Source organism: Anopheles arabiensis, chromosome 3 (assembly GCF_016920715.1).
Source record: "Anopheles arabiensis isolate DONGOLA chromosome 3, AaraD3, whole genome shotgun sequence".
Taxonomy (NCBI): domain Eukaryota; kingdom Metazoa; phylum Arthropoda; class Insecta; order Diptera; family Culicidae; genus Anopheles; species Anopheles arabiensis.
This window is the reverse complement of record NC_053518.1, coordinates 57173684-57245772: the sequence shown is the minus strand read 5'-3', so window position 1 is coordinate 57245772 and position 72089 is coordinate 57173684. Positions and strand designations below refer to the sequence as shown.

Here is a 72089-nt window from a genome sequence, read left to right as displayed (position 1 = left end):
AGTGTGCGCCGTGATTGGTAGCTCCCATGGCTTATTGGTATTTGGTGAAACATGATGCGCAGTCAGCATTGAACAAATGTTTGGATGCATGCAAAAAAAAAAAAAACAAACACACATACAAATACACAGTCTAAAATGCATCAGTGCTTTTTTCCGTAAACGCCAGAACGTCCGGGTGATGGGAAAAAATCGAAAGGTCCGTGCCTTGGCACCACCAGCAAGAAATCGATCGCCTGTAATGATAAGCAGTGCTATAAATTTAATTAGAAGCGCAGATGAAAGACTCCATGCTCAGGTGGCTCGTATCGGTGTAGCTGAGGTGGGCTTAAAAGATCCGCCAACCCCCACGGGGGCGCCCGAATGACTCCCTGAAAAGCGATCGCACTACCGTAGGGCTCGGAACAGAAAGGAAGAACGATACAGGGCGCAGTGCTGCATGGGAGCGTGTGTAGAAGAAATTAACGGAAATTATCCGTAAGTAGCAATTAAAAAATTTGCTTGCCCTGAAAGCAATCACGGGCCTGGGAAAACCGTGAGAAACCTCACCTCCAGCCCTTGTACTTGTTAACAGGCTCGGTATGAATTATGCACTTTAAAGGGGAACTGAGCGGAAAATAGGGAAGTGTAGTGCCGGTAATGAACCTTTGACGCATCGTGGGCGATTTAGAATAAAAAAGGAACCTCAGCTTTCACACGAGCAATGGAACGGAATAAAGGACATGACAGCAGTTGTGATAAAGAAGAAAGTAGGGAAGAACCATCGTGAATGATGATCCGGTCTATGTAAGGAATGAATTATTATCTCTTGGCAAAAGAAGTGACAATGAATCTGCTCGTAAACGAATAGATTGTGGCGTTATTCTTTGCAGTAATCATTACGAGTTTGATAAAATGTATTGTATGATCCACATTCAGCGTTACTATATATGTTTGTATATTTACACTTTCTAAACACTATAAGTAGTCGTAACAATAGATGTATGTAGGGCAATTAAAAAATCTAACATTTTTAAATTTAATCAACCCGTCATGCAGTTACTTGTATCCTTCTTACATAAAGAATGTCGCGGTCTTTCGTGTAATTTAGCGTACACTATTTACAACCATCATGATCACGAGATGGCGGGCTATTTTTACAACCACCGTAGATCGCAGATGATTATCCGCGACCTCAGATACGTGGTGTCAAATGATTTTGGAACACGCTTTCAGGTTAACGATATGCGCAAACCTGATGACACTCGGCGCCGCGTGCTGTCTAATTAAAGGTACGCAACGTCGCGTCCCGCGTTACGTGAACCTTCGTACCGGTGGCCTATGGTTATTGGCAATGTATAAAACCATATTCAAACGTATGTTAGATTCAGCAATCAAATGAATGTCAATTAAAATAAATATATTGAAAATAAAACGGGCGGGCCGAATGAGCACCGACGAGCCGGACGTGTGCATGATCATTTTCCTTCAATAAACATTGTAATAGTTTAGTGTTGCCATTTGTTTGGCTAGTGGGAGGGTTGTGCAGGCATGTGATGACACGAGTGCTATATGCCATGCATTGCGTTACCTACCAACAATACATCTCGCCTTGCCAGCAACGAACAACTGGTGGAAGTTATCCGTAGATGTAGTACCGGACAAGAGACACCCTGTTTGTTGCTTACTCGTATAGCGAACGTGCATTTCGTTCGTAATCGGTTCGCCCGGGACAACATATTTACATGATAAAAGTCTCATCTCTTTTCGAAGCAACTGCTCTGCCTGGGTAGGATGGTAGAAACACCCGATGGTTCTGGTGTTTGAGTACGTTCTGCTGAAGCCAACACAAAGTGCGCGCGCGCGCGACCGCTCGCGATGCAATTATTTTTCTTATTTATGATGAAATATTTCGAATACTGGTGCGATTGTGGGATCGTGTCGATTAGCCAGCTTCGGTGCCAACGTATGGTAGATCGGATTTCCACCGTGGTGTGCTGCAGGTGGAAGAGATACTAAGGGACAAGAAACAAGTGATTCATGTTTATAACAAATTAGTCAAGCTTTTCAAGTGTTAAATATGATGTTGTGTGGATGCTTTGCTGACTCTCACCGTTCACATGGTCGCCGTTCCGGCTCGCCCGGGTAGCCTTTTACCAGTGCTAAAATGTGTTTATCAATATTTTTCATGTGTTTTCAAAGAAACCTCGACATATTGGAGCTGTCGAGGAAGCTTTTATCTTCCAGCCGTGCACCGCATTTCACACGGGCAACCTTGTTCGGGCTCGTGATCGTTCTGCAAACGAGTTAGAGGGTTACCGACCGGCCAGTTTTCCAATAAGTCGAACGGTATTAATGTTCAATAGGAATGTGGGAAAAATAAGCTTTCAGCGGTCATGGTGACGTTGTGTCGGTTGTTGTCGATGATTTAGTCTGGTTGCAGAAGGGATTTGGAACCAAGCATTTTTTTTATAAATAGCTAGAGATTACTTATGTTTGTAGGACATCATTATCATTATTCAACTAATATTTTGAATGCGTTTGAGAGTTATATTATTAAGTTATTAAAGTGCAAGTTGTGGAAGACAGACTAAAAAATACAGTCGACTTAAGAGTAGATGAAGCATAAAATCTGCAAATAGATTATACTCACTTCACACTACTTATACCAAGTATTTTGTTAGCAAAAGAACAGTTGTTTGATTTTAGTGTATATAACTTTTTGACCTGATTATTGGGAATTGCCACAGTAGAATGCAGCAAATTTCGATTCAGCTTATTGCAAGCAGGGTGACTAGCGATTTTGTTTCAGTTTCAACGGGTCATTATGCTATCAATATCTGAGAAATAGTTTCAATTACTAGCTTGGAAAGTAATAGCCATCTAAAAAGCTTATGCGCTAATAATTTAAAGCTTTGAAATCTCCTAGTGAAATGCTGTTTGCAGCTACGAACATAGGAAAGTAAGCAGAAGGTATACTGTTTTCGTGAAAATGTGATGGACGATTCTCATTCGAGCAATATTAATAATCGCAATTGAAAACATCTCACTTGTGGTTCGGTGTCGTTAAATATTAGTCCATGACATGCAAGATCCCATCGTTTGTGTGCACTAGTGAAACCGAATGCCCTGGAATCGTTCCACCAATCGATGAACATAAATTTCACCCAACGTTATCCTTGGTGCCGAGAACGACCAGGCTGTGGGTTTCAGTGTGGCGGGATATTCAAATTAAAATAAAATAAACAAAACCAACAGCTCGCAGCTTTTGCATTCATCCTGATCTGCCGCTTCTGGACGGGCTGCCCACTAGAGCGTTCTTTGCCACCAGTCGGTGTTCTTCCTTTAGCGACTTTAATGAAGTGCGATCTCTCATTTCAGCAACTGCTGCGCTCCAGGTGAAGATAATTGCATTCTGATGCGGCCAAGCGGCAAACGTGCGGAAAAGGGGTTTGCGGCAGTCGCTCTACACCTATTACGCTCACTTCTCAACGAGTTGTTACTTTTCTTTGGGGAATGTCCCACGTTTCATCGGGGTCGAAAAGGGGGTGTTAAGGAAAACGGCTCACGGATAACGTTAGTTTCGAGCGCACGGGCGAAGAATTAGCCAGTAAATAAATAACTTTAGGGCGCAGAATCGTTTTCAAAAGTAGTTGAGGTAGCGCCGTGACACTGCCTAGCTGGATCCGCTCCATTACATACATAGTGAGAAATGAGCTAGATAATGTTCTCCAGTAAAAAGGCAGCGTGTATCAATGTTTTAGCTAGACCTAGAAGTAATATTTTGTCGGTCGTCAGCTGAGCATGGCTATGCTATTTTATTTAAACTTGCATGAAAAAAATCTCCTGCAGTTGTAGCGGATGTGCGTCCAGGATCGTGCGCAAACAGAACTCGTGCAGGCTTTGCTATGACAGAGGGAACGCGTTTACTTGCGTTTCGTCTGCTGGACATCGATCGCGTTGGGCCCCCAAGGGGCAGTGCGGTTAATATATTTTATTTGCAAAACGAGACAAATCAATTTGTAGGCAATTATTTAAATCGTTCTCTGGTGATGAAGTCGTTTCCAGGATGTTGATCAGAAGTAATTAATAGTTAACGTGCGATTACCGCGGTACTTTGGTTCTTTAACAGCTGAGCCGACAAGAGAGTGTGAGGTAGTTATAAATATTTTTACCGTGTGGCTGAATATCAACAGAACCGAACGCCACTCGACCAGATAGACTGCTCGCATTTGGGAAGATTCGATTATAAAATGGAACAATTAAGTATTTTAACGCATGTCTGGCATAAATTAACGAAAGTTGGTCGGATTGTCAAGCGAAGCTGCAGCAAAAGAAAATGTCGAGATTGAGCGACAGTGAGAACCGCGGCACTGGCATTCGTGTAACATGGTGATGATCGCTATCAGGTTCAGAGTAACGTCGATTAGTTTTAATGGTTTCCGCCGATGTGATTTATGTGATATATTTATTATAAATTTTACGTTGGTTCAAATGATTTAGTGGGATTGTGCGATAATACTTTACTGGATTGTTGTCTATTCCTGAGTTAATATGTTTCTGGTAAAAATCTTAAAATTATTACAATTTGTTTTGAATATTATCTTGAAAACTAATATAAAAATATATACATATTAATTGAAAACCATGAACATAAAATTGACATTGATGTTGATCTTGTTTTATATTCCTAACATTATTATAATTGTCTTTAAACGACAAATGATCTCATATATGAGACTATTTGTTAGTCCAAAAAGATATCGAAGCATCGCCGAGCAAGTAGAATTATGATGACTCTCATGTAGCTCATTCGAACGAGGGTGGTTACAATAACAAGTTTTTCTTATAAATTTCCCATTATGCTATAATATTCACTTTCGTTACGTTGGAAATCATCATACATTATAGTTTATAATGTAGTCAGTGAAACTCAATCATGCTGAAATGTTGATCACAGCACGGTTGTCATGGAATAGATGAGATGAGCTTGGTGCTTTTTTCATGTAAATGCTGGCACAGTATGCTAGGGTTAGCTTTCACCCTCGCCGAAAGCGCCCCAGCGTCATATTGTCGTATAAAATGTGTTTAATGCTCAGGCTTATGATGGCACGACGAGCAGTTCTGATAATTTATAACTTTTAATGAATTCAGCTTCATAAAGATGGCCATAGTATGGTATTCGAAACTGTTGATAAGAATGTGGTGAAGATTACGAGGTGAACCAGAAATTTTCTAATATGACACGTTGCCATGGAACGGTGTCAGGTAGACGATTTAGTTGATGTCATCTGTGATTCTCATCAAATCGCAGCCTGTTGCTCCGGTTGTTATCCATTTTGAATTCCGTTTATTGCCTGCTGCGAATGATCAACATTTCGTGATTCCTGCTAGTAAAATGTCTATTTTCTTTCACGAATGTAGACATATAGTTAAGACAAGTTTTAACTATTGATCTACTCTTCCATATAGTGTCCTATTACATTATGAGGGTATCGATTACTGAGCTGAATTTTTGCGCATTAGCGCTGTCATGAACATATTAAGGCACAGTAGGATTAAACGTTCTTGGAAGCATAAATGAAGATTTAACCATAATGATTAATAATCTCAAGACTGAATTTGCACCGCAAATCGACCAATACCTTGGTGTGTAGCTTCATTGTAGCTAATAATTATTGTTTTTGGGAAAAAATCTATTCGCCACAGAAAAGTAAAACATCTTATCGGGTAGTTTAAATGTTGAATTGTACCTGCTGGATCATCTTTTTTATGAAAATACTTTTCACTAATTTAATGTTCATTTATAAATTGTTTACCATTTTTCATATTCTTTCTTTTTTTCTCACAGCAGCTTTATGGAGATGTCAATCATATCATTCAACTTTGCCCTCTTTCTCTTTTAACATTATTCACTTAGCCAATTGGGGAATACTTTTCTCGATGACTCTCCCCAAACTATCCAATTATAGATGGCTGTTTCTCCGACTTTCGTCTTCGTCATTACCGGTTAGTACGGTTTCAAGTTATCTCGACAGCGTGTAAGTTCGATGTCACCGAAAGTGGTATGAGTTGAGCAACCAAATTTACGTCCACTTGTTGTGGACATTTTAATTTTGCGGTGAAAAAATTCCTGTCATCTTTCTACCGTGGCTTCTTCCGTGGGCAGTGAGCGCTGGAGCCACAGTATTTTTGTTTTCCTTTTTGGTAATCTTACGATGGTAAAAGTTTTTTGGTCATCTCTTCAATCCATCAATCTGTTGGCGAGCTCGCTTGACAATAGCAATTATTTGTGGCCAGGTCAATAAAATGTCGAACACTTTACATATGCTTGAGTGCGACGAAAGGATGGTTAGTAGTGCAATCGAGTAGGATTATATATTTATACGATTTTGATAATGGTTTCTGGCGGATATAATGAAGGTAGCATTGGTAGAAGAGCTATTTTTTATGTTTAAGACGGTTTTAAAGTTCCTTCAGCACGAGTAAGAAAACAACAACGAAATAAGATCGATTATGATCATTGGAAGATCCACGTTCGATGCACCCCGGTGAGGATCAATTTAATATTTGGCCGCGGTGTGTGTTTGCATTGGAGTGCACAAGTGTAGAGCATAAAATTAACAGTCATCATCTTTGTCCGCCCGCGCACAAAACACGAGACGCGGTAATTGTCTTGCAGCAGGCCAGACAAGAGCATCCCTGTAGCACACCCTATGGCAGACGCGCCATGAGAACCAATCCATCTGCACGATTTTGGACGTGTGTGTAGGCAGTACCTTCCAATGCTCTGTATGGTTTATTCGCATGAATCACCATCCGCCGTTCGTCTCTGTTCTTGTTGTGGGGTAGAGATGTCCTAAGGGATGCTTGCCAGTCATTTCGTACCGTTCGTCTATCGGGTTGGGCAAAGGGGCGCGTGTCAAGCTTTGATACATTTCAAGCATCTCTCAGTGTTCCTGGATGGGCCTGAGGTTCAGACAGACACAGATCGCGAAACCGTATATCAAACAACGTGTCTCCCGTTTACAACCGTCTAGTCTAATTTGCCATCATCAGCAATCAAATTATGACGAAATGGTGTAAATCCACCAACGCTTTTTATTTTTTTAAATCATTCAGCACAGGCGGTGGAAGAAACACATGTGCGTAACAGAAATCAAACAGATTTTATATTTCCAAATAAAATATATCCATCATTGAGAAATGGTAAAAAAATCATAAAACTATCGAAAAAATATTAGCAGTCCCATTGCTGGATATTTCAAGAAATTGGTCACACATTATCCACATATAATACAATAACAATCATGAAAGTGGATCAGCATTTTGTAATCAAAAGAGTGTAGATTATGTTTCTTTATATGCCAAACAGAGGCATAGTAAACTGAAGCAGAGAGCGGTCCCGTGGTACAGTAGTCAACCTGCGTCACTTAAAAGCTTGTCCGTCATAGGTTCAACCCCCATATGGGCCATACCCCCGAAGCAACGACTTACTATTAAGCTGGCTGTGTGGGACTAAGCCTCGAAAGCCTGTATAGGCCGGCATGATCACATAGGTCGTTACGCAAAAAGAAGAAGAAAACAAAAGGGTTCATCACACTGGTACAAATAATGGTACAAGAGCGAAAAATATGATACACTCTTTTGGAAAATGCAATCTTTATCGAAACTTCGTCTTATCGACTGTTTGTGTTTACAAAGAGTAGCTTCAATCAAATTTGATGTATTGATTCCCGTGACAGTAGCAACGGCGAACAATGCTTTTCTACCCTCCAAGGGTGGTAGTCTGACAAATCTGACCACGATGGTAGTGATAATTATACGTTTAACATTTGATGGAGGAAGAACCGAAATTATAGTTGAACTGTGGATGATTACCGAAATCAAGAGCATTGCACGCCATACACGCTGAGCCAATTCTGTTCACGTTCTCACAGGTTTTCCCTTTCACCTTAAATGTTAGGACGCCGCTATGACGAAAAGAGAACTGGACCATCGGAAGACGGACGCGCTAAGTCGACTAGACTCGGTAGCCGGATGGGAGCGCTTGTTCCTTCGCCACTACGGGCGAGCACGAGCCGTGTGAACTGTGAAGCTTTATCTAAATTACAGGAAAAGCGTAAACACTGCTTTGCCGCTTTGCGCTCTATTCATTCAGCATCCGAGCACTTAGAGATCCAGACCATCCAGGCCAGCGTTCCAAACATCATTTGATTGGCAGTGAACACAATTTTGTACGGCGGTGGTCTGGTACAATCTGTTCACCAGCGAAAATCGATTAGCCCGGACGTGCGTATCTACTAAAGCTGGATAGTTTTAATTGTATCGAAACGGTGCTCCGTACTCATGGTGAATCTATGCGAACTACTGTAAGCATCAGCTTCGTCTTTTGTTGAACGATGTGTGAACAGCGATTCAAGACTGGTAGCAAGTTCAAAGAAAAGGTTCGACATCAAAATATTTTTTTCATCCTGATCGTACATTAAATTTGGTCTCGTAGGAATGTTATATTAACAATGCAGATAAAATAAATTAACAAAAGTACTGATGATAATTCCTGTTCGCTGGAATTTCATTTAAAATATTTATATATTTATATTAAACATCAGATTTATTTGGAGGTTTACTTTTATTGAAGATTGAAGATTTAATTTATTTTCCTATTATAAACTAAAATGTATGTGCAGCAGTAAAAAAATTCAATATTGTATGGCGGCTAATTACCTGGTACAAAGAATTCATTAGGCTGAGTCAAACTTGGCAGTAAAATTTGTAAAAAAACATGTTTTAATACTGCCCTCGATGCGAAATCGTTTAATGAAGCACTGAAATCAATGAAACGTATCTAACTAGACGGATTCATGCGAACAAAAGACGCTCAACTGCAATTAGAGCTGTGTTGAATCAGAGTTTGAAACAAGTATTTGAAAGAAGGCTAAAATATAAACCATATTAAGCAACATTACAATACGTTAATCATATTATTTTACTATTATTTTATATTTGAGTATTTCAACAAATTTGAATTACTAAAAATACACATCATATACCTGTCTATCTGAACTTCATTTCTAAACATAAATATTTTGAGAATCGATCAGTTGTCTGTTTTGTAATAACGCGGTACAATTATTTGGGATTGGAGCAAATTTACAAAAAATATGTTCAAAACATCATTGAATGCTGTGCAATATGAAATAAGATGACCTTTCGTTAAACCCGTTAATGTACGTTAAGCCTCGAATGCACAGTTTTGCGCTATCAGCTGCCAAGCCGACCGAACTGGGAATATTTCTTGACCACATCTCCCAAAACTCTCATCCTATATCTTTAGCCCGGAATTCCCAACACAAAAAATGGGGGAGAAAACGCGAGCACTAATTCTCTATATTTAACAATAGATTATCTAATTGAACCGTGAATTCTTACAATTCGCTGGCTTGGTTCCCAACGAATTAAAAATCAATAAAGCCAAATTGTTTCATGAAGCAGAGAAAAAATCGAGATCGAAGAAGTGCACCCCCGTACTCCGTGGCTAGTCTAGCTGGTAGGTGGGCATCTTCGAGGCTTCGAGAGGTTCTGTGAGATTCTACGTGTATGTTACCAGCACCTGATAGTACCATCGAACGAAAATTCAACGAAACCCATAATTTTAGATTCATTCATAGAAGTTTGAAGCGAGCCCAATGCCACAACCGCTGCTTCTCTTATGTTTGCTTTGGATGTTGTAGTTAAGGGAGCCAAGGCGGCTGAACGTTCGGTTGGGGGCCGCTTGAACTGGATGATGGTGTTATTGGCTACTGTTTGGAAGGAAATCATCGAAACCACCGAGCATTCGAATCGTAATGGATCAATTAATAAGTAAGCCTCTTTTTTCCTCGGTTAAGTTGAATCCAATAATTTATTGTGTCGAAACGTTTGCTCAGATCGCAACGATGGGAAAAACGATTGAAGTTACGTTACACAGGAAATTATCTAACTGGACTGGCGCGTTTTTTTCAGCAAAAGAGTAAACGGAGTTTTGTATAGCTCCTGTGCGAAAACGAATAGCTAAGGACAATGACATATAATGGAAGTGTTAGGATTTCTCTACTATCGGTTTTTTTTTCTTGAGTTGTTCAACAATAAATTGATGCTGTATTAAGTAGTGGAAAAGAAGCATTCGAAGGTATTGTTATTATTCTCAAGGTACCATAAAAACTGAAAAACTGAATAAAATTCTACAAGTAATTTATGAATTGCTGTTTTCGTAGAGTCAGCGCCATCGTAGCGACTATCTCTTTAATATGGACATATAAACAATGCTCCAATTTAGAAATTGCGGAACTCTCTATATTAACCGTATACTCGAGTCTAACCATTAGCATGCATGATCTCGCACGTAAGCAACCCACAATTGTGGGATATCCCCGAGAACAGGTCAGTTGTTTCGTGATCGATTGAGTGCAATTTATTATGAAATGAGGGTGAATTATGTTTAAACTTTGCCTCTTCACGCCGGTTATGATTTGGATTTTTTTTGTATGGTTGGCTCCAGTAATGTGCAGTGATCTCAATTCTCACGCGAAGATCGAATTCTATTTTGGGGCCCTCTAACCATCGATCATGACATGACTTCGGAAAGGCTTAGATTGCTCGGAATACACGGAAAACGTAGAAATTAACCCATCCCCGCAATAATAGAGACTATACGCTCCCTCTTCCATACGATGGAAAGAGCTGCAATGCTGCGTTTGTTAGGAGCTTTCGTCGCGCGAGATTCGTAATGTAATGTGAGAGAAAAGTGCATGAGCCACAGATGATACCGCAGCACACGTGCAAAACTCCCACAATATGCATCCATCCACCGCTCCACTTGTTTTTACTTCGTTTCAACGCTCCTTGTCCTTGGTGCTGGTTGTGATATTATTCACGCTTCGATTTTTCTGCCGCGTTCTGCCGGGCAGTGAAATACTTCAGGTTGTCCGCAACGATGGATACGTGCTGATCAATATTTCACGGGAAAATTTATGCTTCATTTCATTTGTAATAAATTTATAGCAATTTTGCTCTAGAGAAGGTTTGGTCGCACAAGGAGCTGTGGATGGTGAAACACATTGGCCACGTTAGATGCTTGCAGTAGACGCAGCAAAGATTCAGAAGCGATTGAACTGAACGGGAAGTGAAGGGGAGTAAGTTCCCTAGCAAATTGATAATTTTGTTCGGCGTTTTAGGTTGGTTGGGGGTCTCGAATACGTCGGGACTTCAACCAGACATCAGTTGGGGCGCTGGAGCATACGCAAACCATCAACCGAAGTCACCTTGCCTCACATGATGAATCTGCAGGGCAACGTGCCGATACAAGAATTTACCTTTCCGCGGTTTCTTTCTTTTGCTTTTTCATCCCTTTAGGAAGTTGATGGGTATAATTCCAAGTTCGGAAGGTGAAGCGACATGGTCTTCGTATAACGGGTGGTCACACGGAGGAAAGTGACTTCGACTTCAACGGCTCCGTGCGCATCTATCATATGACCTTTGGTCGCGCGATGGTCTTATTCGTTCGAGTTTGTTCAATTCCGCATTCCGCGCCGCAATCGCCGGGGAAGGCGTTCACGGATTATAAACGCTCATCAAGCAGTTCTTGGCGTTTTTGTTGTGAATCGGTGTTTCACAAAAAAGCGCACACATACACACATTAACACTCTTATGCATTATTTCTCCTCCTGCATACACTCTCTTTGAGTTTATTATTTCTTGACAACACACCTCCCAAAACTGCTTGTGTTGGAAAGCTCGATTTTCACCTGATAGATGTTGGCAGGATGATGTTTTGTGCGTAATCAATTAGTGTTTGAATTCATCTGCACATGGGCGGACACATTATTTACAATGGGATGTAAAATGATCACAAATTAGACGCTTATTCAAAAGAGACTGCAGTAGATGTGGAAGATGATCAATATTTATTCATGTTTAGGAATATCAGCCAGATAGAATGGTACACGTGATACATCTCACAGTGCATGTTCCGATTACGATTGAGATCATTTCTTGAACTGTGTTAAAAACAGATCGAAAAGTAGCCGTTCCCTTCCAAACAACAAACAGGGGAATGGGGGTTTCTTCCACATTGTTAACCAATAAAGAAGCAGAATGGTGAGTACGTAGAAATATTCAGTCAAATTGTTATGAGCTATAAACATACATGTTAACATAAAACACCGTCCGCTGAAATGTCAAAGTATTTAAAAAAATAAACCAGAGAAGAGATCATATGTATATAACTGCTTTACATTTATCTTCCGTTTGCCAATAAGGGGTGTTAAGTAAATAACATAATTATTACTAATACGAAAAAATTCTCATTTTTTGTTTTCCATTCGAAACATTTTTAAACATTGTTAAAATATATGACCTATGTTTTTTTTATAAAAACATATGTTTAATATGTAACATGTTGTTAAAAATATAACACTATATGGTAAAATTAATCGATGAAGAAGCAGTACCTTCTGATTCTAGACAAACAATGAAGATAGATATATTCTGATTCTTTTTTTGTCCCACGATCGTAGCCCGTCAATTATCTATTTACTAATGCATTAAATTAGGTATCATCCATCAATTTTCGTAACGCAAAACTTACAAATTTTTGACCCCTAGTGTAACGTTGGAAGAAACCCCCCCTCCCCTTCACAAATTACGTAACAGATGGACCCCACACCCCTCAAATAGCATAGTTTATTGAACAAAATCTGATTTTTTTTGTGATTTTTTCTTTTTTATTTACTTTTTTGTGGTATATTAACAATTTTTTAAATCTTCCTTCTGAATAAAAAAAACAGTTTTTTAAATTGATAAAAAAACATGATATTATATACAAAGAAATACCAATGCAGCAATCAAATTCAAAAAGATTCTGATAATCGAATCCTCAGCACGTTTTGCAACATACTTGCATCACCATCATCAGAAGCGTTTTTCATCATGCCATCTTCCTGGTCCTTCATAAATATGTCTATTTTTACAGAAATGTTCTTTCTTTAGATATTGTATCATCATCAAATTGATTATTCTATTTCACATAACAACAGTTGTTTAATATGTTACACATGTCCTATAAATTACGAACAAAATCGGTAGTGTTTGCAAGAGTTTCGGCTGTATTTCCGATATATTTTTAAAATTACGACCAATGATCAACTCTGACGAAAAAACGGCTGCATTAATTACATCTCCAATTTATTTGAAACAGAGCTGGATTAGTATTACACCTGTTTAAACCGTTACAATTGATCATTGTGCCATTTGTTTCAAATCACGTGTCGTCATTTGTGAATTGCTCATTCGTGTTATTTTTAAGTTTTTTCAGATGATCATGTACAAAATTACTGGTACCTTTTTTTAAAGAATATTTTGAAAGGTAAGGGATGCTATGTTGTTCCTTTTTCTGTATATATCGCCATCAATAAAGTTATTCATAGCTGATAGAACTCAATTGTAACTTTCTCTCTCTCTCTTTTTCTCTTGTTGGCCTGCTCAAGATAGAGCACGTCGGTGTAACATGGCCCGGTCAACAATCATTCCAAAAGTGTCAGTAGCAAGTACTGTTGTAGTTAAACTTAGAAGTTATCTTCTGTTGGACATCTACATAGGCTCATGTAGGCTCATATTGATCCTTTTCTAAAGTACACAAAAAAAAGTTGACTATCCACTATCTATCTACTGTTTCAGGCCGTATGATTTGGTCTTAAAGGAATGAATAATTTACTCCTTCTAAGGCACATTGAATTTGAAAGATAGCATTAAAGTTATCCTCGTACTGACGTCGATAAAATTAAATGGAAATTTATTCGTTGTTGCTGTTTCATCAATATCTTGAATGTCTGCAAGTCTAAAATTTTGTTGGTGTGTGTTTCGAATTATAACATCGTTTTAAATTAAGCTTGATTTATCTAAAATACTTTCTTAAATTTCCATACACTACTAGAGATGGTAAAGAAAACGTGTTAGAAAACGTCTCATTTTAACCTTTTTCATCTACGTGATCTTCACAATATCCGCTCGTAAATGTAAACTGAATCGAACCTTGGGATGCTTGGATCATTCGAAAGTGTTTCATGACTTCCTTCGATAATGAAAGTGGGGGATATTAAATCGCTAATGAGTCCGAAGTGTAGTGTACTTTGAGCCGAGATAAATACCTACTTCTTTATTGCACACGGATGAAGAAAATGTTGTCACTGGCATCATCTTTCTTTCTATCTGATATTCGGTCGTGGGTCATCAAATGCCTCAAAGTGCGTGAGAATCACCTTGGCTACGTGGAATTACAGTCAAAAACACACTGTGTAGATTACAGCTCCAAAAGCGGAGCCTAATTTCATGTGACCTATGCCACCCAACCGGATAAACGGTATTCTTTTTTCATTACCTTTGGCAGTCTGCCTATGTTCCTGTAGGAAACGGTGAAACAAATACGAAGCTCTTTATACTGTAAATGAGTATAAAAACACTTGAATTTCTGTGTGCTGTGGTATTCCATTTAGATGATCTTTAATAAAATATGTTCAAGCATAATTGAACTTTATAGCATCTTTATTTTTTGCCTGTCCACAAAGTAAGACACTTTTTAATCGTTGTTTTTATGACCTAAACAACGAGAGTAAGTAATAGTTGGAATTGATTGCATTTCTTATAGATTGCAAGGTAGTGGTATACAAAATTATGCTCATATATGATGTATTATAGACTTAAACGAAAAAAATACAGTTTAATTTCGGATGAAGTTTGGTGGTACTCTTAATAAATGTCTTTTCTTTGTTTTTCATGTTTTTAATTATTTTAGATTTATTGGATTTAAGTGTTACTATTCTTATGACATGCACAACTGTGTTCTTCATTCATATAAACATGTTGAATATCTAGCTTATTTTACTAAATTTAAAATAAATTTATCAGAACGTGGACTTGATTGTATGCTTAAAAGAATTAATATAAAAATTTAACTATACGTATGCAACGCATGTGCCACGCTTGACGTTATTCGACCATTCGGACCAGTTGAGGTTGAATATAAAACAAACATTACATTACCATCGTCTTGTAAAGGTGTGTGAGGACAAATCATGTTAATATAAATAGGACCGATTAGTTATCGACTGTTTTAGCAGCTAACAGAACAATCGCGCAGTTTAATAAATAAAGTTTTTTCAATAGATGGAAAGTAAAAGAGCTAAGTAGATGTTTATAGTGTGAAAATGTTTGGATCATACTTTTGAGATATTTGATTACATTATGTTGTATAGAAATGGCGAAAGAATAACTTTTTTGATTATGGAATTTTATTGCACGAATTTTAATTACCTCTCCAAAATAGCGATATTATGACAAACGCACGTTTTAATAATCGCCACAAAGAATGCTTTTAATGTTAAACTGCGCCAAACTGTGGATTAATTCGATTGACGTAGGTAAGATATTCACAAAATTATTATAACTATTGCGAAGGCATTTTTTTAGATCCTAGGAATAAGTTGAACTCGCCGAAGGCTTGGTGCAAAGAGTTGGTAACGATATATTTTCCTGCTCAAACATAGGCAGTACGGGAATGGGGAAAGAAACTGAAGTCCTACGAGACGAAATGAAAAATGATGATGATATAGAAAGAAAAGCGGTCGTTAATTTGTATGCATTTGATCGACACTCAACCCAGCATGTACATTGTTGGATAGAAGCAAGGCGAAGCATGATGGGATCCACTGTCTCAAACCAGTTTGAGTAGCACCAGAAGCCTTTTTTTTCTGGAGTATTTGTGGCACAGGAATTCCGGTAGCTGCTTTGGCGTTAAATATCCGTATACTTTCGTTGTTTTTACAGGCTCGTTTATTACATTACTCAGAGCCACCCACCAAAGGCAAACTTGCTTCTTCACGCATTAAAAGTGCCGTCTTCATAACGGAATGTTGAATGTACAGAAATATTTGGAAGTAGAGGAGTCTAATAATTGACTATATTGATACGAGGCGTTCACCTCATCCCATTGTCAGCAGACCTAAATCGAATCATCATTAATACTGACCAATGTTTGTTGCCTTGCCAAAATGATTATATCTGACTGGTAATCTACAGGTGACATTCCATGTACTGGCACATTGTTTTTAATCAATAACTCACTTTGACAAATCAAGTGTGGCGTTTTAGAATCGTCGAGTTTTTACAACAAAACATCCCACTTGAATATAAGTTGATGCTTGAACCAAAAAATGGTCGTTTATGTCATGGGATTCTCCCTTCATGCATTTGAATTTGCAATTGCAAATTATTACTGTCCGCACGATTTTACTATTCATCTATTGATATGGACACACTTAGTGTCTGCAGCTATAGCTAACAATGTAAAATATTTACAATATTCACAAACATGAACATCTGTATCGAACCATTGTCGATCTTTGGTAATGAACTGCTGATAAATGCTCTGCAGCTTGTTTTGATATTCATCGTGCGATATTTTGTTAAAACAATTGCTACTTCACTTGTACTATACACTTATTATTCTAGGCAACTGGCTACCTCCCATGTATCGCAGAAGATGTTTTGCACTTGTTGCGAAACAAAATCTAATCAATCATCAATTATTTTCACTTAGCTATACTCGACAGTTCTAAACAACAATTGCACCACAACATTCACTTCGGCAACATATACGGGAAGCGTCTTCGAACTTGGGCAGCTTAAACCTTAGTGGTAAGGTCCAACGGCGTGGTACCTTGCAGCTTCATACGTTTAACCTCACGATCGTACTCGGTTTCCTCTGGCTCGAGGTCTGACTCGCTTCCACTTCCAACATGATGTGCAAGAGCGTGACGTTGACGATGTGGTTGCTGCTGTAGATGCTGATGATGGTGATGGGTTTGGTAATGGTGTTGCAAGTGCCGCGGAGAGTCAGATCGTATTGGGGACACTCGGTGAGGCTGTACCGGGTGTGATGGCGATACCGACAACGGGCGTGGAGAATGATGTACTGTATCATGGTGATGATTTTGGTTGTTGCTGAAGCTGTTGTTGTTGTTGTTGTTGTTGTTATGATGGTTAATATTGTTGGTGGCCGAAATGTTTTTGGTAGCTACAGGGATTGCTGTGGTAGCCAAGTTAAATTTATACTTGTCCATTCCGGATGACGGGCGACTGTCGGCATTAGCTTCATCATCGGAACCATTCGATTCAGCACCGGACATTGAAGATCTGCGCTCGTCAGCGGAAGTGCAACTGCTTCCCGTTTTCATACTCAAATCTATAGGATTGTCTTGTTGAATACGATGGCTGGAAGGAGTCGGAGAATTTCGCACTATCGTGTTCTGTTGTGGAGCAGACACAATAGGAGACCGTGGAGGAGTCATTGTTGCAGGAACCACCTCTTCCGATTCAGGTTCGTCTTTATCGCTTCCTGTCGTGCCATTACTAGGACAACGCTGTGACTCGAGCACCTGATCAAGAATGTAGCGTTTTGAGAAAGACTCTGGGGATTTTCCGTTATCATTACCGGATCCCGCGGTCGGATGGACGCTCTGATCGGTGTTGTGATTTGGTGTAAAGCGACTGTTGTTATTGGCGAGGGGTGAGCTAGGAAGCGTTAAATGAGTATCAGCAGGCTTTAGCAGACCTGCTTGTGGATGGGAATAAAGTGCCGGATGGAAGCCTGGAAACATGAGATGTGACGAGGGCAGGAAGCCAGGAGGCGGCATCAATGGTAGTCCACCAAACGGCAGTGGAAGGAACAGATCCTTGTTGATTGGTGAATCGTGCAATTTACCCTGCCGTAGTAGCGCATTTCTGCGATCATTGATCTCATTGGAGCTATCCGAGTTGTGACTATCAGGAGAACTAACGGAGGGCGATGCAGATGGGTGCTTGCTGTACTCCTCTAGGCCGAGAAGCATCAGCTCTTCCTTTGTGCATGGTGGCCGAGGATACATGCCATGAGGATAACCCCCGTGAAACATTCCCGCATGGATCCCGACTGGTTGTGACGGTTTCTGATGGTTTCCTTGTTGCTGAGCGGCTTGCTGTTGCTCCTGAAGCAAGCAGTGGATCTTAAACCAGTTCGACCGACGTCCGTAACGAGAGCCGCTTTTCGACATTCCAACCATCAGGCATTTGCGCAAGCGGCACGCCTTGCAGGCGGTTCGATTCTTTTTATTAATGATGCATTCTCCGTTATTTTTACACTCCGAGATCGAAGATAAGTTGTTGTATGATCGGCCGAAAAAAGACTGAAATTAAAATAAAAGGGAAAACAAACGAAATCGTTACATATGTACTTGCAATGCATATGATAATAATGGTGACGCATTGTTCTGCAATCATCAATTATTAGATTAGATACTTAATTATTGTATCGTGGTGTATTTGTATGAATTAGTGAAAAAAAAACTGGAACTAGAACAGCAAAAACATATATTATGAAATGAACAAGTAAAACTCTTTTCTTGATGAAGACTAAGGATCATTGCAGTATACCATACCAAATAAGTGAAATGATGGGAGAAACGTCCATCAACAACTAGCTTACAAATGTAACCTGTTGTATATAAATAACTGCAAGCAAGTGTTTATGCACTTGTTCGTATGCACTTGTACGTGACCAGTCGACTAGTTCAATAATTTTGAGTAATGGGATCTGTACGTTGTGGAAAAGAACGATTGCTTAATGAAAATTGCGAATGTACTTAGAGACACGCTTTTCAGTTGATGATCACGCAAAGTACTGTTCATACTCGGAGTAAATCAAGCTGTCATCAGCCTTTTCTTCTTGTAGAAGTTCAGAAATTGTTCTACAATCTGATGTTCATCGCGGAAGAAATTTGTTGTTGTACTTGAAATTGATATGACTTGAATGTGTTGGTTACGCAATACGTGGCAGGTTATTGCTAACTTACAAAAGATCACAATGATCGAGAGTGCTTTAATATTAGATAAAAATTGAAATTGCGTTTGGGTAATGTCACAATAGATGTAGAAATAGAGCTACATTTTACATAGATATTCGGTGTGAAATGAAATCCCACTGTGTGAGCACTGTTAAACAATTCGATTGCATTCACCACGTGCATTGAATCTGATTGATCTAAAGGGTCGTGGCAATACGTGATGTTAAAACGATGAGTGGGAATCACACAGCAGGTAATCTGGTTGCAACGGCAAGTTTGATTGCTTTTTCAACTTCCATTCGATCGGCTCTCATCAAACGATGATGGCGGTTGACTAATGTAGGCTAGGACTGATTTGTCATTTGTAATTTAACTTGAGAAAAAAAAAGAGAGCAACGCTTTACCCCCATCCTCGTGAATTTCAAGAACGGACCTGCTCTATCGTACCTGCGAAAAGTACGGTAACAATTGTGTTTTAACACGATCCCTGAGAAATCGCCGCAAGCGAAAGAAACTCGCTGAAATTTATGAAAATAGCCCACATCACTGAGGCTCGATCGATTCAAGTCCGTTTGTCTAGTTTGACCTTTAACGTACGGCAATATAACCTTCATTAGAGCAAACCAACGCGATGTCGCAACTTTTGTTCTCCTTGTTCAGCAAATGAATGTAGGCTTATCCTCTTGATCGGTGTATCTGAATCCGTTTACGCTCAGTGAATGGGCAAACTGTTGATAAAGCCGTACAGTAAGAATTGTAGTTATAATATACAAGTAACTAAACAAGTAATGTAAAATTTCAATCATGGACTTTGAATTTGTACTAAATCTTTAACAGGAACCATACACACAATGAAATACAGCCACTAAACTTGCAGTGCGCGAGCGATTGGCAACTTATTTGCGATCTGTTTAAGCGTGGATAACTATGTTCCCTTGGTGACAAAATGTATGTGGGTGTTGCACGGGATGAGCGTTTACGATGTGATATTTGTAGACCAGAGTCATTGAGCAATGAGTTGTCACTCAATGCCCCGCAGTGTGATGCTGATTCATCAGCCCTTCCACAATCGTTGGCAATCCCATAAAACAAGATATTTGGGTGGATGGAATGAATTTGCTGGAGAGTGTGCCTAATCTGAACAACAACACGCTGACGATCCTTTTATGTCGAGAAGCTATACTGAACACGGCTGAACAGAAACACTACCAAGCAGTGCAGCGTTTCCACCAACGTCAGGAAGGGTACTTCTTCCGGCTGATGCATTACTGTGCGGTACTAGATGCAGAGCGCAGAATGAGGTTGTTGTTCCCACCATTATTATGAAACAAGAAAACAGCTTCTTACCTTGCAACCTTCGCAAGTGAAGGCTCCGAAATGAAAACCGGCTGCCGGTTCGCCACAAACTTTGCACTGCTGATTCATCTGGAAAAAGGAAAGACAGAAGGGTAGAATAAATATTTAGAACGAAAATTTATTTTGTTTTTTGTTGTTTCGGTTAAATAGGGTCTTAAACGATCCAACACGTCTTACAGCATATAAAAAAACGCGCGAGGAGAGGAAGAAGCATCAGTTTAACCGAGAATAACTAAAGCTCAAGTGGTAGTAGATACATTTTGTGGAATCCTCTGGTACACGTAAATGCGAAAAAAAGTAAACTTTGTTGCACTGCTACACGTTTCCAGTTAGCCGGCATTATCCTATGATTTACTGTTTACGAGTTCAGAATTGTTGCTTCCATTTTTGCACAGTCCACACCGATTGGAACCATTGGAACCGGTAACGTTGGAGGTGGGGGTCTGGGGTTGATGTGAGGTTTGAGGGGTTTCCCGGGAAAAAGGTGAACTTAATTACCTTGCGCTGGAAGTTGCAAAGAATAAACAAGCGTCTCGTTTTACCACATGGATCTTACATTATGACGCGGTTTGAGTTTCAAAATTTTTCTTGAATGGTTAACACCAAAATTCTGTAGAATGTTGCAGCATTTGATAAAATGCGCGTTTCGTTATCAACAATATGGCACACAAGTGCGGCTAAAAGTATGATATTTTCAAAACAGACTACCCTTACAGCCCGGGAAAGAGATAATTGAGTTTTACGGCTGCGACCTTACATTGACCTGTCCAAGTGAGTCTATCATAGCACGATGGAAATAAGCCGCGAGCAGATTTTTCAGTTGAAGAATCTGCGATGTGCTTTGCTTATGCAACACATAAGCATATGTGCAAGCGTTGCTAATTTGGGAGGTGTTTTATAGATGTAGCATCTCTATGCCAATAAGACTAATTTCACGTGGACATTAACAAACGCCAAATAGTTTTACTTGGATGATACTTACGATTTTGTTTTGTGCAGGTATCAGTGCAGGTAATTAAACCTCTATACAAAACATTGGACAAAAAATGGTATTGAGAAGTTTTGCACTCATTGGAGAGACCAAATATGATATTGCTCCTGTTATCAGCTTAGCGACTCGACGTCAGTTAATATTTAGCGGTAATGTTTACTGCAGTTGAAGAATCTGGTCGGCCACAAAATTCTGCATTCTAATGAGTTTCGATGAGCTTTATTGCTGGCATGGTATATTATGATAATGCATTTAAATTTTATGCCACTTATCCAACCAAAATAAAGCTTGGCCAGTGAGCATTCGCACGGAAACTGTTGGAATGGTCGTCCTCAGTCGGTGCTGCTATTTATCATAAACGGAACACACCTTCCACGGCACCGCAACCGTCAATCGCGTCCCACATTTGTGAGCCTTTCAATTCCGATTATCCTTTCTTTACATCGCACTGCTCAGCATCTTCCTTCTGGTCAGGCGTGATAAACTGCTTGTGGGAAAAGTCATAAACCGTGCTAAAATAATTCATTTTCGTGCATCGCTCGCGGACCGAAGGAAGGAGAGGCAAGATGGGTGTCCCAGCACAGATCGTCGTCGCGTTTGGCGCTGTGGATTCCCAAGTGTTAGTAGAGGAATAAATTTATATCACGATCGCTGCATTGTATCTCATCCGAGTGGCATTGCTGGTTTTGTTTTGTTGCTCGCGGAAGAACCAGTGCAATGATGCATGAGCTAGGTTGAATCGCGGCTGAAAAAAGACCTGTTGCTAAGTTTAGCGAATTGCCCCAAAACTCGAGGGTGTTTTCGTTCTGGCTATCGGAATAAAAGCTCCAATAACGAGTTGAATGCTAAATCAAGTCTCGAACACACTATCTTCAACGAAGTGGATGGGGTTATATGATAAGTTGTTTCGGTTACTTGCTCGTTCGGTCATTAATGTGCACAGTTTTGTCAGAATGTGGTTTTAATTGCCACTTTTACGACCACTCGTCTCAGATGGTGGTGTTAAGGCGGCAAGATAAAACCGCATGGATTTGGGGTAAAATTTGTCGATGTATTTTATGATGCATTTAAAGGTGAGCGAACCTCTACCATGATGCATTTGTGCACGGCACTGCTGCATGACGGAATTAAAATGATCCATCAATTCTCTGTTTTCTGAAGTCACCGTACATCTCTCAACTTCAAGGTTGGAGCACAATTTTAGAAACAACAACCTGTACCGTCGCATGTCCTCCAACATTTACCCGGCCTTAGCATGACGTTGACGAAACATTCGCTCGCACCCTTTTGGGACACGCAACTGTACCGTTTTGTTTCGTATTCCGTCAGCGTTCGAGCGTTGGATTTGAATATTCGCGCAATCGATCGAGGCCGCATTGTAGCAGTTTGGCGCTACGCTCTATTTCAGATGGCTCTCGTGTTCGTGCACAGGCACGTGCTTCAACGCTGCCGGTGGGCACTCAATCGAGGTAAGAGACGAAAGTTGCACCGTCCATTACAAGAATCGAGTAAACGTGAAAGAATCTTTTTTTTTTCTTATTCACTATCCACCATCCTAACTTCATAGTAAGACGCGAATGCTCAAACTGGTGGCTCAATTCTTTGATCTCAAATCTTCCCTATGGTTCTGTGGCAGAAGAAGGAGTGGGTTTGTCTTTTTGTAAATGGAAAGAAGTTGCATGGGCCTGTAAATGCCGGACAGCAAAACAATGCCGATTTCACGCGCACTGGATACGTGTAGGAGTGAATAAGATTGACATAATTCGAACACTAACGAGACAAGTTACTACTCACCTTCCCATCAGAGACAAGCTTGGAGCGTACCTGACCTAGCTCAAACCATTCGGAGTGTGTAGGCGTCGCGCAAAATAGCGAGAGTGCAGAAGAGATAAATCGGTTGTCTTGCCCGTGAACAATGTAGTAAACCGAGCAGCACCGATTCACGAACGAGTGTGGCAAACAAAAAGAGTACTAGAAAAGCGCGCAAAAACATTAAACGGCGCAACTTAACTGGAACGCAAGTAGAATGAAAGAATGGAGCAAAAGTGAGGAAAACTTGGCAACGGAACTAACCAATTTGAACTGTATCAAGGTTGGGTTGTTTTATAAGCGCTCCAGTTGAGTTGAAAGTGAAACTGCCCGAATGGTCAGATTGAAATGAAAACGAAGAAATGAGCGAGGGGAGAAACATGCAATGTAAACAAACAGCTGTAGGGTTTGCAACAAGCTAATTTGCCTTAGTGCGTAAGGTGTATCTTTAAAGAATGAATGGTTAGCAAGTGAGCACACGCCGCACCCAATTACCAAACAGAATCACCTTAAAACATTACAATTCGGTAAAGCCAATTGCTTGCAACGGCGAGGTAATGCAATTAGTTGATAACGTATATTGATTTCCATCTTGTCGTCCCATGGTTTGTAGGACGATTGGTAATAAATACTGCTCAAATAACCAAACGATTAAACGGCTAAGCTGGCCAAGCCTGACATAAGTTTTGCCAAAAGCAAACGAAATAGTTTATATAGATTGTTATAACTTTATATCAATAAGCAGCTGCAAGACTGCAACGCAAATCATAGTTCACGAAGCATCGATGAAAAATGCTGTCTAATAGACTCGATACATTAGTGAAAACTATGGAGGAAAGAAAAGAATGACACAACATATAATACCCTACCATCAGAAATGTTAAGTATTGTTCAACTTTACGAAATGTCCTAAATGAAATATGACAAATTGCTTCAAAGTTCATTTCTCATGGCAGTTGTTCCGGTAAATCCTAAGGGGCTAGTGCAATTTTCCTATTACATAGCCTTGATTGATCCGATTCCGATAAGTCAAGTCAGATGATGCATCGATCGAGGCTGGTTAAATAGACTGAGGTGGGGAACAATTCCGTAGGAGCGATCCATTTGTCATCACCCAACTGCTCGGTTAAGCACACGAAAACGGAACAGGGCGTGAGATAAACGTGACGGGAGCATCTCTACAAAGAAGAACTACACTATTTGATGTGTATCTTGCTGCAATGTTTCGATGTATACCTCCCGAAAAATGTGAAATCAAAATTATGTTAAGCGTACAGGGGACAAAGCTCTGCATCTTACGGTTGCGAACATGACGAAGCAAGTTAGCGTTCAGAGTTTTGGCCAAATTCCAAAGCCTTGCCAATGCTCTTTTGCTCTCATTTCGTTTGGGATAGTACGTAAACGCCGAAACACAATTACGAATGTCACCGTGTCGTTCGTTGAGGTTTATTTGGCAAATTGCTTGTCATCGAGCGTTTATTGCACGGGAACAGCTGTGGGATATAAAATACTTTCACAAAGCTTCAACGATGTGTTGCATTTAATTGCTGTTTTTGCATTCTTGCGTTCGACGCTTAATAATTTGTGAATAATTCCGTCTTTACGAGCCGCTAGTCCTTATTATTCATCCAATAAACGCAAAACAGCAGACAGAGAAAAAGAAGGAGAGAGCGAAAAAAAAATAAACAGAACACTATTCATCCATCCATCCATCCGGAAGAACAGTGTTGCAGTGCGAGATGGTGTTGGGCATCAGCAAGCAGATCAGTGAGATCATCATAATCCCATCATGCTCGGCAGGAGAGGGAAGGAGGAAGTGCATTTTTATAGCCCGCGTGGCAGCCATCCGCGATGGAGTTTGATTTATTTGAGCCAGTTCTGTTCCGTTACCGGCTTGTAGCTCAACCGGGTGAAGTGGTAACATGCATGGAAAAAAAAACAAGTAAAAAAGGGCAACGTAGCACCTTAAAACGAGTGAACCTGTGTTCGGCCGTTTGCCCTCTAAATATCCGTACACATTTACGCAAAAGGTTGTAACAGGGTCGTCGATCGCGGAGGCTTTTCGTTGCTGTTCCAACTTGGAAGCGATGCCAACAGATGATGACTGGCGAAGAGTCAATCGACGGTTCGCCCCATACCCAAGTGCTACAGAAATCGCTTACACTAATACCTTCCCAAGATGCAATGACACATACTTAGCATTCGAACTGTAGCAAAGGTACACACCGTGCACACGAGTTTGGAACGTGGTACGTCGAGATTCGCTGTAGTTAGTAGCTCTCGAGTAGAATCCCCTCGCCCTAGAGTGTTGGTGTATTAGTAGCGAGTACGCTTCGCTAGCGGGCCGGTGAATCACAAGATCTAATCTCACACCCTCGTGGTTTCTTTTCGTGAGAAACTATCGCGCTGAAAATCGTGTTTATTTCTTCATTACCGTATTATTATTCGCGCAGAACTGATCTCTTTTTCTATTCGTTTGATTGTATCCGGCTGCAGCGCTCTTTCAGTTTTTAGCGGCTGAATACGAGCAGGCGGAAGCTTCCCCGTATCGTCCGGGCACAAGAGAGCAGACCCACCGGCAGTCATGTAGATGCCATTAGAACACAGGTATGCGGTCATCTTGTCTCGTTTTCGTCTCCAATACACACACGGGCAATCAGCAGTGTTGTGGAACGGAGGCCGGATGCTGCACCCAGTGCAGCAGCAACGCAGCGGTGGAAAGAGACGATCGTACTCTAAACGTTCCAAACCCGGCGCGACGATGGTGCTGGTCATGGATGTGATAGTTTAATTTTCCATTTCGTGCACACGGCGCAAATTAATAGTGCATTCATGTTCGTGCTATTCTACTTTGCAGTTGTCTCCACCACACACCGTCAGGATTTGTGGCAATTCGCTTGCAATACACCGCGAATGTGATAAGCGCAGCAGAGAATATGGCACAAATCCCATTCCAGTGACCGGCTGTCAGCGGTTTATCGCGATAAGGTCAATCTGTTACGGAGTGTACAGGTATTCGGGTAGGCAGGCAGATTCTAGTGCATCGACAACGAAGGTGATGTTTGTAGTCGAACTCAAAGTGAGAACGTTCTGGGGTTTCGTTTCTTGAAGCAACTTTTCCGTTCCCATTCAATGCATTGTTTAACCTCGTTCGTCGTCTGACCTTCCGGTCGAAAGGTGTCCATTAGTGTCGCAGCGTGTCGCCCCTCCGGTAGGAACAATAGCGAGTGACTTTTCAATGATTTTTCTCATATCAACTAATCTAGATGAAGCGGGAAACTATCGCATTGTTGCGTCGCTGGCTGATGACACGTTGACAGCGCTGCTCTTAAAGATGCTTCATCGGCAGGGAAGCTGAACACATCCGGTAGTGAAGGTTTCGTTTGTTTTATATCGTAACGTGTTCTACGCTCGTAGAATCTTGACAATTTTCCATTGAACCTATATCATTAGTTGACGATTTATAGGTAGTGCAGTATGTACGTTTAACCAATGATAGTTATAATACTCCAACGAGAATAGATTAGAAAGGAAATGTGTTGCAAAACAAGTGTTGATGTAGTATAATCTTTTCTGACTATGTATTTAAATATGTTACAATAATTACGTAAAGCGATACAAATTACATTTCCGATTAAAATAACTAACACACTAGAAAAACAAAGACAATGCAAAGAACAGAGCGTAAAAGTATCGTTGATGTTTGCGCAATAATAACAATGCCTGAGTATTAGTACAATCCCACCTAACTTGGTATACAGATCATTTGGGCCTAGAGTTCGTTGAATGCTGGTGAATTGAGAAATAAGCATAAACTGGTAAAAATTTAGTGTGATTTGTTACGCCTGGCAAAATTTGTTAAGGCAAAAGCACTCATCCGTTTGCATGCAACTAGTTCGGACGACCGGTGAGCTCACGAATAGATTTGATGCCGAAGCACATCGCGAAGGATCGCAACAGGTTGTGTGTCTCAGTCTGTCTCCACAGTTGTGCTACATCCAAGCATAACAATGGGCGCAATAAGAGAGTAGGAAGTAAACAAATGGTTGATATTTGTACATTAGCTCTATTAATTATGCAATTAACCTGCTATTGTTGAATGTAAATCAAATCGAAGAAAGAATGAAACGAAAGTGAAACGATGAACCTAAACAACCCGTGCCACTCCCTGGCATTAAATTGTGTATCCCATTTGTACTGTCTACTGTAAGATGTGTAAGATCGGGTTAGTTGGGTGTGTATGCGGAACTGGGAGTTACTAATCGCGTTGTGAGCAGGGTAGCATCAATCGAACCTTAATTAAATAATTGAACTAATTTTAGCACGCGAGCTTCACGCTCCAATCAGGCTGAATTCATGGCAGATGAATAGTACAATATCTTAGCATTGGTTGCAATCACGCTGCATGCACTGGAGTGGATTTGAAAGAAGGCCGTACTTGGCGGTAAAATGCAATTAACGAAGGCGCTTGCTGCTCAGCAACACGTCTGTTTGTCGGATACAGCGTGTTAGAAATAGCCGAATGCAACTATTTACCTTCCCATTCTTCGTAGAGCTGTTCTAATCTAAATAAATTGAAAACGTAATAATGGATTTCAAACAAAGACGACCCTTTAGTTCGTGTCTCGTGTGCACTGTTTTGTGGTAAACAGAACAGTGCAAACAGCATTTCCTTTAGTTGGTCAGAGATTCTCATTGACAGATGTTAAAAGCATCCTCTTCAAGTGCCGCCAGGCAACGTTTCTTACCGCTACACAAGTCAACCATGTCTGTGAAGCACCTTCTAATGCATGCTACCGGTATCGAACTATCCTCTTGGCGACCGTATTCCATTGTGTATAAAATCGAACGGAGGAAATCTACAACTGCTGTACTCTGACTCTCAAGGTTCGACGAGTGCGACTGCTAATTAATCAAACGATATCTGTTGCCTCATGTGAGATGGGAGTCCTACGGTAGTGAAGATTAATTTCATGCAATAGGTTGTATTGGATAGTTTTTCATAGTATAAACATTACTGACTGCTATTATTATTTATATAAAGCGGCAAAAGGTTATTCGTGACAAACTTTTACAATTCTTTGTACCCACGATAAAATTAGTAATTTTGTATTTTTTTATTTATTTCTTAATTATTTGTTTAAATATGCTCTAGTTTAAGACAAATTCATCAAGATGAAGGCAAATGCATCAAGATGCCTATTGCGTCGCTTATGGTCGATGTTACACAAATACATTGACGAACTAAACGCGGTTCAAAAACAGTCATCATAGATGCTTGCCTTACACGAACATCCCTGGTTTGTACGCAAAGAATTGCTGCAAATCACTCACAAACAAAGTAGTAGAGCACCCAGCTAAATTATAGGTTTCGGAACGAATTCGTTGGAACTGAGCGACATTGCATTACGAAGCATAGAAGGATGAACCATTTTCTAGTGGTATAATGAGCACATAAGTCATTTTCCATTGCGTGTGCGACAGCCGCTGTTCAAGGCGTACCTGAAGATGATCTTTGCGGTTTCGTGTAATTGAAAATTGCGCACCCTCAGCAGCAATCGTTATTGTCATCAGTGATGTTCACGGTAGTTGTCGCGATAGGTTCCTCAAAGACAGCGAGGGAAAAGGGATTTCAACACCTCTTGGCGAACAGCGTAGAACAACGGTGTAGCGGTGAGCCGAAAGAGTACTATGGAAGGTGCGGTCTTCCTAGAGTAACCTTTATGCCAACACACCGCAAATAAACTATGATTTACAAGTAATTGAAAAATGAAACGACCAAATGTTTGCACAACCGGTGGCAAACCATTGCCGCTTCAGTTGAACAAATGTGAGCTACAGCGGCTTCGGGCTACTCAGAGACAGTATTGAAACAGATAATTGAAGGTCTGTTTGTACGTAAAATATGCGACGTGAAAGTAACAAATCGATCCGGTTTGCTCGAGTGACAATAATTTCAAATCTGTTATTTTTAATTGTTGGCATGTAGAAACATTTCGGCCACGCTTCGGATTCCGTTTACAGAGGTTGCAGTTAACGGAACAATTGAAAACAGATAATTTTGAAATTGAAATCGAAAGGGAACCAAACAATATATCCGAAATAAATTATTTTTTCATTTGTGCTACTAAGCTCTGGCAACCACAGCAAAACACGTAACTAACAGGTAATTAGTGGTTATTCCGTGGCGGACAGATACGGTCAAATGTTTCAATCATCCGAACGACCTTGATTGAGCGTTATGCATGAGGTGCGCCATTTTTAAAGAGTCCCAGTGGACTTCTTTACATTAACGTCTGTTTTTCTACAACTGCATGGCAGCATGAATCCCTCCTCCCTCCACACCTCGTAAACGGAATATGTCTTTGATCGTTTCGAATGAAGACATCTACGTGCTGACAAGTGCTGTTGGTGAAATAACCACTACAAACTCTTGCATCTTATGCTATAGCTTGTCTTTAGTTGTCAAGTGTACAACATTTCCATTGTACGGAGTAATTCATAAGTTCGACAGCTTACGAAAATCTGTTGCTACTGAAGCGTAAGCGATCAATCGTGTCGAGCGCAAAGAGAAGCATTTATTGATAGGCCGAATGTCAAGAGAGCGCGAGCGAGACTCAGTAGAAGTTCGTTGTCTAACTGCTCATTGAAATCATTCATGGAAGAAAAGCAAACAACACTTTGATTGAAGCTGCTCTCTTTCGGGAATGTATAACGCTACATAAACGTACAAAAATAACTATTTGCTTGTTCTTGTTCTTGCCATACCATTACACATGGTTTTGTAAACACCATCGACACAGATTATATACCCTGCCGTGCTATGCCATTCAATATGACATTGTGAAGCGCGTAGGAAATGAAATTGTCTTCAAATCGGTACAACGAAATCAAACTACATTTTAACATTTCTGTAACGTTTTCGGACAGCTAACAAGTGTTGGGAATAAATGAAGGGGTCCTCAAACCAACGGGGTGACTACACCTTTGGAAACATTAGGGAAACCACTTGGGCGCAGATGGGGAAGCAAAAGTGTGACGAGACAAATACCGCTACAAAAAAAAAAAAAACATCAACATCTTTAACAATGCGTCTTGGGAACTCCGATTGAATGTGCTTGTTTGGTGGGCGGACAGCTATGTCTGTGGTACGTATTGGGGAAAAACATGATAATTACGACGAAAACTATTAAATCGTTACTCTCTTACCAAAGGTGTCAGCGTTGTTTTTATGTACGTTTTCGAGGTGGTATACATGCGTCTACCCATCCTGAAGCGCGTACGGTTAAGCTTTTTTTTCCTGAGAGCGGTGTGTGATCTTCACCTTTCGCTCGCCTTTCTCTATAACTAGTTTGCTTCCGCTTGTACATCCACGACTTTGGCCTCTTCTTCGTTTTTGTTGTTTGACAAGATGATCGGAGGGAGAATGTGGTAAGTTGTACGTTCGCATTTGATGACTTTTGTAGTGCTTGGTTTAATAACAAAAATCATCACTCAAATATCAGCGATGATCATTAACGTCGGTCAACGTTGGGTTGGTGCACTCAAGGTTCATGCTCGAGTCGCCAATAAGCCGCTTTGCGCCGAGTTGAAGGTGATAAATGCCGGACTTAATGTGACTGGGAATGGTTTATTTTCACAGGTCAAAGTTTTCCGATGTTGAGATAAAAAAATAGAGCTTGATCACAACGATAGCTAGGACATTTTATTGCGTAACAACACCTGTAAGTTGCTGTACGATATTCAATCGGAAACTGCGATGAAGAAAATATATGAATGCGCGAAAAAAGAAACGGCAATGGTAAGTTAATATCCATTTGCTTTTGCTAAATACGTTTCCAGTCAAGAAAGTCGGCTACCGAAAGGCATGTGTTTCAATGGTGCATCAGACATATTGAGACTCATATACAGCTCCGACATGAACATAAAGCAAGATAAATTAAGTCGTTGGCCAACATAACATGTACGCACTTAACGAGAGTTTGCCGATACTTTTAAAGACTCTGAGTGACAGCATTCGTGTCATTATGCGCTGAACGCGATTGAGTTATCATCATCCTACATGTTTCCCAGATGTTAAGTATCAGTGGGCAAAGAAAAGGAAAGATATAGTGAACATCATTTATCTGGTCTTGTTACAATCAGCCCAATGCTGCCAAAGAAATTGAGCGATAGTTCTGAGAAAGTGGAACAGAAACTAAATGTTTTTAGTTTGTGAAGTGTATGTGTTTGTGTGCATTGTATATTGTGTATATATATATATATATATTCATATATAGATTGTTCCTTATTGTTCTAGTGGAATATAGATATGTATGACTTGTGTTCTGAATTTAACGGTTTTTATTACACAACTTCTGAATGATTATTGCACAAAAAACCTATCTCTTCATTGTATTTTTTATTACTTTGCACCTCAATCGTTGAAAAGATAAGTAACTGGTTGCATGTTTGCAAAATCGCTAACGGGTCGCGACGGGATTGAACTGACCCCAAAATACCGATGCCAAACGAGAGGCGGCGTCCGAATGAATAGTTTTCCCTTCCACAAAACACCCCCCTAGCAGGCAGACTAATCGTACACGGTCGATCTTCGTTTGGAGATCCTCGGAAACCAAAACCCGTACAATCAAACCGTGGGAACTAGATCATTCAAATTCTTGAACTCGATAATCGTTGACGATGATGATGGTGGCTGCTTCTACTCGGGATATCGGTTTCCACCCGCAATCGTGTACACGTGCTGGACAGAGAGTAAAACTGCAACTGTAACCACTGCAAGCGACCGGTGCAGCAAGATGTAAAAAAGTAGACTGGAACATCTAGCAAGTCACCATTCCGTAAGAATGAAAACGAAGCATTCATCAACAACCTCGAAGGCGTACCGCATCGTCTAGCTTAGTTAAGGTAATGTACTGCAATCTTTCTTTCACGATTAAAAAATTTCTATATTTATATGTACTCTAATTTAAAGCAATACGGCAAAGCCGTCCCTACTGAATAAAAAAAAAAAAAATTTCTATACAAGACGCAAGATGTGCATCGCCAACTTGCAGTTTGCTTGTGAAAATGTGAGTGTGTGCGCAAAGACGACAGAAGTGTGTGGAAAGACGAAAAAAACGTTTCTTTGTGCTTCGCCTTCCATGCACTACTGGTAAGGAGATTTATTTACAAGAAGCAGTACGTACAATAATCCATGAGCCCAACTTCGTTATGTCAAAAAAATAGTCATCAACGCTCGATCATCGTCAATCAGTGGAACTTTATCTACATCTATAGCCATAGTAGGTTGTTGATGGAACTTGTCGTCCGTTTCCTGAGAGTATCTTGAAAGTGTAAGCTTACGCACGATATATTGAACTATTTTAATGCAATTAATAATAATACCATTGAAAGGCTGGGAGGCTACAGCTGCTGTCACTACTGCTGATATATTTTGCATAACCTGACCGAACAGACGCCCTCGAATGTCCTCGTTTTGTGAGTTAAGCTAATTATCGAGCTGCATCATTGTACGTGCCTTTTTACGACAACTCCCTTATAGACAATCGTTTCACGAAGTGCCATGGCCTCCACCGTTGCTCCTCTACCTCAGGCATCTACAACATCTTCCTCCCGCTCTCGTGCCACCAGTTTGCACCGATATTTGCCACTTGCCATAAATTAATTCACAAAGTATAGCAATAAAAATCGCGCGCAACAGGCATGAAGATGAGCATGAGCTGCTCGCTAGTTGTTTGCATCCTCGTCGACCGGACCCATTGAGCGTTTGTGCTAACAGAAATAGCTGAACGATAGGTTACTGTGGCTGGAGACGTGCAGTATAATGTGAAACAAAAATACCATCAAACCGTACAGAAAATCAGTCGATCTCGAGATGAAAGAAAACCTTCACACGTCCGTGCCGGTCACGTTGAGTATGGCTAATTAAATTTTTACAATCTTGCCATATTTGAATACATGTTTGGAGCAGTACGAGCTCACAAATGGTAACTGAGTGCGAGTTGCAAGCGCAGCACTAAATTTTGAAACGAAAAGGGTAGGATATAAGTTTTTTTTAACGATGCAGAGTAAAAGTGATCGAATTCTCAAACAAAGTAGTATTTATTTCATCCCAATAATCCTACTTTTGCTGCAAGCTTTCGTCTCGAATAAATGTGATGGATCAAGAAATGAAAGCGAGCGACTTCAACGATCCTTAAGCGTTGAACGCAGAAGCATCCGCTGTTGCAATGCTTAACTATCACGAACAATGAACTTATTTTTCAATTTCGATCAACAATGATCAGCATATGTCCTTCAGCGCAAAACCGAACCACAGCGTGATTTTGCTGTGTTGAATCTGTGCCAGGCTGGAGGGGTATAATTTTATTTATTTATTTATTTATCGCTCGATACACTGCATGGTAAGCTTCGTCAGCGGCAGTAAGTGCATCACAACAACATGCGTATGGGTTCGCTAGTGAATAGCACACAGGATCTTCGATGAGCGATCAACGCTGTCTACCGGGCCGAAGTTGTACGAGTCTGATGCGTCAGTGTCCCCCGCTTGCGGTGCATTACGCAGCACGCAACGTACAGTATGACAATAATTTATTGTTTATTATATTCATTGCAATGCAATGCAATACGCGAACGAAAAAAAAAAACGGGATGGGTGGATGTAGGGACAAGTGGACCTTTTGGGTGGCCTCCGTTTAGCCTGTTTTACAATTTGACGATACTGACAGCAGGCGACAATCATAGTTCGGCAGATTCATTCACTTTGACGGCCCCATCGTACACATAGCTATATATAAAATATTCACTTTCGAGAACGAGTTATCAATAAGCGTAAGTAGTTTTGTTTTTAATAATGTTAGTCAAGGATGAAAGGTATATGTGACCAAATACGAATCGCTCAAAGTTTGCACAATTGTTGGGAAATTGAAAAAGCGACACATAAACGATCTACATTCATTCGAACCCATCCTCATGTAATACAAATCGTGCATTTCATACGTTTTTTGCATACGTTTATAACGCTTCCGAAACTGTTAACTAAAATTCAGATCACATAATGATGACAATGGGCGACTCCCACATCGTGGGTATGATTTGTGGCTTGTGTCCATGATTATGGGTCGACGGTAAGCACCTACCGGCAGATATCTGGATCACATCGTTGAATATAGTTTCGGACACGTACGTATATCGAACGTACGCCATGTTTATCGGACCACAATCCTCTTTCGTCCTTAGAGGACCTTCGTGAATGAAGATGACCTGCATAACCAACGACAACTAATACTGATTGTTAGTTTGCAATTGCATCAATCTGATTTGTTCTTGAGAGCTCTCCGCAAGGTGTTATCGAGGTCGAGTAATATAAACTAAGAGCGGCAGTGGCAGTAAAACTGTTCTAATAAATTGTATCGTCGCTACTACTATCGTCGCTAATACTCGATTTGCCCAATCTAAATGGGGTCGTGTCTTAATGACTATACTCAGAAGAAAAAATAAGAGCAATTAGTTAACCATCTGGGCACAGGCATCCCATTGAGTGGTTTGTCATTACGAATATGAATTGAAACGTCATAATGCTGAGTGGTGCCTACAATATGCCTTCTTTATTCAACCAGAAGGAACAGTGATCGACTGAAATCGTGCCGATTATAACAATTTGTTATGATGTCATCGTTCTCCACAAGATTTACACTCCAGTTTGCAATCAACCTTTTTGGATGGGCAACATATCGATGATCACAGCAGCATACTACATGTTTTTAACGTTTTCATAGCACAAGCTATAAAATGATACTACTTCTTATGTGTACCATTCGGTGCAGGTAATTGGACATCTGAAGACATCATTCGATACGAAAGCTTGTGATCATAAGCATAATAAATTTACGTATTGAAACATTTTCACGAGTTAACTCAATTTTGGAACAAAAATTCTGATCAAAATCGGGTGAATCAAGCGTGTCTGAGAGGCAATCCATGATCATAGCATTTTGCGATCATTTTTTTCGGTTAGCTGGTGAATAACAACAAAAACATGGGCTATTTTATCTGCAGAACGAGACGTTCCAGCACTGGCCTTTCCCTCCGTCACGCAACGATCAGCATAAATCGGTGTTGCCGTTCATTTGCACCGACAATTAGTGAAGATCAAGATCGAACATTGTCAGCGGGTGCAGGTGAGCGCGGAAAGTCTTAACGCAGAGGATCGATCGGATTGATATAAAATCGGTTATTCGTTTCATTTTCGACGCTTATTCATCAGAATCCACGGTTCTTTCAGTGTCTTCCTAGATCAGTGAGCGCGAGCCGTTTCCCAGAATAATTTGATTACCGCATTGAACATCTCGTGGAAACCCTTTCTATCAAGACCCTTTCTATGCCTTTGCTGTTCATCATTCACATCAAATTTTATGACTATTCAAAATACTTGTACGGTCAGTCGGATTGGGTTTGGTGCTTGGCCAACAAATCGAACTACCATATCAGAAACAATGTGGATTACGCGAGAAGCTCCAGAACGGTTGATGTGCCGACAAAGCTTCGAAACGGATCCTGAACTGTTGATCGGCTGCCGTTACGGAAAGGCATCTTCCCCGGGAGGCTTTTGAGATTTTATTGCTCCAAATATAAGTTGTTTGGCAGCGACCGTGGCTGAGGACCTCCACTTGGCAATTGATGCGATGCTAGAAGGCGGCATTCGCCTTTCATCTGCCGTGTCTCGCAGGGTGATGCTTGCAATAAAGCGCACGTCTGTTTCGTTTGGCTCCCCAGCTCCATTCCAGAGACGCAGCACCGAGCGACATCGCTTACTAGTGTACTCGTGTGTGTTGTCATTCGTCGAAGGAAAGCTCATTTGTTTTGACTCGAATCAATTACGTTTTACGACATTCTCAGTTCACTTAGCCTTTTTGTTCAATTAACACGTTCGACTCGTCCTCATCTTGGGAGGATTGACGGATCAGATTGTATGTTGAATAGCAAGGGCCGCTCATGGTGAAGTCATCTCGCAGTAAAGTGTAAGATTTTTTCTCCTTTGTCGCTACACACGCGTCTTTGCCAAGCGCACCTCTAACCTCTGTCATTTGGCGCGGTTTGGCAGTCCGGGTGGCATCGGTAAAATCGAAGCCGACGCCCTTCGGAATGTTGAAGCGACGCAAATTGATCCTACAGTGCAAAAGGTATATTGCAACGTTTGCCTCTTCGAGGTGGTAATAAAAATTAAACCGCGAACAAACTCTCCCAGCTGATGGATCACGGTTTGTGATGAAGTGCGTACATAAAGGTACTGCTCTAACTTTCTCTACGCAGATCACCCCTATGCAATCTACCTGCAATTGAAAAGGAGCGAAAAAGAGTGCGCCGCAATATAAGAAGGCAATATGTACTCTTTTGGAAGGACGAAAGCAAGTGTAACTGTTTCATTGAGTAAAAAAACTTGATCAAATTTCCCCAAAAAAAAGCAAACCAAGCCGATGAGCCCTTGAGCCACGATTTGGCACCTTGACGATGGATAATGTATGGATTGGTATAAAGGGAGTGTAAAGGAGCCGCCTATAGATTGGGAAATGAAGTAATCTGAAATCAATCGAACCTACCACTTTGACCATAATACGATGGCCACCCCGAGAAGCAGCCGTTAAGGCGGCATGTATAAATCAGTTGATTTCACCGCAATAAAACAAATATTTTGATTAATGATGTTGATTTGATTCATATTTCTCCATTCGGTGTATTCTGTAAAGAGCGTTGTGTCTATTAGCACAACATATGCTGACTGGCAGAAAGCCACATTACGCGGTGGCAACTGGGGCTTTGAATCTAAATATAACAACTACGGTATTTTTAGTTTTATTTTACAATTAGATATGTGATCCATATTTTCTGGACATGGTTAATTTAGCATTTGTTTTGTTTCAAAACATAAAAAATGACTAAATAATTCGAATTCCTATTGAAGCTAATTATGTATATATATAGTAGAATAAAGCAATTAAGTGACAGTGTGTTAAACTATTGCACCTGTGAATCATATAGGATACGGCACACCGTTTCCCTTCCAGGTGCTGTATTGCTATTAATTAACTAAATCTCGATAGTGACTCCTCCTATCATGGTCAGCAACACGAAGCTTCATGATCATGTAAGCACATTGCACACAGCAACCATACCGCTAGACTAGCGTAAATGAATCCCCAAGTGCTCGAGCTCGCGCTAACCGGAATAGAGGGAAAGGCGCAAAGCGTGCCAACATGTCCTCCGCGCGCTTGATGCCGAAGACCAGAAAAAACCGTGGGAAATAAACCTATTTAACGCCTCCGGCTTGCGACGGTGGCTTTCTTTTGTTCCGTGCTTGTAACCGTGGCGCGAAGATAGGAGGATCATTGCTGTCGTTTTTCCCGCAGCTCGTAAGCTAGCATTAATCGTTTCGTTCTCCCTTCCTCATTCACCGCTGGTATCGACTGTCATAGGGACACTTGGAGGCAACTCGGTATCACTGCTCGTGATCAGATGGATGATCAGTACCGGTTCAGTTTAAGTTCTTTTTTATGTATGGAACTTTTCTGTTATTTGTCGAAAAAAACTTTTCAAAAATCCAAAGATCTGATTTGATTTGTTGTTATTGCGTAATGTATTTATCAAGAGAAATCCAGAGAAAAAAGAAACATATACTTTAACGCAACAAAATTCGTTGCAACGCAAAAAAATTGTGTCTATGCAAACATAAACCTGCTTTTCTATATAACAAAAGAAACGCCTATATTGTAGCACATCTAACGAATTCACCTGCAAAATGTATGCTATGGTTATGCATCAATCAAATAAGACACCATCTTATTCGTTGCACTCTGATGGGTGATTCCGATGCATACGAAGTGTTGGAATTGTAATTAAACGCGAAAAAAACAACGTTTAAAAATAAGAATCGCCCAAACGCAATCACAGAGCGTGCAAAAATAAGACAAGCTGTCAAAAAGTCAAATTTTTTGGCAAATAGTTTCCGGTCGAGCGTGTCTGGCTTGTGCCGTGCGCTAGAAGTCTGTGCATTTAATTTGAATGCATTTGCAGCGACACTCATTGGGCCACCGTTGTACCCCCGGTACAAGAAACCGGCGATGTAAGCATGAAAAATTATCATCAACCAACGATATGAATTAATAATGGCAATAATCAGCAAAATAAAGACAACCACTTAGTAGTGGCGTTTATGGGCGATGCGATCGCGATACGCCATGCAGAACAATTATTCGCGGTCTCAAATTCCGTCGTCGGACGTCTTTGTGTGCGTATGATGTTTGCGAGTGGCCAATGAGAACAATGAGGTGCAATTTTGCAATATCATTAATCGTCGCACGCCACCCAGCAGTTGCATCCCGCACGGATGCAGCGCGATCGCAATGCGAAAGGGTGGACACACGTACCGTATCTGTCAGATGAGTGGTTCGACCTAATGGATGTCTGCTTTGAGCCACTTTCCCCGTATGCTAGTAAGAAGGGTAGTGGCGAACGGCAAGAATGACGAGTCCCGTCTGCATAGCCGTGACCGATTTCTGACTGACTCCAGGTGCTGATTGTTATTCACCTGTGTAGTACAGGATAGGTGAATCGAGCTCTTTGTGTTTACCTTTTTGTCACGATATCAATCGCCGTGTGTGGAACGCTTTTTTTGTTGTGTTCTAGACTACTGAAAACGCTACCGTTGCAATTTCTTCTTATAAATGTGCACACAAATAGTGACGATAAAAAGATTGCTGATCGCTCCCTCCCCTCCTCCTACGCTTTATTGTGTTGTTTGCCCTTTTTTCTCTCTATAAAAAGGCTAATGAGACAAGAAGCCAGAGCGAAGTGTGCGTCACAGGCTTCAACGTGTGCAATGCGTCTGTCACGGTTTATTGAGCATAATTAAAATGTAATTTAAAAACACATTCCACAACGCACGGCCTCTTTTGATATTTTTTTGCAATAAAAAAGAAGACACGTTATAGTGAAACGTAGAGGTCAATCTTATCATTTTTTTGCCACACGAAGTACACGCTGCAACGCTTCTTCCTTCATCCATCGTATGCATTAATAATTCTGTTGCATCGTGAGGATTTCATGGTTCGGTAAATTTTGCGTGTTATACATTTTCAAACGAATTTGACGCGTGTTAGATTTAAGTTTAACAATCGGAGAGTTTTTTTACACAGATTCTCTGACTCACCTTTATATTCTGCTGTGCGAGATGGGAGTTTGCCTAAAGCTCTAAGCAAATGCTTTATGCCGGATGCCGTTTCTTTGGGGTGATGCGTTTTCAAATTACACTACTGATTTACGTTAAATGCACTTTGAATATCGTTGTATGCTGCACGTCGTTCAAATAATTTCACAATCACTTTTTTAAACGTGTACTTAGTATTTCATCTACCGATATCGTGAGAAACGTGTAGACTACAAACAACTCATTCTTTCGGTATAGTTTGCTTTGTAGATTTGACCGTTTAGTTATGTTTGGCGACAAATGAAACACATTCCTTTTGGGGCACTGTTAACTAACACACGAGAGGCAAGATGGAGGAGATGGATAATAATAATCTGTGCTGCCTGTTGTCATAATCAATTTTCGTCAACACGCCACGGGTCCATCTTTTTCTTTGATTTTGTACAGTATTCTCGAAGTAGTTCGAAGATTTGAGCCGACGGTTCAACTTGAAGCTTGTTGGATGAAAAAATTAACATTCGTTACACAAAAGCGAACCTTTAAATAAACCACTTTGCACCCGGGATCATTTGATCCTTTTTAACAGCTTCTCACTTTTGTTCGCGCTTTGAAATTTTGTGTTAGCGCTTTATCACGAAGATAAGCAGCATTAATAGTTCCGGACGATGTACGAAGGCATCAAATTTTGTCGGTTCCCACAGCTATAATGCGTGTGATTGAATTGTGCCACTTGTTAGATTTTTTGTCGTATGCAAATTTTCAATTCGGTGCATAAGGTTTCTTTTTTGCGATCAATTTGACACAACTCGTCACTAATTCACTCGAACACTTGAAACATCACTATCAAATGGGCCAATGATAGCATCATGCGCACGCAGCATAACACTTCCACTGAGAAGCGGCGATAACAACTGACCAAACTGCACTGATCGAAACTGCACCGGAACTGCACACACTGCATTGGGGTGCGTCCACCCCTCCTCGGATCACACGAACAGATCTTTTAGAATACGAGCACGGCGACGACGATGACGAGAGGGTAAGGATCGTAACAGCGAAAGTAAAACGCTGCCGTGGTTGCTGCTTGGTCCGAATCGGTATCGCAAAGTACGACGGTTGTTCCAACAACGGCGGCAGCAACACTGACATGCGATCGTGAGCGCGCCCTGTCTGAGACTGGAAAACATCTCGGCTCAAAGTGCGGCCAAAGCTCTGCCTGCTGCTTCTAAAGGTGACTTGAGTTGGGTTACCTTTGAGTGTGTTGGTGTGTTGTGTGCGCGTGTGAGTTTAATACCTGAGTTTGTTCGGATGGTGATGTTGCTGCACACAGGGGAGGTTTGAGATTTTTCGCTGCGTGAGCTAAGAAAGCGGATCGTAACACGACGGCTGCTCGTACGGACTAAAGAAGGGGAAGTAATCGCACCAATCGTGATCAATCTTCATATACGTTAGCTAGTTTACACGTGCGCAATGGGGAGGAGTCTAACGCAAAACAGCTGGAGAAGCTTCGGCTATCGCTTTTGTAATGTAAGCTTTTTCCTAGGATGAATACCTTTTTGTGTGTAATAAATACATCTAATCGAACTAGATTTTAAAAATCGTTCGTCATTACGGAAGTGACTGTGTACTAACGAACATAGCAACACGAACAGACGTTTCACGCTGTCCTTAGCAGGAATCGTCACAAGCGTATTGATATCGATGTGTTCTGAGTACACAGGTACATCTGGTGATGAAATTTTTGCGGGCGTAATATTTTCCTTTCCCGTAATGTTTGCTCAGCCCGCTCATTTTCACTGGATTGTAATTGAACCACTTTTTTGTGCTTTGCTCTAGGGTGTCAGGTCATAAGCGGCAAAGAAACGCATAGCGAGCGAGCGGGGAGTGCACACGCTTTTATTACTTTACAGTTTGTTTTGGGTCTCGATGATTTTATTGAACGCCTTCTTTTCGTGACAGGCCATACATAAAAAAGACATCCGTCTGAAACTTACCTGTACTAAACCGGTACCGCTCAGGTTTTTTTTGCATTTCGCTTTTAGTTGATTGTTTCTGCTGGTTGAATGTTTGCCATTTTTTGAATCACATCTTTCTGCATTGCCTTTTTGTGATTGGCATTCAAACAACCCGTGTCCTTGTGCGGAATGCCACGCAAGGACACGTCTGAGGTACGCATTTTTGCAATGGTTTTTCGGAGATGCTTTTTTCGGATCGGATAGTGTGGTATGGTTTGTCTACCCATGACGGGTTTTATTGATGGCTCCCAGACCAAGGGTTTTGTCATGGTAAGAGTATTTTTTGGCTGGTTCATTTTTTATAAACATATTTACAATGTAAAATTGTTAGTTTTTGCAGTACGCTTTACATGTCATCGTATTTCTTATTCCGTTTTAAATTTGTATCTTTAAAAAATCATTTATCTGAGAATGGTATGCATATCTACATGCAAAGCATATTTCATTGCAAATGAGTGTTTTTAGATAACAAACATGGCTTTATAAACAACGGTTTATAGTATAGTACAGCATTGAGCGTATGGTCTTGCCAAGCCTTTCATGCCAATAATGTTACGTCGTTCGAAGCGTTGAAAAAATGAATATGATAATATGTAAAATCGAACAGTTTGTTTTTAATGCAAGAAAATGTTCCATAAAATTAAAAACGCTTCATCCCTGACATAATGTGCAATGAGTTGAACGAAGGCGTGCTCAATGACTGTAAGAATTACCTGTTGATGAAAGGATTTGTAAAGTTACTTTTGAAAAGCAAACATAGGTAGAACATGTCAGGATGACAGTTTGCGCATCACTTGAGACTGGGTCGTTATTTCAAATATTTACCAGTACGTGATTTGAAAGCAGGCATCCAAGATTCTGAAGCATATCCCTAAGGTCCTAAGAATAACAAAAGAGTGAATAGGTAAACAAGTACTCAAAAAATTATGAACTATTTAGCAAAAAGTTAGAAGAAAACAACAATCGACGTTAAACATTTATTCAGTTCTAACTCCTAACTTATGTTTGACGTACTAGTAAATTTAAAATTAAGCTATACTCCCATGCCCTAGATTTATGTACGATATGCAAAAAGCTGGTTGTGTGAAAACCCAACCGTACAAAGAAAAACTATAACCAAACCGCATAAACGGTTGTAGGCTCTGAGACAAATCAAGACTGTCCCAAAAACTAAACCAACAATTCGGAACGGTCAACTCAGCGGGAATTTTTGAGCACCTCTAGTCAGCTCGGCAAATTCCAGAGTCAATCGAAGAAAGGCGACAAAAAAACTGTCCGAAGCGTAGAACGGATACCGTATGCAATCATCGGTTATTTCTAAACAAATATACATAATTCATAGCTGTTATAATTTTTCCCTATCCTATTATTCCTATTTGTCTTAACAGCATGCGGTAATAATGGATTAGCTTTTTTTGTGGAACTTCCTTTGGGATTGTCCTTCTGGGGCAAACATCCTTCTCAAAGAAACTCAAATAAGGCGAAAAGGATGCATCGCACCGCAGCAAAGCCAAGCAATACACAAAAAGGGTTGACGATATCTGCAGGAGCATTGCCTGACCGCAGTGTGACTTAGAAACAGCGGGCAATAAAAAGATAATCCTTTCTTTGTCTTTCCCATTCTTCCAGGCGTTTGGATGCATCGTGCAGTCTACGAGAATTCAAAGCAAATGTTCAGATAGTAGAAAAGGGTTAAAGGCAATTGACAGTTACCCTTTTTTCTGTACATAGTGGATCCACCGAGTAGTCTATGAAGCTGTACATTCGGGACCTAGATTATAAATCTTCGAGTGTCTTCTCGCTACCGTTGGCCTAGAAAATGTACGCAGGCCCTCAGTAGGGCTTCCGTTTGATTCAATGTGCCTTCAAGCAACATGGTGTTAAATAGCAGAGTGGATGATTTGCATTGGCAGATCAAAACAGAACCGTGCATAATTTATGAATTGTAGTAATCATTCCCTCAACAGTGTAGCTTTTTAAATAGATTATTGGACCAAACTTTTTGACCTGGTTTCTGCTAGATTCTGGGGTAGTCTCGAATCTGATTTGGGACAGGACAGCATGTGTAATAAGCATCCTGAATAGTGAATCCCATTTGCAATTGGTCATCTACCGCTGGGTGATCATGTTGCTGCTATATGGCCATTGTGAATGGTCAACCGTTGGAAATGTTTTATTACTTTATTGTGCTCATCATTAGCATGAGTAACATACCGGTAGATGTCATAACTTACAGCTCGCTGCTCATGTGTCGCGATGGTTGAAATGAATTTGATGAGAATTTGCTTTAAATGGTCAGCGCCTATTTGCCAGATATGGTAATTTACTCTTGCATTGATTGTAAGTCAATACGTTCATTTTTCTACTGTTAATTCCATTTACGTAAAAAGAGGGTTTGTGATTGTGATTCTTCTTGATAATTTCCTTTTTTAGTTTTGATGAGTTTGTGAAGAGAAGAAAAAAAGAAAAAAGTGTGTGTTGCTGTTTTTATGTTATTTATTTTCTATTTTTTATTCAGGAGTAACGGTCCAAAGAGGCCGTATTGCTTAAGTTATGCTATTTTGATTAGAATCTCTTTTTGCTATGTTTTTTGACGATATTCCATGTGGATTCATTTTAAAACATTTTGAGCAATCCGTGGCATTGGCCAATATATCAAACAATTTATGTTTTGGAAGAGATTAGAGTGGACCTACACGTATTATGCATGCTTGCTATTAGCTTCAACGAGCTCTTAAATATACGATGTTTCTATCAATGCTTGATTCATGCCTTATGTATAGTATGTCTTTCATGGGATTCAATAAAGTACTCATTGTGTTTACCCGTCGTAACATCGGTACAACGGTGCGGGAGGCAAAGTACAAAAGAAACGTATAATTAGATCTAATTTTTCCCCTCCCCTAATTGGCAAAACAGTAACGGTGCCTGGAAAGGATGCTTCGCCTCAATATCTTTATCTACCGAATATGGTTTGCGGCTCGCTGAAATATACCCTACACATTCTAAGATATTGCCGACAGCAGAAAGCCGACAAGCATACGAATGTGCCTGGGAGAAACGGAGAGAAAACGCATACTGTCTTAATCGAAAGTGTGTCTACCCCCAGAATGAACGATGGTTTGTTTTTCGAGTCGACTGCCACGGTGCGGTGCAGCCGATCTTGTTGTTTGAGTTAAAAGTTGGCCAGCACTACAGAAAACAAATGGCACATCAAATGGCGAATGGACACAACGGGTACGGTTTGCCTGATAATCAGGTAAACGGAAGCGGATAGCATATACCCTGCAAAATGCGGGGCGTGATATATGGATTTTTGGCAGATGAACCATACTGGCAATGGCCTTTGGGACACAGAATGGATCGTCGTTCATGGTATTTATGCGAATTTGTTTATTGTATGGGTTGTAAAATTTCGACATTGGTTCACTTTTTAGCAAAACCAAACAGATCCTTCTCCAAATGCCACCAATAATAGAGAAAGACAATAGTAAAAAAGTGACATTAAAAAACAGTTAGGTATCGATCCAATATTTGCTTATCGTAAAACCAGCTGACAATTGAGCACATAAAAGTAACGTCTGCTTGAGGATAGTAAAGCACACGCCAACTTTTTTAAGCCGTAACAATAGCATAGGATAAAAAAATATTCGGTAGGTATATGACGAATGAATGCCATACTTACCTGTTTACCTGTTTAGTTCTGTGTCCTTTGCAATATGCAAACACAGTTTTCAAGCTAGCACAGTTAAAAAATGCAATAAACAACAAGGTAATAAGTGCCTTATTTTCAGCCGCGCACTGAACAGTGAAGTCTATTTGGCGCGATGAAGCATATACGCTTCACATGATATAAGTGCTTGTAGGCAAATTTGTAACGTACGTTTTCTTTACAAAATGTAAAATATTTGAATTATCTTTCGTAACGGGAGTACTAGCCCAAATATTGATTTTAATATAAAACAATCAAGCAACAAATCCTTTGAAGGAGATTAAATAACATATAAAATTTTCGAACAAATAAATACAGAAGTTTAAGAAAAAAGAAAAAAAAATGATGAAGCACGTTCTAATGTGTCAAATGTACTGTTTATGTACCGTTTCTTTAAGAACTGTGTTTGATTTGCCGAAAACTAAAGTGCTATAATAACAACGAATCTTGAGCTGTCGAGAGGTACGTTCAAAAATGTTTACCGAACACGGTGGTCGTGTTTGCAGATTAATTGAAATGCGATCAAGAGATCCAATCATAGTCATCAAATAACGAACTAACTGGTGGATAAATGCTTCTGCTCGGCTTTAGATTGGGGCAAAAAGTTGACAAATATTGAACATATTATCGCAAAGCTTGATCCGTGCAGTAACGGAAACCATGCTTACACAAGTTTAGACTGGCTTTTAAAGCATCGGGATGGAATATTTAGTTTCAGTTCGGTTTCATTTACTTAGCAATGCTCCAAGTACATCCCCTAAGAATGGTGATATGCACGCATTTCATCTGTTGCAAAGCGTACAGTTTAAAGGCCAAGCAAAGTGGTCCGCGACAGGGTGGCGTACGGTGCTAGTTCATCTTCGCACAGACAGTTCTCACCAAATCCAACAAAGATTTGTTATGATTCCGGCCCACCAACTGTCTACCCTGAGCATCGTTTCGTGGTTCTGAGCAGGATGATAGGGGTTTCCCTTTGGCGTATTATTTATATCTCGGCTTCCTTGTGGCAATTCGGAACTTGGAAATTGTTGGGGGCTTAGACCTCTGCACAAAGGTGAGGCAACGCGAAGTTCAAGTTCAGCCACTTGGCCAAGGACTGACTACGCGAAGGAGATAGATGCAGCGGGCTTGCGAACAAGTGATCACGACCGCAAGGCGAAGGGTGTGTTACATCGACGCCCATGTGTTTGATGGTGGACGGATTTGGATAGCGTTGGCGATGGTACCCCAACGATCAGCGGGCGGACAAAACCGAGTCATAGGCCACTGAGCCACAGTGATCAAGGAACTGAACATTATATACGGTTATTACATGTAGGTACCGGTCGGCACAGTTTCACAGTTTTGTTACCACGCAACGCGTACCGGTACGATGAGACGATGGATAATCTTCGGAGGAGAACTAAATCGAATTGAAAATTCATTTCAAACATTCCGTTGAGACGCTCGCGATAGCTAAACTTTTGACCTCTCTCACATACAGCATAATACGTCGCGCTGGAAACTATGAAACGATACTTACACCCCCTAAGCTGCTGTCCGGCCGCCGATGCATAAGCGAAAACTTTCTACTGTTTTTATTGGCGATTGGTGTGCTATGCTAAATGCAAAATTGTTTACATGTTTCATACAATTCTCATAAGCATTGCGAACTGTAGGCTGAGAATTGAGTGATTACGATTATTTGTCTTAGGGAATAAATTAGTCTAAAAGATAAATTCATAACATCTTTCTTACATACTGAAAAACATATTTACTTAATGGATTAGATTTTTTTAATTTTTATTTCATTATTGAATGTTTGCTCATTATTGAATATCGCAAACAAGATAAAACTCTCATCTTCTATAATGACACATAATGATTAAAAACTTTATCAATAAGCTGCCCGTATTTCTGAAAAAAATCTAAAGTAGCCAGATATCTATGCGATAGACCAGTTGGCTGCTTCACTTAAGTTAGTTTTCCAACTGAACCGAGTCGCGTAACAAGGAAACTAGTGGTAATAATAATAAGTCTTGAGAATCTATGTAGGCCAACATCACTTTGTAAGTCAAAGTCAGTATATCAAAGAAGAAGAAAATATGAGAAAAGATGATATTTTTGTCATAGAAATTATTGGTAATTTTGTCAAGTTTTTCAAAATATTCAATGTTATTCTTGAACTCGTACTACTTGATAACATGCCCATCATCAGGGCTCAAGCCCTGAATAGACCGTGCCCCCATACGTAGGCCTGACTATCCTGCTATGGTAACAATAAGTCAAAGAATGCCAAGTTCACTTCATCAGTGGGTACAGGCAGGCCTTGACCGACAACGGTTGTTGTGCCAAGGAAGAAGAAGAATATTATTATTATAATCTCTACAAACGAATAATTATACAACAAGATTACTAGAGTTTTTACTAAAAAAACATGGGAACAACTGTAGAAAGGAAAGTAGGTAAATCGGTACTTGCAGCTGTTAAAAGGCAATATTTTTACAATCCATTAGTAATATATTCTTGCAAAAAAAAAAAACTTCCAGTCCACGCATTAGTTATCATTTCATTTATCGTTTCAGTTTTGATTCATTTACTAACAACACAACACATTTGGAAGGTGTGTCGAAATCTTTTTTAGATACCCATGACGCGATACAAAAAAATGGATTTGTATGTTTTTAAAGTACACACCAAGCTTTGGAAAATAAGATGTCATCCGAGAAATGCTATTCAGATGAACCTCCCATTGGGCTATTGCATCCAATCGACTACAACTTACATTCGAATACCGTTAGTACTACCTCACTGATTTGCTACGCTTCTGTAATGTACCAAAACTAGCACCTTCTCAAAAATACACAATGCTCCGGTATTGTACCATTGGTTTGACACAAAAAATGAACAAACAAGTTCATCGCTACGGGGGGCTTGAAGATCATTAATAATTCATCCGAAAATTCCAACCACCGGAATTTCTGGCATCAACAGAGCTTTGAGCAGTGCGAACGCGGAGCCACTGAAATACGTTGGACCCAACTTTGGGTTTTTTTTGGTTGGGGTTTTGCTTTTTTTCTTCAGATCAGGTTTACTCATCTCAATACTGGGATGACGAAATTCAAATGACAGCCCTATTTGTGCACCAACTGCTGCCACTAAAATTTTACTTGATCTGGCTGCTGATGTGAGCAGGGATTGATGGTTTAGCTGTTGACTGTTACAATTTGTACACATTCTTAGAACTTGTCTGCTTCTGTTTTGTTAACACTCAAATATGTATGCTGCCAGTTTGTCTGCCATGATTTTGGGCGAGCGAGCAAGTCACACGCTTTGACGAATTAAGCGCAGAAGAGAATTGTGATCTCAAATAAAAATAAATGCACAAAAAGTTAGATATTTAGTGCATTGACAATTTTCAAACAAATTGATGGGCATGAGGAAACCATTAACATGTTATTTTCCTTGCGATGTCCTTTCTTGTGGTGTATGAGATAATAGACATTTGTATCTATCCCAATATGAACTCACTTGTCGGTAGACTAATCAAATAAATGTAATTAAGCTCGTCTCATCAAAGGAAATGAGGACAGGATATGTAATTACTGCCGATGGATGCATCGATTTGCGATACAATTTAGGTATAAAAGGAACGAATTGAAAGAGTTGTGGCACAGTCAACCAAAGACACTTCGCACATTCTATTCGTTTTTACGAATTAGACCGTAAATCTTATAAGAAATCCAAACCTATAAAGATGGTTTCAGGAAAGACGGTATTCCTTAGTGTTTGTCTCTTGGTATTCGTAGTTGTTAACAATGCGCCCGTTAAGGCTAGCCCACAGATTGGTAAGTTGAGTTAGATTGTTGTGATAGATCATAGCATTTCTTGAACAAAATAATTGTTTCAGAACTTATGGGAGGATATGACATTATTGGAATCTGCATTACAAATTGTGCCCAGTGCAAAAAGATGTATGGAGCATTCTTTGAGGGCCATTTATGTGCAGAAGCCTGTGTTCAGTTTAAGGGCAAAACCATTCCAGATTGCGAAGATTTGAGTTCAATTGCTCCATTTTTAAACAAAATGAACTAAAATAACTAAAGGAATATTGTTCATACAAAAGCACGGAATAAACAAATGTAAAGCTGCAGCACCAAATGTCACTGGGAAAAACACTGAATAAAAGACATCCTATTGACACATAAAAAAAAGTTCATCAGCAGTTTACAATTTTTGACCATGAACAATGAAAGAACTCTCTATTTGCTCAACCATTCGGTAGCTGGTGGAGGCAAGTGTTTGGATAATATAGTGAACTCAACATACCATATGGTGACTACCATTGAACATCAATCTACCGCATCACAAAATCGCGGGAACGTTTTGTTTGCCCAAGCAATTAAAAGAGCAGTTCTGGAAGCTCTTGATCTGGTGTAATCATAATAGTTCGAATCGAGCAACTGGACGCCCTTCATTGTGGACGTATGAGCGCTGAAAATCTTGAGCACTGTAAAGTGCTACCATTACGTTGCAATTGTCTGACATTAAGTGGACCGATCCGGAAAGCATCCTTGGCGTTAGTCGAGTTGGATTTCATTCGGACCCAGTGATCTGGTCAAAAGACAGCAGTCCGAACTACTATAGCTACCTTCTCGGTGGATCAAGTGTTTGCCTCTGTTGTGATAGTTTGAGTGTCAGTAACTTCATGTTTAAGGGCAGGCATAGATCTACATGGTTTTCGTTAAACCTTAGGTGGAGCACAGAGGCTTGCCTGGGTTGAGTTTTGCCTCATACAGTATGTAAACACTTAGGAAGGAGCATTAAGAGGCTGGTGTGATTTTTGTAAAGCTCCACGTTATACATCTACCATTTGTTGGGGCCAGATTGTGGGCAGAATTGTAACATATGGTTTGCTGGCCGAATCAAATGTATGGAAATTAGAGTACTTGAAACACCGTGAAATATTTGTAGTGTTCAAGTTGAAGTCATATTTGGAATGCTTAGTATAAATATAAAAGTGACATCTGTTTTCCAGTTTGAAATTGAAATTGTAAAGACCATATAAAGACCAGACTCTATATATTTATTAAATATAAGCTAGTAATAGGGCCATTCCATGTATTGTATGAGTTCACCTTGAACTATTATTATCCACACACTATGATAGAGTTCATGTTCCCACGATATCTTCTTGACGCAAATCCTTGACACGTTAGCGATCAACATTTGATTTTAAAAAAAAGCTCTCCACTCCGCGCTCAAATCTCCTGACCAGGTTCTGCAGTTAACATGAAAAATGTACCGCACTTTTAAACAGACCCAGAAAATCAATATTTGTTCCTGATTCTGTTGCCATTTACACCTTTTTTGCTCCTCTTTTGGGGTAGAAGCTTACTAGCGAGAGGGTATCGATCGCGATCGACTCATCGTGTGACCGTACCGAAGCACCAACACATAGCGGACGTCAATAGCTGACTGTTTCGTATAACGTGGCGATGTAGGGCTTAACAATAGTTTGAGGACATGATTAATGAGATGTGTGTTAACCATGTTTTCAGTTTTTCTTGCCCTTAAATCCAATAATTTAAGAAAACGGAGTACCAAACAAAAATCAACCGTACGGATGAAGGTGTACGCAAATGCCTTTTCGACTAGTTCATGCCGCACAAGTCTAACGTCGGGCTCAGCAAAGAGACCTGCAGGTTCAATATTGAAACTTCAATAGGCAGCATTTGTATCCTCGTAAACCAATTTGTATGCTTTCAAATTATCATCCATCAACTAATGGGTTACTGCTACGGTGCGGTGCAGACAATTTTCTAAACAGAATATGAGGAAGAGATGGTACTCGGTAGGATGTTTTTGCTGCTCTTGATTTACCCGCTCCATGTGTAGAGCTGTTGACTGATCACCATTTCATCAAACTTTAGCCTGGAACGGACAAGGCATTTCTGATAACCGTTACGTCACTCGAATTAGTTGGGATGTATCATGGAGCTACCGATGATTCTAGGCACTTCGGACTAGAAGAACAGACCCGAAAGCGACGAGCAATAGTTCACAGCCTCTCGTGACTTACTAATTACTTGTTCTCGTTAGAATCACCGCGATTTACACACGTTCTAATTAACGGTGTCGGAAAGCTCTGCTAGCGGTGCGGAACAGACAAGCCAAAACTTTTCCCGAATGTATTGTTTGTGCGGCATGTGAAACCGACTTTAAATCTAATTTTAATTGCTCACACGTTGCGGGATAACCTGTTTTGTGCAGTAGCCATCTTTTGAATAAGCATGCTGTAGAGAAAGGTCTGACGAATTAAAGCTGTGAAGTTTTTATGAGAAAATATTCTGTTATACATTTTTCTTTTATTTGTTTCATTTGTAATGCATTTTATTTAACTATCTCGCCCGGCTTACTTATTTTTTTCCTAAATAATTAATTTATACCATCTCTGCTTTGTTATTTGGGATATTTAAGATAACATCTTAAACCGCTACACACATTATATCTATTGTGTGCCGCTAGGCACCTTACACCGAATATAAAAAGTGCTACGAATATAAAAGTTAACTCTTAAAAGCTATTCAATTCACCACTGGATATTATAAGTTAATTACGTTAAGGTGAAACATAATCATTCTCAAATAGATCAATTGTTTTGAAATTCTGATAGGAGTGTCTAAATTTATCGTAATGAATCAAAATAGTATTTCATCGTCTTAATTCTTAATTCATGATCTACACAATGGAACAGTAAGTTACTTATTATTTCATTAAAGGAATTGCTTATGACAAAACAAAACTAGGCTGTCTTTAACACGTCACTTTCAACAAAGCGTGATATCTTTAATGAAAATAACGAAGTAGATTTCACTTGTAAAACTCAACATCATATGTAGGAGTAAAGGTAGACGGAATGTCAAACTGATCAGATGAACCAGTAGACGGATGTATAAATTTGTACCATCTTTGAAACCATTACCGATGAATAACTATTTTAAATAGAAATTCTTGGCACCATATCTGGATTAAACACAGCTGTTTCTCCGCAGGAGGTAATCATCCGGTTCCGGTATATTTCTGTTTTTGTTTTGGATGCTGTTTTGCTGACGAATAGCGAAACCAGATTTGTTACAGATCTCTTGATTTTTATCTAACACAGCATACAAACTCGTAGAAACAATGGGCTGTAATAAATTGATGAGAAATAATTTATTCTTAAGTGATTATCCATTAAAATGTGATAATTATTAGATTCGACCGAGCGATAGCGTATCACCGGATTTGTGGACGTAGTAATCAACATTGCCGCCTATTGAATTTCCTTTTTGGTCAAAGCTGTTGAACGAGTGACTTGATTTTGTTTGAATTTCTCACGATACTCTTTTGGCTGGCTGCTACTGTCAATTATTATTTCAACAGCGAGCCAATCATTCCACTCCTCGAAAATGTTGCTTCTTGCTCAATCTTCACAACGTACGGTTCAGTAGATCTCATGCAGATGGTACGGTGAGCTCGTCGTCCCTTTCCGAATGATGTTCAAGCTGAGCGACAACGAAAAATACGATATTGTCCCATTGCTTCGTTGTGTAAGTATTGAGTTGAAAGCTTACGCTAGCCACAACAAGTACCAAAAAAGTGGTAGCGAGAAGAATGCAGCCCCCGGATAATGTAATTATCGGGCGTGTGTCAAAACGAATATTTTATTTGGATGTTAATCAGTTTTGTTGTCTTGTCAAAATACGTCACTTGGCAATATTTTGTTAACTAAGCTATGGCCTTCTATTCTGTAGTTGTTATCATTAAAAATCGTAATGTTGAACCGTTTGAATAAACAAACAGGTGCAGAATCGTATTGTTTAAGGCTTGCAATTTGTTACAGAAACTATCACGATTTATTAGGAATGTTCAAAGAATTTACGGCTGATTAATAAAAAAAACCTCCCGGAAATTCTGCCATTCAGCTGACCTACTGGTAATGGATTTTTTTTATTATTTTTTTTTTATGTAAAACATGATTAATGTGATAATGTTAGTGTTCCATAACTACCGACTAATAAGAACTGATCTTACAACACGTGCATACAGCGATAACGACCCTGTGACTGCGATGGCCCGTAAATTTAATCAGCGTTACATGTTATTTGAATGGCACCAACCTACAACATTCTGTTGATACGTCTTGATATTGTTCTGAATGTTTGGCCTACTCTTTGTTATAGTTATTTAAGTGCTAGTTTTAATTTTGTGATAAGGCAGCTTGTTTGGCCAATCACTTAAACATAATGAAAAATTAAACAATTCAACAATTTTTTTTTCTTGCAACACGGAATAGCTAAAAGGTGTTACTGTCATCCGTAACAATACATCATATAAATTGCTTAAAAAATACCAGGAACTAATAATCTATGAAGCATAAAAACGTGTTGGATCTCCTCCCTCAAGAGTACATCCAACCTATTTGTCGAAATTCTCATTCCGGAGCATCTGCTAAAAGATTAATCCACCACTGCAAAAAAGCCTCTAAGCCTTAATCATACCTCCGTCCAGTGCACTAATCTCAAACTTTCCCGCATCAGGTAAAAGTCACACCAACATCTGCCTGTTCGGGCGGCTTACACGCAGTTATCATTTCAATGAGTAAGCAAAATAAATAAACATGAAATTATCTGCGCAGCTCAGACACCGTCTTTTTTCCCTTTTCCTGCCCTGGTGCAGCTATGTGGTTGGAAACAAGACGATTTCAATCTTTCTCCATAACTCACAGCTCACTGGGCATTCGTTGCAGGCCAGTGCATTGGTCGGCCAAAGCGCATGCTGGAACTTACCGGAACCGGGAAAACATTTTGACTGCCAATGCTTTCACGTTGCTGAGCGAACCTGAAGGAGTGTTATTGTAGTTCGTCTTTACAGGCATCTATCGAGCTTATTCTTACTTGATATCTTCTCTGGTATCCCGTTCCCCGGGAATCCCGTTCCGGTTTCCTTTCCAGGAAAGCAGGAGGTGACAAAAGCAGAAATTATTCAGATTAGGCTTACATGTCTAATCCGCTTGGTGTGCGGAGAGCAGCAAGCACGGACAGTTGATGTTGTTGCGTTTAACATATTTTCGGTTATGTTTCGTTGTTGCATCGTGACTGTACTTTTAGCAACCGGAGTTCGTTGAGCAGCTTGGGCTGAGAAAAGCGATTCGAATGCGTCGATCTGATAGAAGGAGCAGAGCCCATTTCGTTTTTTGTGTATTATTGTGCACTGAGTCCCTGTATAAATAAACACACTTTGAACCGGGTTAACCGATGACCGGGTACAGATACAATGGGGTTCTTCCCGAATCAGGTCTTTCAGGTGAACTTGTAGTATTATCGAAGGCGTAGAGTATTATAACAAAAACAGTACGTTTTGTCGGCAGGTTCTTCATTGGGGTCCGGTGGTCTGGTTTGCTCGTTTCTTAGCATTCTTAAATCATTTGTTGCTTAACACATATCCGTACCTCATTGAATGCTGCTGGACTTTGGCAAGGTGGTAATTTGTTACAAAACAAAAGAATGAATAATTCGTTGCACCTTCTACCAATTATTCCCGATACAATCACTTTTTGATACAATTTCAGAGGAAAATGTAAACACGAATAGCAGCAAGAGCATGCTCCCTGTGCAAACACGGCTCTTACAGGCAACGATGGTATACGAGTCCGTGTATAATTTCGTGGTATCGATTAGAAAACTCATAAATCCTGCTGCACAACATGTGGTAGGTATTTTGAACTGATAATATAGAAGTTGCAACGAATTCACGCTCCAGGGGACAACACGGTGACACTTTGGTAACGTTTAGTAAATGATGTATGAAACTGATTGGTTGTTGGTAGTTGGTGAATGGTTTTCTTGTGATTTCGTAAGTAAGGACGGTGATTTCGTGATTTCGTACCATATTATTATTAGCATTATACATGTAAAATTTACTCTCCTGAAATTGTTGATTATTATTTTATTAATTTTCAACAATACTAACCTCTCAGTTCGCTCGATCTACTAGTGTCGATTATTGGTCGGCCTTATTGGAAAGGAAACATTTTAAAATATGTTTAAACGGAATGTATTATTAATTAAAACAATCATTATATACCATGCACAGAGGCATCTGTTCTGAAGTAGGATATTGGTATCCGGATAAACTTATCCTGTTGTGCAAATATCGACTTTGCTGGTTTGCTTTGATTACTAGAATGTCGTTTACATAAACATCTGTGAATGTTGAAACTTGTAAACAGTTTAAAACAATGAAATTATTTATTACCTATTGGAGTTTGAATAAAAAAACGAAATGTATTTTGTTTCTTAGTATGTCTCGTTTTAGCATGTTACATAAAACAAATCAATTGCGAGTATTTGAAACAAAAAGCGACGCAATCAACAGAGCAAAATATCAACAATCTCACTCCAACAAGTATGATAAATACAAAGTGCTACTGGAACAGATCGTTTTACATCGATAGTTGCACCTATTTACATTCCCTTAGACGTCCTCAGGTGCTAGTTAACAACAACGACAACCGAACGGAAGATGCAGTACTTCCGAAACCTTCGATAGTAAGACCTTTGACCAATGTGTGCCTTGTACTGTGGAGCTTCTTTACGTAGGGATTTTCCATGCGCACTTAAGAGCACATTTAGGTAGCAAAGGAGACATGCACCGTTTATCTGAGAACAAGCATTAGCTCCCGTTCGTTTGTAGCACATGGTTGATTGTTTTACAGAGACTTTATTGACATCGAGATACCTCGATCACCTCAGGTCAGATTTCAGTTCGCAACTTCAGAGATAAGGGCCTATAATAGCCATAAGAACAGACCAATTGGAGCGCTCGCTTTTTGCTTTTCTCACGTTTTCGCTCAACATTTAATAAGGTTTTAATTAGACTCGATTTGAATCCGATTTTCAATATTTCGTAGATTGTGCTGATCATTACCGATAACCGCAAGGGGTCGTGGCTTTGGCCAAGCAAAGTCTCGACGACTGCAAGAGCGCTGGAATGGTTGATTTCAGCTCGCACACCAGCCTGTGGCCATGTGGGATGTATTACAGAGGTAAGGGAGTACAACAGTGTGCCTTACCGTATCATGTGAGCATCGTCTCTTGAGAATGTTATGGCCAGTTTTTCCTAACTCTTGCTGTATACCGGGATGCGAGGGATGGTTTCAGCGGAAAAGAGGTAACAATCAGTGACATCCTGTAGACTACGGTAGCAGTTTCTCATGCGATGTCGTTCAATTCTTACTGGAATCTGGTGGCCCGATCATGCGCCTCCGCTTTTAATCGCTTGCTTCCGTTACGATTCTGGCGTCAATGGGAAACGAAGGTGGCTGTATCGGCTGGGGGCGATGTTGCAGTAATTTGAGCATGCTGGGATCAAGCTGCAGAACATTTATTGTGCATGTTCTGTTCAATATCGTGCCAAAAGTGGATTAACGATAGCGCACTACAACGGGGACATGGTTGGGTTAAAGTTTCTCCGTGCGCCTGATCAACTCCCGTGTAGCGAAACGTTACTTTGGAGAGCGAGTGTGGATGAACCAATGAACTTTGCTTCATCTGGCGCCAAAAGGCTATCGTCGCGATTCAATTGGTGTTTGGGACACATTCTTCAGTTGCCTTGGTCAATGTTGGCAAATAATCCACTCCGTACCGCTGAAGCATTCTTGCAGCGATCGAAGATGCAGCCACGGGAACTGTGTTTAGATACACAAACTGTAGCCAATTGTAGAGGAGTGAGAGGATGGCATGCAGGAAAGAAGAAAGCAATATAGAGTGTGTCTGAAGAAGGGATCATCTTAAACCGATGCTGAATGAGTGGGAGCAAGACGCGGGAACCTGTGCAGGAGCATAGACGGTGAAACAATTCAAGCGTTCACCCCTGCGCTTCACTGTTTGCTGACGGTTCAAAAGATGTGTCCACATACTCAATGACCCAATATTACCCGGAAGAAGAAGCGCAAACCGCTTCACCTGAACGCTATCCCATGGGACCACCCAAGCGCACCAGTCCATTCTGAAGTTCGTGCATTTTGTCGCATGCCGCTGCCAGCCGCACACACGGTAGCCGTAAAAGAGGTTGGTGGGCCGCAACGGTCAGAGCATAAGATGACAAGCGCAAATAGCACTTGGAAAATCTAATAACAATAAAACGTTCACCTTTTGCAAGGGATCTGAAGGGACCGTGGCTGAGCGATTCGTGCGTGCCGTGCCGCCGCTGACCGTTCCCGAAATCGCATCAGCTAATCCCATCAACCGATGAATCATAAGAGAATCTCTTTCGCTCCGCTAGTACCCTGTTCGCGTCGTTTTGCTGGATAGCGTGGCCAAAGCGTTTGCCACTTGTAAATGCAAATTTTGCTACCACATTCAACCGCCAACACTGCGATGCACCCAGCGCCTTTCACCGCACATAGCGTGTAGCGTGTCCAGCGTGCTCTTCCATGGAGACTGTAAAAGGACGCAAACGGACCGATACAAGTCAGTGGAATGGCCGTATAGGTTGTACCAAAAAAAAAAAAAAACAATTGCTCATCGATCCTCCGGATGTCACGATCCCCGTACGGCGCGAAATGTGCGTACTGGCACGGGTTTCTTATCGATTTCCTCTGCAGCTCCCTTTGATCTAAAAGCTTATCATGTCTTGATGAACTAAAAATTATGTTGCACATATGATAATGCAAAACTTTATGCAGCATCGCAGGCTGGATATAATAAATTACATAGTTTTTTTTTACTACTAACATTATTGGAATAACATATATTTTGTAAGCTAGAAAGTTTTTAAAGTTATCAACACACCAAGTAATATTTAATGCCGAAGACTTTTTAAAGGCACTGTTTTACGAGTGCCTTGTGTATGAATTATGAACATAGCTCATCTTGGCTAATGAAGAACAAATGGAAAGCATTTTCGGTATATGAATGCATTCTTGCATAATCCCGAGACTACTTTCCAATACAAGCCGAACTCACTTAGTCATCTTAATGATATTTAATCCTTTCCTCGCTTGATGTGTCATCGCTTAAAGTTGAAGTAAATATAAGAGTAACCCACATCGTTAAACAGGCTGTTTAGCGACCGGCGATAGCAGGGGGAAGTATCAAGATTCTCGGATGACACCTTTCACACCTAGCATGGATTTATTTCCCACGACAAGCGTTCGAGCACAGAAACGATGGATGACCACGGCAGACAGGCGTACATGCGCGACCGATCGTGTGTTTCAAATATTTCTAAATTAATGATGATAATAGTTTAAGATGACTTTTATAAATAAGAATATTATTATAATTCATAAAAATTACATTTCATTAATTTTACCAACATTATCATTATTCCTGTTCGAGTTCGAACGCAGCCGAGCGATCATCGTCGATTAGCGAAGGCCACGTTGGAAGCGTTTGCGTTTGCTCTGAAGGGTGACATCGAGAAAACTTTTCCTGTGTACGTGGTTCGAGTAAAGCTGAAAAAACCCAGCACGCTAAAGCAAAGGTTGGGAAAGTGGGAGCGTTCGGAAACTGGTGGACGTAGAAAAGAGTCACGTTGTTCATAAGGACTGGAAGTAGTTGGAAGGACAGTCAGCAAAAGGCAAACCAACAACAAAACGACGACGAATGCAAGGGAATCCACGATTAAGAGCAGAATACTGAATGTCAACCCAATGAAAATGGGCAACCGTCCTCCTTCTGTTGGCAGGTCTATCAATACTGACCACACAAGATGGTGCTTCGGAGCTATTTTTCAATTGAACCACCCATCAAACCAATCTAAGGTCTAGCTATGTACAGGTGAATGTGTCTAGATGTATGATACGTGATGCACTGCATTTGACTTATAAAATCAACTTCATCCTTAAGGTCTACCGGAACATTATGCGACCGGTATGGTGTGAAACATTTTTGAGGCTATTTCTCAAGACCTATTGAATGATTCAACGTGCGCTCTAAAGGTTATGTTTGGTCATGGAAGCGATTAGGGTTAGAACAAATCTCATTTCCTCGGTCATAACGTGATCGACAAACTAAAACTGAGGTTAGAATTACAGCGAGATTGTATAAATTACCATTTATTTTTTCAGTGGTTCTGAATTAATAAGTAATTGATAATTTGACTAAATTATAATAAAAATTGTTCAAATATATATTAAGTATAATTATTGTATTCCATTGTATATTGCTTGAAGCAACAACTGTATTCGGTAAAGGTTCGGTAAGTCCGCAAGCTACTGGGAGCATGTATTCAGTCCTACATATCCATCGCGCTGCGGTGGTTCAATGCATACGCAATTTGAGCCCGTGATGTTATTATATCATCTTAAAAATTTTCTTTCTTTTATTATATACAACTATAGAGCACTACCAGAACATGAAAAAACATTTTAAATTAAATTGTAGTTATAAATTGATGACACGGTCTCGTGGTACAGTCCTCAACTCGTACAACTGAACAACATGCCCGTCATGGGTTCAAGCCCTAAATAGACCGTGTCGCCATACGTCGGACTGACTATCCTGCTATGGGGGGTAATACAACAAAAATCACTGAAAGCTAAGACTGCAAGTAGTACAGGCATGCCTTGACCGACAACGGTTGTTGAGCCAAAAGAGGAAGATTAAAATGTGGCATACATGTATTTTTCCATGGAAACGAGCGATTAAAGATATGAATGATAAATATATAATATATTGGGATAGATAAAAGCATACTCTAGGTTTATTCATTTCAATAAAAAGTAACATTAACTCGAACGAAAGAATGTAATGAAGGGGCAATATTTTGTAACTTAGTAAAATGAAGATAAATTGTTCCTCCTGAATAAAAAAATAAAGATGAACTGTAATTGGTTTGAAATCCTGAAATGAAACAGGAGATTTTGGAATTATACATTATTTAGTATTCGTTTGTAAAGGTTCGATACATTCTTAAAAGGATTGAGTCTCTATTACTTTGAAAAGCCAAAGCACATAAAATCCTTTTCTTAAGCAACAAAAATAATCAAAGCAATAAACCGTCGCTCACTCGTCGTCTCCCTTAGGATCCAAATTAAGACTCTCTCCATATTTATCGAATGTGCCTGACTTGTGTCAATTAAAAGTGACTGATCTAGGATTGGAAATGAAAGAAACGAGCGTTTTACCGGCGTTAAGGTGAAACTATTAAAATCCTGAAGATAGTGCTCGGTTCGATTTCCTCGTCAATGTTCTAATATTGTTTACCAGTAGATCAAAAGCCGCTTGCAGAGTATGGCACAGTATGGAATGGACATGCCGCACCAATCAGATCAATGATCTGGTTTCTGTGAAACAGACTATACATTTCAACAAATTGGAATACGAATCGATAAAACCGGTAGCTTTCATGACGGTCGTACGTTCGTAATGGGTTGGAACGACCATTCTCTAATCTAGATGAGAAAGCTAAGGGTTCCGAAAAACGATAAATAGCAGTATAAGCTTCACAGAACAGAGCTAGGTATTGATGGATTCTAGTGTGTGATCGATCGTAAAAAGGAAACATTCACTGGGTAAAGTGTATCTCATTTCAATAGTTATTCCAACAAACAGTTTTTAGTTCTTATCACAAAACAACTAGCTGAAGTCATCAAAAACTAAAACCATTGTATGGAAACCGTGAGGAAACCATGAATAGAAGATTTAGTAGTGCATTTGTACAATTCGAAAACTACCCGTTTAGCGTACATAACTAGCAAATATGTTTTATAGGTTTTTTTTATCGAGCAGTACGTTGGTTTTGTTTTGCATAAACAATATGAAACAAAAGTTTTCCAAACCAGAAATAATATTACGTCAAACCGTTTAGCAATGTTGTATGGTAAATATGTAAGCTTTATTTTTTCTTTCAATATTGCCACTCAATATTCTTAAAATATATATATATATATATGTATATATATATATATATATATATATATATATATATATATATATATATATATATATTATAGTACATAACACACGCAATTATTATAATACACAATTAGTATGTATTATTTTGAAGTATTTATGGAATACGAGGGCAATATGTAGCTCATTAGTATATTTTGAATTTTCATGAGATATAATATAATTTTCCTTGATGTTAATTGCTCAGTGCCATCGTATTGCATTTATATTTTTGCGTTCCATTCAAACACTCTCTACGTATATCAGTACTCTCTTTTCGATTCGTTTGAATATATTTCATTAGGCTATTGAACGGGTGGTTTACTGAGCTGGCATAACTCTATGCAAATTCCAAATTGAATTTAAGCATTCCTTTTATTCGTACACTGGTAAATCAAGACTATCCGGATGTAGTTCCGTTACATTTAATGTGCAAGGCAATATTTGTTATATTATTATACTATTACGTACAAGTTTCACATCGTCCTATCCATAAATTTCTACCATTTCACTGTTCCTTGTATGCACATCACTTTTGTTACCATATTCACTAAACCCACTTCCGTTCCCACCAAGCAATCGATATTTTGTTTGTTTTTTTTTTTTCGACGGCCTGTGGTAAACTGACAAGTAGTAATTAGAACATTCGCCGGTTGTTTACTATCAATGTTGTTCGTTGGATGACACCAATCTGCCTGAATTTGGTAATTGACAGTAGGTTTCTATACGATCCTTCCGGTAAGTATTTAAACGTTTCTCTACTAGCTAGCTGAAATTTGATGTTGTTACAGATGATATAGGTATGAGTACCAATACTTTTTTATAAATCTCTCTGAAGCTCTCATTGTTTCTCATTTCATTTCCTACTTCAGAAATGGTCCGATTGTCACCAAATAGATGTTTATGCATGCAAATGTTCTTTTAACTATTTCCTTCCTTTAGGCGCTTCGACAAGAATAGCGCATGCTGGTGTCAATAGAAAAGACGAGTACATTAGGGCGATGCGGAACGTGGGCTTTTAAGAATCATAATCAAAGTATAGACGGTACGTTGTTGGATTGATAATTGACGTATTTTACCGGTGTGTGCTACCACGATAAACAAACACAGAAGTGGGATCAGAAGAATGGGAGTTGCTAGTAATCAGCGATTCATTCTGACCGATCACCAACGGTGCTGAAGAAAATGCAAATAAGGTTGCCAAACGCTGAGCCTCCCTAAGAAAGTACCATCAAATGGTAACGCGACTGTTTGGTCGAAACGATCACAACCAACCACTAGCCAGTATGCATAGTCAATGAACTTTCAGGAGCGGAAATCAATAGCCGGTGAGTGTGAACTGGCTTAATTTGTGCCGCATATGGCCAATGACTCATGCCGTAGATGGTGGCGCACCAACTGGGCTGGTCTAACTGGTACGCGGATGGACGGCGGATGGTCACTTTTGGCTATTCCTGTCATTCATCGATTCTACCATCCGTTCCTGGGGTCGACTTAGTGGAACAGAACAACCGTAACACGGCTACATGAATGATCGATTGAAAGGGTAGTTTAAAATGTGGCTTCCCCTTCGGCATACTGTACAGCGTATTAGCGGTTGTCTAGGCATGAACATACAGAATGCACAAACATAATTGTCAATATTGAAATGCACTGCAGTAGAATGTTAATTTTTATTTTTCTTTACGCCAAACATGCTCATGTCATGCAGAAACCGTGGATAAATATGTCGTAATCGACTGCGGGCTTACTGGTAAGTAGAGAGCATGAGGCAAGATGTTTTGCACTAAGCCGTAGATATTTTATGTTTAGATAACTCTCTTTTATCGGTAGACTAAATTAAGTAATTTGACATTGTTGTCCGAAATGCTATTAGATATTAAACATAATTGAACTTAAAGACTTAGACATCATACGCACAATTGAAACTGTGGGTTAGCATAAAACTATCGTGCGAAACATGTTGACATCTTGTTTCCTGAATGTGTGTTCTTCAGTACGCCTTGGATACCGTCTTACCAATCTATTTAAACATGCTCTTCATGCTAATTGTCACCAACCACCAGCCATAATACAGTAGCGTGGTACGTGATGCATTCAACACCGTTTCATGTGTCGACTCGAATGCATTTGAATGTGAAACAACGTTTAATAACCAATAATAAGAAGTTATATAATTTATGGTTCAGCCACATATTCACCGCCCTTCTGTCCAATCGGGCATTGTATGCAAAGTAGTTTCGATTGATGAAATGGAAGTTCTTTCTTACGAAAGATCGATGACACTCGTAGAACGTGCCGAAGATCAGTTTTCCATTCATCACATTCTTAAATTTAATCCAATGATATGCCCGACCACAGCCCTAGGAACCAGTTGAATTTTCTGAATTGCTTCGATTTAAATGATACTGCACTACCAGCGACATCGGTACAGTCGATGTTTTGAATTTGTGTGTTCCTTTGTATGAATGTTTGCGTAAAAATAAGCGCAACTTAAAATAAATCAACATTCAAAATTGTTCTCTGTAAACCATGGAACGTATTATGAATAACTAAATTTCCATTTCGGAGTGGTATTGATCGTTAAAACTAGTATCATGTTTCGGTTAAACGGTTAAACTTAAAAAAAGTTTGCACACTTCTGCAAATACGTACATACCAAATAAACAGAACAACAGAAATAAACTTATTTAAGTAATGAAAAAAGCTAAATATTAAATATATAATACTAGATAATAAATGATCGTAGTGATAGTACGTAAAAGAAAATAAAATTTAACATAATATTATTAAAAGAACAACATAGATATGGTAAATACATTCAAATAATACGATTAAAAACTTAACAACATGTATAATAGTTTTAAAATAGAATTAGAACCCCCCAGAATTTGTAAAAATTGTCAATAGAATAGTAAATCTGTTAATAAAACGTTTAATTGTTTAGTATTTAAAAGCTTTCGTTATGTATTGTTTTTATCTAATCAGTACTGCAAATGGTAATGTTAAAATATTTGGAATATATGACATAGAACAATCTGGTACTGGTACAAATTCATGTTAATCCTTTCATTTGTGAAGCACTACATTTGCTTTATCTTAAACTAATAATCAGCGTCTTCTTTTCAGTGTTCGTCGTTGTCATGGTAAAGTTACAGCGTCACTCAACTTTGACATTTTAAATCATAACCCCATGCATTCACATGCTGTGCTGTGCTCACGGAACGAGTATGTGAATCTCATCAGCATGGTCACTGTTCATCGTTGGTTTTGCCGTGTGGAAGATGTGTATCGACTTGCCTTTATCAAGGAGACTTCTTTGAGGGCAATATATACGAATGTACGATGTTGCTATAATAACTGAATTATATTCCAGTTGGCTATACCTACTCGCGTCTCTGGCCGCTGATCAAGATGAAACAGCTAACGGACAGTAGTGAGAGCTGGAACCCGATGGATGCACTGGGCTGGCACAAGCGAGGACTATCACCCATTCGACTGTATGATACTGTACTGATGACTGTTGGGGAGCTTTCTCTGCAGAATTGATCCAATCTCATGCGATCCTATTCAGCACATACATACATATGTGCTTCGATCGTTGCGTTGGCGCGGGCGCGACCAGCTATAAGATCAATTTTAATTACTCTCTAATGAAATGAGCAAGTTAATTAATTTTTTACGATTTGATTTACTGTCGGTGGTCTCTGGCCAGTTCATATTGCGCCGTTTAGTGTATTGTGATAGAATAGAGATAGTTGTGTTGTGGGATGGTGATATACGTGCTAGTCGTATGGAACGTGTGCGAAAAACCAGTCAGAGTTTCACGAAACTGATAATACCAGGTGTTGATGAAGTATCTAGCAATATTAAGAATATATACGAATTAATGATTTATTATTCGGACTGGTTCACAACGTTTTGTTTCATTTTATAAGATAAATTGAATGCGTTGTGTTAAGCTTTTTTGTTATAATTTTTTTTATATGCGTAAGAACGGCCAAATGTTTCTTTGCATTATTATCCGGCTGATGATATACCCTCGCTATTGCAAAGGATGACATGGCATGATGAAGAGGATATTAAAAAACAAATGGTATCAGAGCACATACCATAACGAAAAACACAAATTTCCCCCTTATTTTTAAATATTTTAATTTTTTTATTTAAGAAGAACTGTTTTGTCGCATTGCTTAAAATATTATCATTATACAAGCAAGAAATTCATAAACAGCAGACAATGTTTTCCTGAAACAAAGTGCTAATTAAAATTGTGATCTAAACAACATTTTGACCCATTATAACAGTTATTGGTGTATCCGGGTGGGGTCGAGTCCCGATGAGCCCATATAAACGGTGATCCCTTGTATGTTAGATCAAACACAATTGTATCGATTTAATAATAACATTGGGATCGATTTTGTTGGTTTTTAATTATGATATCGATTCCTCTTTTTTTACCCAACAACGGTTGTCGTTCAAGGCCTGCCTGTACCACTAATGAGCTTGGCTTTCAGTGACTTATGGATTACTTATGGCAGAACGTATGGGGACATTTTCCATTCGGGGTTTGAATCCATGGCGGGCCTGTTGTAAAATCTGGAAAGTTGACGAATGTACCACTATTAAAACTTTATCATAACCTTTCAGGATTAAAAAAGTTTTCGTTAATTGATTAGTGTTTGAAATTTGCAGAACTAATGGATTATGGATTTTAGAGCACGAGGGACCTCTGGCTAGTATCATGTATTGTTGTATATTCATACAATAAGTTTATTGTATTGTAGTTAATGTTAAGTTTCTATTGAATTCTAGAATTTCTGGTAAAATTTTAACTTTGCTCAATGGGTTCAGTACTTAAGAAGTAATACAATTAATTAATAATAATAATACTAATTCATTTTCTAACTGAAAGGCAGTTAAAAAAACTTATGATTTAGTAGGTAACAATTTTTCAACAAATGAAACAAAATGCAACAAGACTGCATGCACTCTCTTGAAATTCAGTTGTTAGAAAAAACGCAGGTGTGCCAAAGTTTCAGTTGTTATTACTTTGAAATTAAATTGCAATACATTTTACCAAATAGCTGTTGTTTCGCTAATCCGTGCTCGAACGTCACTCATTACGTTTTTTTTGTATTATTGATCTATCAGTCCGTATGTTGTATTAGCAAATTCTCGCTTCCACAACTCAACAGTGAGCGGCGATCCATCATTGCCATTGACAGTAGACTCATGATCAGAGTGTTTGATCCATTTGATCACGGTTTGCCTTTCTCGGTACCCATGCAACATCGCATGAACTAGACAAATCGTTCCCTTCCAAGCTAATCTCTTTAACACACCAGTCAACTGCAGTTCGTCGATCCGTACCATTCCAATCCGGATGCCCAATCGGTTCCAGCCGTAGGCCTAGCACCGGGTGGTGAACCTTTTTGATCATCGCCCAATAATGTATCGCAAAAGGGGCTTGATTTCAAGTTGACAAAACGCTATGGTTACGTTCGTTTGACCGCCTAGTCTGGATGCTCAGAACTCGCATCAATCATCTTCGTTTGAACGAAATTTTCCAAATTGGACGTTTTAGGACCTCAGTGCCTGAGGAAAATTTTATGGTTCCTCTTCCTCTGTCTTTGATGTTCTGCTTTGTGCCCTATGCGTTATGCCGTATGCTTGGAATCAGCTCGTATCGATGAGCAATAGAGCTATGGGATTTTACGCATAACAAATTCTTCCAACAACTACTGAGGCGCAAAATTCACGCTCCCGCTGATTTTTTTTCACTATGTAGTGTGTTGATTTTTTAACCTCCTGTGAGGAAGGCGGAAAGGCCGGCACAAAGAAATTAATGACAGAACAGTTTCACTTTTTACACTTTTGTCGGGATCAAATGATTAAACAGAAATAACTCATGCTTAGTTTTCACCGCCTGTCATTTCATTTGGAACAATATCAATGCGTTTCAACCGTTGATTCTATAAAATTATTTCGATTGCATCGACGCAAATAGAAAAATAGAAAAACAATAGCTTAAAGAAATTATTTGGATCATACGCAGTGGAAAGATGCATGATTCAGTGAGCTAATTTTTGTGTTTTTTGAATGAAATTTCTACAAAAGATTTGACAAAATATAAGAACGTCAAACCAAATATAAAATCCAACACCAGGCAGTTGGCTGAACCAGTTTAACTTTAATTATAAAATGGCCATAATTGAAAAGTATCTTTTTTAGCCGGTCTGGTGGTACAGTCGGCAACTCGTACAACGTAACAACATGCCCGTCATGGGTTCAAGTCCCGAATAGGCAAAGAAATGTGTCATCAGAAAAGTTTATTGAATGAGATCAATCTTGCCAGCGAAGGTATAGAATAAACAGTGAGAAGGCAGTGGCGTATTTAACGGTAAGCAAAGTAAGCAATTGCGGGGGGCCCCGTCAATGAGGGGCCCCGGAATCGTTAGTCCATTATCCATAACAGTTGATAGAAAATGGCACTGTATTAGCAAGGAGGGCCCCGTGGGTGATAAACGTTGGGGCCCAGCGCTAGACCCTAAGCACCCCCCCACCGCCAGCAACCAAATTTAAGTCGAAATGGTACATTATCAAAGACATATCAAAGTCGCTTCAGATTGGAGATTCGATTTATATATGAGTTGTCAGATCATAATGCATATTTTATTCGGATAAGTTTAACTCATGATGTAATTGGAAATTGAAGAAAAATTTCGGATAAATTAAACATTTGTTCAACTATACACTTCACGTCCCAACTGAGCTTTCGTTTTATTGCCAAAATTCATTTACGGCCATCAGGAGATGTAAGTTATAAATATGGTTTTCATTACATGCAACAGTTTGCTTCGTAAAGATGATTAATCAAAAGAAGGCTCACCTATTCCGTGAATGTCTGGCCGTATGTTACTATAATGGGAGGAAAACAAGGGTTAAACTATCAACTCTTTTTTATAGCTCATTTAGCGATAACAATAGGAGAATGAAAGGGTAATTTGTTAGTTGTTGGACAACTGGGGTGCTATACCGAGAATTCGTCAATTGAATTGAAGTTTACATATCGAAGCTTCCCAGGGTGACGAAGCTAGTAAATGGAATGTTGTGAGGTGTTGAATCTACGATCGACGCACATGGGTGGCTAAAGATGTTTGATGAACTTTTACCTTGACAGGCAGGTTTTAAGGTACTTGAACAGCAATTTCAAAACACTTTTGATGGAGCAGCAATTTTCTATTGTAAGGGTGTGTCGGGGTTTGCTTTTGGGTCTGCTTCTTCACCGTCGACGAATAAACCGTTCGGAAGAAGTGTGAGGCAAATATTGTCCTGGGCATGGAGAAGCGAAGCTCTTCGAGCTTGTTCGGCGAATTGATTCCAGTTTCATCGTCGTTGGAATGAGAGCAAACCAGACGTCCGGCCAACAATGTGCGCTTTGGCTGCATCTCTAGCACAAGACTCTATATTTGCGATTAAACTGTCATCAGCTGTCGTTGAGCGCTCCCACGGCAAAAGGGGTTGCTCAGATTTTGTTAGCAACTCTTGGAACGTCACCGACGCTAAACACTCGACATAAAATTTCAAGAGTAATCATCCTCACGATTTGCGCGGGTTTGAACGCTCCAATCCGTTCACTTTTTATGATTGTTTAATTGGATGATTTAGGAATAGGATTTATGCTCGATTTAGTTTGACTCTGGTTGAACCCAGCTCGTTGTGCAAAACTGGCGCACTGCGAGCTAAAGTGTCACTTCAAGTGTACGTAATATAAATAATCCCGCGAAGCACCTAGGAGTCCTCTGGGGGCGTTTAGAAAATCGGAATCAAAGGTACACGCTTTACGGTTGGCTTTGTCGCAGTCTCGCAATTGCTACATTTCCGTACATCGCAACGGGTTGGTACTTGGCGATAATTACGAATTGGGCTAGTGTGGCCATACCGTCTTTCGTACATAATGAAGGTAAGGACACTGCATCGTTGCAGTATCGGTTGCACAAAGCTAAAATTAAACCCAAATCAGTGTAGCGATGAACGACCAATTGATCGCACAGCAGCGTGCTTGATTCGCTGCAATATGCTAATAGTGATATAATTGAACTTTAAATTAAAACAAACCACTGCATGAGGTTCGTTAGACGTTTGGCCGTAGAGTGAATGCATTAACAGAGGATGGAGTCCTGCTGCATGCATTCAAAAGAGTACAGTTAGTTTGAATGAGGAAGTTGACGGAGGTTTTGTGGTTTTGAAGTTAATAGTTAATAACACACTGCAACATATTTAAACAATTCAACAGGTACTGCAGATAGTTTAGTATCCAAAATTGTTCACAAAAAGTATGAAAAGTGTGAAACAGGAGAATGAAATACAGATAATTCTGAAGCAAAATGTTTAATTTTTGAGATCAACTTTAGGGCGCATTTTAACCAAGGTACAAGGTGTATTAGTTTATAAAGTTATGAAGCATTTTCTAAATAATAAATCATACTGTTAAATATGTCTCCTTTGCAAATTATTTGAACCGCAATATCAATGACACCAACAGTTCTGAATCATTTGAATATATTGTCGGCCATTTGACCATAGGCATCGTTTATATATCGTTCAAAACCTCATAATTTACAGATTGTGGATGCTACGTTTCTACTCAAGTGGACTGGATTTTCAAGCATTCGAGTTATATGATCACCTTGCTCCATATCTAGAAAAAACAATCTTGCTTGTTTTTTGTTGTAAACATAACCTTAAAATATCTCACTGGAGGCAGCGGGTTACCGAAAACTCTTCCACTGATTTGATCTTCAAGTTAGCTCCGCGCTTTGCATTTGCTTTCATTTTTGTTTGTTTACTGTTGCATCTTCCGTGAAAATTTACTCGGCTGTGGAAGCCATATCTTATGCACATAACTTCAAAGAGCATTCGATCGGTGTGAAGCTTGTGGTAGAATTTTTCTCGATCTTCGATCGAGCGATTGGGTGAGCACGGATTGTGGTATTCGGTATAGGGAGGTGTTGTTTTAGCAAAAAGGTCATTTAGCTGCGCTATCGACTCGTTAAATCGCACACTTGGCTCGTTTGGCACGTCTTAGGGTGAATAAAAATATAATAAAAATACGTGCAGACTAGCAGGCAAGCAGCTCTCGATCAGAAGCTCATGGATGAGTGCATTCCAGGCGACCTTACGTTGCTGGTGCCTTGTTGCGCACTGCCATCCTCCAGAATGGTAGCCAGTTGAAATATTCCTGGAGCGTGTCGAACAAACGCCGAAAGTAAGGAAACTGCATGAGTATCAAAAGAGGAGCATTCGGGTCGAGGTATAACACCTTTTGGGAGAAGCGAAGTTTGCACGATGGTGACAAGAGAATATTTGGAATTATAGGTGCTACATGGTAATGCGTTCGAGAGATGATTTTTCGAGGTGATATATTGATCTTTATGTTCTTTCGGTCTCACGATCCAAGCAGGCCCGTTCAAACTGTATTCAAACTGAAGTGTCGTCTTGAACTTATATTCTCCAGTTTTGAACGCACGGAACTTGACCCGGTGGTAGCGTCCGAAGGGGTGCACCAAGAAGAGCAAGAAAAAGAGAACAGAGGCAACACTTTCGACTGCTTCATTCTAAACAATGCCGGACCCCTGTAGGGTTTTCCGTTACCGAGGATGGCAATCGATTGAATACCGTTTAAATTGTTCGTCCTGCAGCTCATTCCAGGAACGATCAACAAGGTGTGCGCAGTGTTAACGATCTTTTGGCCTGGGATTTGCTCCGGTAGCTTCCAACTGTGCCATGCTGATGAGCCCTTGCACCGCCATGATAACGGTAGACAAAGTGGCTGATTTTTAAAATGTTCATGCAAGGATGACACTACCCTAAAATGTGTCGTGCCAAAATTGTTGCGGTCGGTAGAGTCTTGTTTTGATTACATTTTGTCAAGGTTATTGTTCATTGCGCACCTTGGGCAAATGCATGAACACGTCCCTGTAGACCGATCCGTCTTGCTGATTGTTTTGGAAGCTGAAATAATTTGATTAATGACGGCTTTTCGAATGAAACTTTCAAAGCTTTTCAATAAATGTTGAAAAAAAAATGCAGTCAAACAAACGTTTTGTTCTAAATATGGGACTGATGTATGATTTGCCGTATTGCTTAATCCATAAAATGGATATCTTGTAAATATAGTCTCCATTTAAGCAGTACATCCTATATGAATAGCCATTTTTGAATAAACAAAAATCTAACAATCCCACCTAACACGAATTTCTAAAGAACAGCTCGTATGAAAATGTAACAGCCTCTGAGGGTGTCGATCTTAATTTCGATAAGATTGTGTCGATAAAAAAAGTCAAATAGCTTTTTTTTCGATGTGCCTTTTCTCTGAAGTCAGTGTGCAATGAAATGTTCCGGTCCGATCTGAGTTAAGATAAGCCTTGCTACTTTATGACTTGGGTAAATTTGAAACCATAAATTTCATCAGGTGCTCGAAAACCTAAGACATTCGTACATGTCTTTTATTGGATTACTGAAGGAGCGAAACTAAAGATATATTTTCTCAATACCACAACATTGTGTGTTCCGATAATGCTGTTGTTGTACAAAGGACATACACTTTTCTCTGTTCGTATTCTGATAGCTGGCTGGACTAATTATTTTGACAAATCTTTGACACAAAGACCTACAAAATGATCTAATGCAGTCATGTATTTTGGATGCCTATTATTACTACGCAGCCAGATATTCAGTAAGGGGGACGAGGTGCCGGTCCATGCGAGACTTGAGCCCCTGACGGGCATGTTATGAAGTTGTACGAGTTGACGACCGTACTACGGGACCTATGGGCCAGTTGTAAAAGTAAACATACAGTTAATTATTTGATAACAATATTCACTTCAATTATCCTTGTCATTAATTTTTCTTTCTACTGGTTAAAAAATAACGAAGTTTTTGTACGAATATTATTTTTGTACGAATACTAATATTCTTATTGATTAAAATGTCTATCTCTAACATTATATTTTCATAACACTATTGTAATGATCAATGTTGAAGAATTTCAAAAGAAGTTTCTCATCGTTAAGATCTAACAATTGTTTCCCTTTGCTATGCCATTGAGTGGTCGATTGTAATTAATACTCTCTTTTTTAGCACTCGTCTGTTTAACGTTTGGAACCTTTGTCCTGATTTACTTTATT

The 72089-nt window shown here is 39.7% G+C and overlaps 2 protein-coding genes across 2 annotated transcripts; one reads left to right on the top strand and one right to left on the bottom strand.

Moving 5' to 3' along the window:
* Positions 1–14781: 14781 nt before the first annotated feature.
* On the bottom strand, positions 14782–40429 carry LOC120902990 (knirps-related protein-like). Its single transcript, XM_040312137.1, has 3 exons — positions 39254–40429; positions 20238–20315; positions 14782–18233 (listed from the first exon to the last, which is right to left on the bottom strand). The coding sequence occupies exons 2-3, from the start codon at positions 20313–20315 to the stop codon at positions 16695–16697; spliced, it is 1617 nt and encodes a 538-aa protein (XP_040168071.1). The 5' UTR covers positions 39254–40429; the 3' UTR covers positions 14782–16694.
* Positions 40430–48647: 8218 nt separating this feature from the next.
* On the top strand, positions 48648–49168 carry LOC120902687 (eclosion hormone). Its single transcript, XM_040311650.1, has 2 exons — positions 48648–48804; positions 48867–49168. Exons 1-2 carry the CDS (start codon positions 48714–48716, stop codon positions 49049–49051), a joined length of 276 nt encoding a protein of 91 aa, XP_040167584.1. The 5' UTR covers positions 48648–48713; the 3' UTR covers positions 49052–49168.
* Positions 49169–72089: the final 22921 nt, after the last annotated feature.

Coding starts and splice junctions, on each gene's coding strand:
- LOC120902990 (XM_040312137.1), bottom strand. CDS start 20,315: ATGAATCAGCAGTGCAAAGTTTGTGGCGAACCGGCAGCCGGTTTTCAT. Junction 18,234..20,237: donor TCACTTGCGAAGGTTGCAAG/GTAAGAAGCTGT, acceptor TTTTAATTTCAG/TCTTTTTTCGGCCGATCATA.
- LOC120902687 (XM_040311650.1), top strand. CDS start 48,714: ATGGTTTCAGGAAAGACGGTATTCCTTAGTGTTTGTCTCTTGGTATTC. Junction 48,805..48,866: donor TAAGGCTAGCCCACAGATTG/GTAAGTTGAGTT, acceptor TAATTGTTTCAG/AACTTATGGGAGGATATGAC.